The 65946-nt window shown below is 55.4% G+C and overlaps 6 protein-coding genes and 2 non-coding genes across 14 annotated transcripts; 2 read left to right on the forward strand and 6 right to left on the reverse strand.

The window, feature by feature from the left end:
• Positions 1-3075: 3075 nt before the first annotated feature.
• KISS1R (KISS1 receptor) lies at positions 3076-8073 on the reverse strand. The gene is made up of 5 exons (XM_040240254.1): positions 6465-8073; positions 5274-5398; positions 4644-4779; positions 4150-4382; positions 3076-3965 (listed from the first exon to the last, which is right to left on the reverse strand). The coding sequence occupies exons 1-5, from the start codon at positions 6859-6861 to the stop codon at positions 3567-3569; spliced, it is 1290 nt and encodes a 429-aa protein (XP_040096188.1). The 5' UTR covers positions 6862-8073; the 3' UTR covers positions 3076-3566.
• Positions 8074-10512: 2439 nt separating this feature from the next.
• Positions 10513-19963, forward strand: R3HDM4 (R3H domain containing 4). Of its 2 annotated transcripts, none has more exons than XM_040240255.1 (8): positions 10513-10657; positions 15667-15821; positions 16194-16318; positions 16692-16815; positions 17136-17221; positions 17670-17755; positions 17837-17892; positions 18972-19963. In XM_040240255.1, the coding sequence occupies exons 1-8, from the start codon at positions 10575-10577 to the stop codon at positions 19073-19075; spliced, it is 819 nt and encodes a 272-aa protein (XP_040096189.1). In that variant the 5' UTR covers positions 10513-10574; the 3' UTR covers positions 19076-19963. The 2 variants fall into 2 exon arrangements, with proteins under 2 accessions (XP_040096189.1, XP_040096190.1); XM_040240256.1 differs by lacking the exon at positions 10513-10657 and adding an exon at positions 10764-11356.
• A 4755-nt stretch (positions 19964-24718) lies between these two features.
• LOC120864973 lies at positions 24719-24825 on the reverse strand. The gene has a single exon (XR_005721300.1). It is a non-coding gene; the product is annotated as a U6 spliceosomal RNA (small nuclear RNA).
• A 246-nt stretch (positions 24826-25071) lies between these two features.
• MED16 (mediator complex subunit 16) lies at positions 25072-46060 on the forward strand. 6 transcript variants are annotated; one of them, XM_040240259.1, is made up of 17 exons: positions 25074-25214; positions 25989-26122; positions 26476-26653; positions 27188-27295; positions 27548-27717; positions 29147-29578; positions 30222-30327; positions 32017-32172; positions 32412-32623; positions 33261-33467; positions 34291-34501; positions 34870-35003; positions 35155-35347; positions 35841-36057; positions 37305-37388; positions 37875-38015; positions 39109-41402. In XM_040240259.1, the coding sequence occupies exons 3-16, from the start codon at positions 26521-26523 to the stop codon at positions 37999-38001; spliced, it is 2490 nt and encodes an 829-aa protein (XP_040096193.1). In that variant the 5' UTR covers positions 25074-25214; positions 25989-26122; positions 26476-26520; the 3' UTR covers positions 38002-38015; positions 39109-41402. The 6 variants fall into 6 exon arrangements, with proteins under 6 accessions (XP_040096196.1, XP_040096197.1, XP_040096192.1 ...); XM_040240262.1 differs by lacking the exon at positions 25989-26122 and having other exon boundaries at positions 25072-25214; positions 26476-26539; XM_040240263.1 differs by lacking the exon at positions 25989-26122 and having other exon boundaries at positions 25072-25193; positions 26476-26539.
• On the reverse strand, positions 42695-45765 carry CFD (complement factor D). The gene is made up of 5 exons (XM_040240264.1): positions 44815-45765; positions 44072-44228; positions 43844-43988; positions 43499-43756; positions 42695-42913 (listed from the first exon to the last, which is right to left on the reverse strand). Exons 1-5 carry the CDS (start codon positions 44975-44977, stop codon positions 42752-42754), a joined length of 885 nt encoding a protein of 294 aa, XP_040096198.1. The 5' UTR covers positions 44978-45765; the 3' UTR covers positions 42695-42751.
• A 1534-nt stretch (positions 46061-47594) lies between the features above and the next one.
• On the reverse strand, positions 47595-49938 carry ELANE (elastase, neutrophil expressed). Its single transcript, XM_040241566.1, has 5 exons — positions 49872-49938; positions 49409-49565; positions 49084-49225; positions 48055-48285; positions 47595-47899 (listed from the first exon to the last, which is right to left on the reverse strand). Exons 1-5 carry the CDS (start codon positions 49936-49938, stop codon positions 47693-47695), a joined length of 804 nt encoding a protein of 267 aa, XP_040097500.1. The 3' UTR covers positions 47595-47692.
• Positions 49939-53656: 3718 nt separating this feature from the next.
• On the reverse strand, positions 53657-56976 carry PRTN3 (proteinase 3). The gene is made up of 5 exons (XM_040240265.1): positions 56910-56976; positions 56152-56311; positions 55596-55737; positions 54300-54530; positions 53657-53938 (listed from the first exon to the last, which is right to left on the reverse strand). Exons 1-5 carry the CDS (start codon positions 56974-56976, stop codon positions 53768-53770), a joined length of 771 nt encoding a protein of 256 aa, XP_040096199.1. The 3' UTR covers positions 53657-53767.
• On the reverse strand, positions 54898-54969 carry TRNAG-CCC. The gene has a single exon. It is a non-coding gene; the product is annotated as a tRNA-Gly (tRNA).
• Positions 56977-65946: the final 8970 nt, after the last annotated feature.

Consider the following 65946-nt stretch of genomic DNA (forward strand, 5'->3'; position numbering starts at 1 on the left):
TCACTTTTCACTTTCATGCATTGGAGGAGGAAATGGCAACCCACTCCAGTGTTCTTGCCTGGAGAATCCCAGGGATGGGGGAGCCTGGTGGGCTTCCATCTATGGGGTCGCACAGAGTCGGACATGACTGAAGCAACTTAGCAGCAGCAGCAGGTAGCTTACCACTTATTGGCCCCACTGCCGACTAGACAGGGGCTCTGTATGGGCAGGGGTCGGAGGGTGCCTCAGACACAGCACCTGGCACACAGAAGGGGCTCTGAAAACAGTCCCTGGATGAAGAGACTTGGGGGTAAAGCAAGGGTCTGCGGTTTTGGGAAGATGCCACTTCCTAGATGTCCCCTTTCAAGCTTTTCACATCATTTCTTTTTTTTTTTTTTTCACATCATTTCTTAAAAACTTTTTTTCAAGAGTATTGTGGATTCTAATGCAGAGATAGCTCCCTCACGCCCTTCACCAGGCTTCTCCCAACAGTGATATTTTGCAAAACTATGTAGTTCAACACTGGAATCAGGGTATTAGGGTTGCTATGTCCCACCCGTGGATCTGGATCCCCATTTCATTTGTATTCGTGTGTGCCCATTTCCTTCTCTGCAGTTCAGTCACATGTGCAGGTTTGTGTCTCTACCTCGTCCGGTGACAGAGTGGCTCCGTCACAAAGGTCCCGCATGCTGTCTGCTTCCCGTCATCTCCTACCCTGGCCACCCTACATCTGCTCTCCATTCCATATTTTTGTTACCTTGAGGAGGTTACACAGATGGAGTCATACCTCATGTAACCTACGCAGGCTTCCTCCCTACACTCAGCGTTATTCCCAGAGATCTGCTGTGGGTATGTGTGTATCAACAGTGTGTTCATAACTTAGAACAGCTGAGCAATTGTGGATGGACCAGCCCATGGTTTGTTCAACTACTCACCCATTGAAGGACATCTGGTTCGTTGACAGTTTGGGAGTATCACAAATAAAGCTCCTATGATCATGTATATGTGGCATGGACTGTAGCCCTCCAGGCTCCTCTGTCCATGGGATTCTCCAGGCAAGAATACTAGAGTGGGTTGCCATGCCCTCCTCCAGGGGATCTTCCCAACCCAGGGATTGAAACTGATGGGTTCTTTATCACTAGTGCCCCCTGAGAAGCCATGGTTTTGTGTGAACAGAAGTTTCTATTTCTCTGAGATAGATGCCTAAGAGTCCCCTTGAACTGTTTGCTTGTTTTTGGCTGCCCTGGGTCTTCATTGCTGCTCACGGGCTTCCTCTAGTCGTGGTGAGTGGGGGCTACTGTCTATTGCAGTGCCCGGGCTTCTTATTGTGGTGGCTTCTCTCATTGCAGAGCACAGGCTCTAGGGCTTGTGGGCTTAGTAACTGTGGTGCACAGGCTTATTTGCTCCTTGGCATGTGGGATCTTCCTGGACCAGGGATCAAACCTGTGTCCTCTGCTTCAGCAGGCAGATTCTTGTCCACTGCACCACCAGGGAACTCCTTGTTTGTTTTTTTATTCATTTTTCATAGAGAAATCCTGCCATTCCCTGTACACACACCATCTCTTCTCATCACTCCCACTGTGTGCTGAACCCTGGAGACACACGGGGGACCAATCCAGATACATACCCAGCAAGTATAGCACAAGGATGTCAGAGCTGAGATGGGGCAGCCCTGGGCCCAGGTGAGGGGTCTGACCCAGCCTGCTGGAATCCAGCAGGGCTTCCTGGAAGAGGAGGCAGCTGAGCTGAGACTTGATAGATGAGCAAGGGTGAGGGGGACCTGGAGCAACAAGGGACCTGCCTGTGCAAAGGCCACAGGTAAGGGTCAGGGCAACATCAATGTCAGAATGGCCTCCCCTTCTCACATAACATCTCTGTACATTTGGGCTCTTTGGAGACCTAGGATGTCCCCTAATAATTTGGGGGGACAGAGCCCTCCTCGAGATGGGCAGTTGTCCTTCAGGGAGACTAAGCCTGAGGCCTGCAGGGACTGACCCTAGCCCTCCCCCCTACCCCACAGACAAATGCGTTGAACCCACAATGAGGTGGCTCTGACCCCCACCTTGAATCTGGTTATGACCCTGACAGCTCCCAACAACTCCCTGCGGCAGGGGTGAGGTTGCAGGCCTTTGGACGCTGTGCAGCTCCTCCTCCAATTGGAAGTCTCTGCCCAGGAGGAAGTCTGACTTTCCCCAGACTGCCCTGCTGGGAGGAAGTCCAGGCAGCCATGGAAGCACACTGGCCACCAGCCTGAGAGCAAATCCTTCTCTGGCCTTCCCAGTCCAGCCGCTGGGTTGGCGGCTCCGCCCAATACCACCCATGGATCACAAGAACCGCCTGGCTGGGTCCACTCACCCACAGAACTGTGAGCAGTGATACACTGATGCTGGGGGTTTTCCCTGGTGGTCCAATGGTTAAGACTCCCCCTTGTGATGCAGGGGACATGGGTTTTATCCTTGGTGAGGGAACTAAGATACCGCATGTTTCAGAGCAACTGAGCTGTGTGCTGCAACTAAGATTTGTTGCAGCCAAATAAATATATTTTTTTAATGACACTAGTTTTGAAAAATGCACTGATGCTGCTATATGCCTCTTTATTTGGGGGTGTGTTATGTAGCAATAATCCTGCTCCCTGGGTTGTTGTTCAGTCATTAAGTCATGTCTGACTCTTTGTGACCCCATGGACTGCAGCATGGCAGGCTTCCCTGTCCTTCACTGCCTCCCAGAATTTGCTCAAATTCATGTCCATTGAGTCGCTGATGCTATCCAACCATCTCATCCTCTGCCACATTTTCCTTGTGCCTTCAATCTTTCCCAGCGTCACAGTCTTTTCCAGTGTTGGCTCTTCACATCATATGGTGAAATTATTGGAGTTTCAGCTTCAGCATCAGTCCTTCCAATAAATATTCAGGGTTAATTTCCTTTAGGATTCACTGGTTTGATCTCCTTGCTGTCCAAGGGGATTTCAAGTCTTCTCCAGCACTGCAGTTCGAAAGCATCAATTCTAAGGTACTCAGCCTTCTATAAAGATTGTTGCAACTCTCACATCCATACATGACTACTGCAAAAAACAGTTTTGACTATATGGACCTTTGGCTGCAAAGTGATGTCTCTGCTATTTATTCAATGACAGCCATGATTTTCCAGCCAGGACTCACTCACAAGGTATCAAGAAGAATACTTTATTTCATCCATTTGAAGATGTACATCATGTTCACTTTTTAGTATCTCTGAAAATGGCATTTGTACAGTCTTACAATTGTACAGTCAACCACAGGGCAGCATGTGAAAAGTCCTATTGACACTTCCTCCAAAGTTCCAGAAAATGTCAGCGTCAAAGCATCTTCAATTCAGGAAACACAGAAATAATAATTACAGCATCAACAGTGGCAAACATACAGCAGATTTGTATCAAATGTTGCAAGAGGGCAAGGCCTTTTCACTATTATGATTTTGGGCAAAAATAGAATAATAGCAGCTGCTATTTAAGCCCGCCTGTTTCAGAGGGGCCTGTCTTGATCCCTTCAGAGAGGGCTCAGAGAGACACGGTGTGTTCCCTCAGAACGCACAGCATGCGCAGCCCAGGACTACCGCTGCCTGACTTCGCGGGGCCTGGCGTGGCCCAGGCGTCGCAGCTGGGTTTGGCGGGCGGCCGCAAGGTCCGAGGGTCCAGGCCGCCAGGGCCGCGGGTGCGGCCGGGGAGCGCAGGGGCAGACGCGGCGGAAGGCCTGGCGGAAGTGGGAGCCCAGGAAGGCGTAGAGCAGTGGGTTCAGCGCCGAGTTGCAGTAGGACATGCAGTGTGCCCAGATCTTGAGCGCGTAGGCGGCGTAACTGCGCGGATGCCAGGCACCTGCCGGGCCCAGCGCCTGCAGCAGCAGGAACAGCTGGATGGGGCCCCAGCAGGCAGCGAAGAGCAGGACCACGGCCGCCACCAGCCGAGAGACCTTGGCCCGCACGGCACCCGCCCGCTCCGCCAGCAGCTGCCCCTGGGGAGAGAAGAGGGGGAAGAGGGAAGGCGAAGGGTCGGCAGGGACTACACCCCTCCTCGGGCGCTCCCCTTCTTGACCCTCTCGAATTACCCCCGACCCGGGCCACCGTCCCCCACACCGTAGATGCGCCTCACTCCCCTCACCCTCAGCCAGGCCGCGCCCCGCCCATCCAGCCGCGCACCTGCAGGGCGCCGCCGGCGGGCGCTGGGCGCGCGGCGGCCCGGCCCAAGTGGCGCAGCATGGCCCCGTAGCAGGCACAGGTGGCGACCAGCGGCAGCAGGTAGAGCGCCAGCAGGTTGTAGAGAGCGAAGGCTCGCTCGAGGGCGCGGCTGGGGAAGGCTTCGCTGCAGTAGGTGCGGGGTCCGGACGACAGGCGATGTAGGGCGAACACCGGCGCCGACAGGACAGCCGAGCCTGCATCAGGGCCCTGCTGAAGACCCTGCCCCGGGGGGACGAGGGGCGCAAGAGGGCCCGGGTCTCCCCGGTGCCTCCCGGGCAGCGGGCCACTGAGCGCCTGCTAGGCGCAGGTCCGCTTGGGTCCCCGCCCTCAGGGGCCCTTGCAGGGAGCGCTAGTGCGCCCATTTCCCAGACGCACGATCGACGCAGTGTGAGGGGGTGAGCCCGGGGACGAAGACTTGTCTCCCCCAGCCCGTGCGACCCCCACGCTGAACTCACCCACCCAGATGCCCAGGCTGATTGCCAGCGCCAGGCGGGGCGTGCGGCGGTGCAGGGCGCGCAGTGGGAACACTGTCACGTACCAGCGGTCCACGCTCATGGCGGTCAGGGTGGCGCACGTGGCCTGCACCGAGACCTGGGAAAAAATGGGTGTCCGGCGTGTGGCCCCCTGCCCCGTCAGGGCCTTTCCCTGTCCACGCCCTCCTTGCGGGTCCCCCACTGTCCAGCCACTCGAGTACAGGCAGGACCTGACCCGGGAAGGTCTCCAGGGCCCACAGTTGAAGGGGCAGGAGAAAGGGGTGCCAGAGAGGAGCCCAGGATGGTGGCGGAGGGAGGAGCCTTCGGGGGTAGCCTGAAACCGCCAAGACTGAGCCTAGGAGAGGCAGAGCCATCCTAGTAGGATCCCAATACCTGCCCCAGCCCTACCCACCCAGACCCAGTGCCCGCCCCGCCCACCTCCACACCGGGTCCCTGGCCCTCACCAGGCGGCAGGGAGGCGGTCCGCGCCCCAGCCCAGACTCTGCCCCGCCCACCTCCACAATCGCCCCTGGCTCGCACCAGCCGGCAGGAGGTCCGACCCCGCCCACACCCAGACTCCGCCCCCGGCCCTCCTGCCCTCAGCCCGCGCACCTGCTGGATGTAGTTGAGAAACTTGCACATGAAGTCGCCCAGAACCCAGGCGGGCAGCGGGTAGAGCAGAGCGGTGAAGGGCACGCAGCACAGCAGGAACGTTAAGTCCGTGGCCGCCAGGTTGGCTGCAGGCCGAGGACGCGCGAGTTCTGAATGTGGGGCGCATCGCCCTAGCTCTTCAGCTCCCTGGCCCAGCCTCCTGGGTCTTGCTTTTGTCCGAGTGACCAGCAGGGCGGCTCGGGAGGCACCCAGAGAGACCCCAGCATCGGTGGGCAGAGAAGTTGGGCGCTTATTCTCACTTTTTTATATTTCAAACACCCCTCACCCAGCACCTGCTTTGTAGCCGTTCAGGCAGTAATGGGCCCTGCTCCCCCTTGTCGGGACTGCAAATAGGCCCTTGCCCTCTGAGCCTCAGTTTTCTCATCTGCAAATTGAGGGGTGCCAGCCAACAGAGAATGGAGAACACGGACCGAGTGAGTACTCACCCGGGTAGGGCACCCTCATCGCACAAACGTATAAACTGAGCCTCTGGGGCAGTGGTTGCCAACTGGGGGCCCACGGGCCACTCAGTCTTTTCCCCACTCCCCACTCCTTTTATTCATCCCACATGGTGTTATAAGAACCACATTTCAGTCGGACATCTTCCTTGAGTGGCAGTGGCCAGCGCTCCATGGCCCACACTCTCCAACCTCCCTTTTAGCTACTCCAGTCAAGATGGAACTCTTCAACGCCACATTTGGAGACCTCCAGCCTATAGGTACAGGGACAGTAGGGAAAGGACCAGGGACCCTGCAGCGGAGAAATCCCTGAGAGGACCCTGACTCACCGCTAGAGGCGCCCCCCGGCCACTACGCCCTCTGGTTGCTGCTGCTGCTACTGCTAACTCGCTTCAGTCGTGTCCGACTCTGTGCGACCCCAGAGACGGCAGCCCACCAGGCTCCCCCGTCCCTGGGATTCTCCAGGCAAGAACACTGGAGTGGGTTGCCATTTCCTTCTCCAATGCACGAAAGTGAAAAGTCAAAGTGAAGTCACTGAGTCGTGTCCAACTCTCAGCGACCCCATGGACTGCAGCCTACCAAGCTCCTCCGTCCATGGGATTTTCCAGGCAAGAGTACTGGAGTGGAGTGCTACTGCTCCCTCTCATAGACCCCCAGAATGGCCCTCCGGCACCGTGAAGCGCCGGACGCTCACCGATGTAGAAGTTGGTCACCGTCCGCATCTGCTTGTGGCGACAGATGACGAAGATGACCAGTGAGTTCCCTGTCAGGCCGAGCAGCATCAGCGCGCCGAAGAAGAGCGGCACCAACCAGGCGTCCACGGGCCAAGGCGCAGGGATCGCGCCGTCCGAGGTGTTGGCGCCACAGCCCGGGCAGACCGTTGTGTTGGCCGGCGCCCACCAGGACACGTTAGGCCCAGACGCGGACAAGGGCTGCATTGCCACCCTCTTCCTCCTGACCACCCTCCGGGATTGCACTCTGCGATCGCTGTCGTGACTTTCCCGATCGCCCTCCGGGGATGCGCTACAAAGTCTGGGTCGCAGCTTTTCTGGAATCCTCAGCTGCAGCCACTGCGCATTTATACCTCTCATCCCACCGTGCCCCGCCTTCCCGCCTCTCCTGCAGCCGCTGGCCACTCCCTCCCCTGCCTGTGCGCCCTCTGTTCGCCGGAGCAACACCCTGCTCCCGCATCTCGTCTGCCCCCTCCAAGGTAAGGGTGAGAGCACAGGAGGAGGACTGGGGAAGGGAGTGTGGAGCAGAGCAGGGGGAGCGGTAGGCTTTCTGGAGAATGCTGTAGACCAGGAAAGGACCCATCCTTACCCCAGGAGACTCACCAGCAAGAAAAGCAGAGGGACAAAGCCTCAGAGACTAGGGGATAAGGCCTGTTAGAGGCCATGCCTCTGACCTTCCGTGGGGCTGGGGCTCTGGGCTTGTGATGAGGCCAGCCCTCACAGGCCCTGAGTATCATTGCTGCCAGGATTTGTCCCAGGACACTGGGGAGCCATGGAAGGTTCAGGGCAAGGGAGGGTTGCCCAGAATCTGGTGGTCAGAAGATGCCTGTTCTTTCACTAACTCAACCTTCCCAAGACTGATGCAAATCAGATCCCTAGGGATTGTCCACCTTCCCCTTAATGGGCAATCAATTGGCCACTGTCTGCACTGGGGACACAGTCACCTGTGCTGCTGGTGGTGGAAACCAGGTGGAGGGCAGTTTATAGAGAACTATGTTGATCTCCAAATCCACACTCAGAAATGTATCCCAGGTAATAGCCTATGAGGCAGGAAACAGGGCATGAAGGTGCAGAAGAAAAGATGCTGTCCTCTGTGTAAAACAAAGATTAAAAGGTGGAAAAACAATGAAGTATGCACAAGGGACATTCCTGGTGGTCTAGTGGTTAGGAATCTGCCTGCCAATTCAGGGGACACAGGTTCAATCCCTGGTCCATCTGGGAAGATTCCATATACCAGGGGGCAACTAAGCCCATGTGCTACAACTACTGAAGCCCAATCTAGAGCCTGTGCTTTGCAACAAGAGAAGCCAGCTCAATGAGTAACCTCCGCTGTCTGCAACTAGAGAAAGCCTGAGTGCAGCAATGAAGATCCAGCATAGTAAAAAAATTAATTTTAAAAATGCGCATGGGCACCAAAGTGCATTAAACATCTCCAAAACAAAGTACAATGAGCCTGGGATGGGGGGAAGGGGAACATTTCTCTGTTCACCCCTTTCATACCTTCAGCATCATGACAATGGCCTAAAAATTCAGAAAAGGGAAAAACATCCCTTTGGGAATGTATTGGAGGGGCTTCCCAGTGCCTCAGTGGTAAAGGATCCACCTGCAATGCAGCAGGCGCAGATTTGATCCCTGGGTGGAGGAGATCCCTGGAGGAGGGCATGGCAACCTACTCCAGTATTCTTGCCTGGGGAACCCCATGGACAGAGAGACTGGCAGTCTCTCCTACAGACTGCTACAGTCCAAGGGGTCACAGATTGTTGGACATGACTGAAGTGACTAAGCACACAGGGGTGGTAATGAGGGCCAGGTTAGGATGAGGAGACCCCAGGATACTTGGAGAGGGGAGAAACTGTTCTGGGGAGGCTGCTCAGCTGCCTGGGCCTGGGAGAGCAGTGAGAAGGGGGCTGGGGCTCTGGGGGACAGCTGTGGCTCCTGGGCAGACCAAGGATCTGGGAGGGTGTTAGGAAGGTGATGACAGGGACTTCCCTGGTGGTCCAGTGGTTAAGGCTCTGTGGTTCCATGGCAGGGGATATAGGTTTGATCCCTGGTTGGGGATCCCAAATGCCCCACTGTGCTGTCCTCCCCCACCTCCGCCAAAAAAAAGGGGGGAGGTGAGGAGAGGAATGAGTCAAGGGGAGAAAATAAAAGGGTGAGGACAGAATGAGTGAGGCTCAAGAATCATGTCAAGACCCAGGTTGGCACATTTGTTGAGTGGCTGGTCATCGTGGGCTAGAGTTGGAGACCAAATATCGCCCCTACACCTAGAGACCTTGCCCAAGCACTGTCCCCAGAGATCCCATTTCCCATCACCTTGATTCTTTCCCTTCTTTCCACATTTATCTACATGAGGTCATACAGTGTGTGCTTTCTTGGATCTTGTAATAGTTCCTCCTCTTTTTTTTTCCTCCTCTTGCTCTTCACTTGTTACCACAGTGTGATCATTTGTCCTGTGTAGTGTCCACCAGGCTGGATCTGGGTAGGTTGCATCCCTTGCTGTCCCATGTCATGGTCTTATGAACATGCGTGCTAAGTTGCTTCAGTTGTGTCTGATTCTTTTCGATCCCATGGACTGTAGTCCACCAAGCTCCTCTGTCCATGGGATTCTCTAGGCAAGAATACTGGAGTGGGTTGCCATTTCCCTTTCCAAGAGATCTTCCCCACACAGGGATCAAACCTGGGTCTCTTATGTCTACCTGCGTTGGCAGGGGGGTTCTTTACCACTAGCATCACCTGGGAAGGCCCATCATGGTCCCAGTTTCCTACTTTTCTTGTGGAATGAAGGATGGATTCTAGATTCTAGAGCAGCTCTAAGTTTCTGTTCTTAAACCTCCCCTGGCTACCCATTGCCCTTGGGTCAAAAACCAGATCTATCATTGAAGGACCACCTTTGGTCTATCCCCTCTTCTCTACCTCTATTCTGCCCACCACCACCCTCTTCTCCCATTATCCTGCTCTGGCTATCTGGATGCCCCAGGACCTTTACACTGACTGTTCCTTCCGCCTGCTACAGCCTTCTTACTTTTGCATATGCTAATCCTCTTTCCAAAAGTCCTCTCTTCCTGATCCCACACAGAGGGAGGGGTCTGTTTGATTACCACTGGGTCTGGAGAGCTTAGCCCCTACCCCAGTGACAGTGGGCATTTGCTAAATGAATAAATTCCAAAAGACAAAGAAAGGTGCCGCTAGCTTTGTTCCTTTTTTTTTTCTTTAATGTTTATTTTCTATTTATTTATTTGTCTGCGCCGGGTCTTAATTGAGGCAAGCAGACTCTAGTTCCCTGACCGGGGATCAAACCTGGACCCCTGCACTGGGCTGGAGGAGTCTCAGCCACAGGACCACCAGAGAAGTCCGTGTTGTATCTTTCAGTTTTGTTCAGTTGCTCATTCCTGTCCGACTCTTTGCGAACCCACGGACTGCAACACGCTAGGCTTCCCTGTCCATCACCAACTCCCAGAGCTTGCTCAAACTCATGTCCATCAAGTCGGTGATGCCATCCAACCATCTCATCCTCTGTCGTCCCCTTCTCTTCTTGCCTTCAATCTTTCCCAGCATCAGGGTCTTTTCCAATGAGTCAGTTCTTCGCATCAGGTAGCCAAAGTATTGGAGCTTGAGCTTCAGCATCTGTCCTTTCAACGTTGTATCTTTAGAGAAGAGTAAACTGAGGCACTCAGCCGGGATCTGGAGGCTGCTCTTTGAAGGAGGTTCCCGGAGGGGGCTGGTGGAAGGAGAGCCCTGCTGCAGCTGTGGGGTGGGGTGGCATGGTGTGTGGCACGGGGCACTAGGTCTGTCCAAACATTTGAAAAGGACGTCCCCTTCCTGCCTCCCTCCCCAGGCCTCAATTTCCCCACGGTGCCCCGGGGGCAGGGGCCTCGGTGTCCCCGGCCCTGCCCCGGGGCTGGGTGTCCCCGGCCCGCCGCCAGGGCCTGGCGGGGACGTGGCCGGGTCCCCGCCCGGCGTGTCCAGCCTCCAGGCTCCGCCTTAGCCCGCCTCCGGGCGCCCGTCACTTCCTGCCGGGCCGGGAGAAGGCCCTGCCGGGCGGCGGCGCCAGCAGCAGCGGCGGAATCCAAGCTATGGTCGTTCTGGAGAACCCTGAGGCCGGTCCCGAGGAAACAGCGGCGGCGGCGAGGGTCGTCCCGGGCGGGCGGCGGACGCTGTGAGCTCTGCTTGGGGGCGGGCGGGGCGCGCTTCCGGGGCCCCCACCCCTTACCCCTCGCGGGAGGCAGCCCCCGCCCCGCCCCTTTTCCTGGGGGTACCCCACTCGAGTGGAGCTGGGTGGCGAGGGGCTTTGTTGTTACAGGGTGTTCCTGGGGAAACCCCATCCCCGTCATGCCTGGGTACTTGCCGGAGCGCAGCGGGGCACCCCCGCGTCCGCGTTTGCGGAGCCCCGGGCGCTGGAATCCCGGAGCCTCGGGGGTCCCAGGCGCCGAATCGCCGGCTCCCGGGAGGCGCTGCCGCTGAGCGCGACGTACCCGTCACCGCGCTGGTGGTGATCTGGAGTTTTCCCACTGGCAGCTGTTCGCGTCTCCAAGCTGGGGATTCACTCAGCACCGGTCCTGGGTACACGTCGGGGTTGTCTGTCCCCAACTTCCAGGCGGACGCGCTCTTTGTTTTTCTCCGGGTGAACACCCAGAAGAAAGGGGGTCTTACACAGCCGGTTAACACGAGGCTGTGTGTCCTGGGTCGTAGACTGGAAGCGGGTGGACGACCCCATATGGGTACCCACCCACCCCCGGAGTGGGGGGGTCGTAGGTTTCTTCCTCACCCAAGTATTTATGCAGAAATCCCCGCGGTCCACCCTGGTTGCTTGTGTTCCGTTTCTGCTCCTTCATGGGCGTCCAAGCGGCCTGGGCAGGTTAGTACCCGCTGCTGTGCCTCGGTCTCCCCATCTGTAAAATGGAACAACGGGCCCCCTCTCAGAGTGGCTGGGGTTGGTGACCCTGCGGTTGGAGGTGCCCAGCAAAGTGGACCATCTGTTCTTTGATAATTATCTTAAATAGCTTACTATTGTAGGTGTCTTAAAATAATTTTATCATTTTGGTATTTTATGATTGCTTTATTGTATTTTTTATTTGGTGTTATTACCTCCACCTGGGTATTTACCCAGAAGCTATACCGGTGTCTACAGATGTGGTTATTTACCCCCTTTTAAAGGGCCTTAACCACCCAAAGTGGGTAATTTACCCGACAGCAGAGTCCCTCTGACCTGCCTCCACCCCCCTCACCTCTGTGTTCTGGGTGGGGTGGTGGTTTGCTCTCCAGTCAGCCCCACCCCAACCTGAGTCACCTCCGCTCTGAGCCCTCCTTGGTTTCCTGCTGGGGAAGTAGGTTCCTCTCTGGCCTGTCCCTGGGGGAGGGGCCGGTGCCTGAGAAGGTGTATTTTTGCCCAGAGGAGGGGATGTCAAAGGCCAGTCTCAAAACTGGGGAGCAGAGTTGGGGGAGGCAAAGGAGCCTGTCTGTCCTCCCCGGGGCCAACCTGGCTTAGCAGCTGTTCCCACCGTCAGGCCCATCCATCCCTGTTGGATGTTGGCCCCTGCCAGGTATAGACTTTTCCCTGAGGCCTACCTGGTCCAGGAAACCTCAGGTGCCTGTCTGTGTGGTCAGTTTCCCCATCTGTAAAGTGGTCTCTTTGGGTGGCCAGCTTCTGGCCACCCAAATGAACTGGCACTTGGGTGAGTATAAACAGAAGTTCAGGTATTCATTCAATAAATAGCTCTTGAGAACCTGCTGGGGGCCAGCTGCTGAGGGACCCTGTCCTTATCATTTGGGGTTAGTGAAGGAGGTGAGAACCAGGAGTAAACAAGTGTGAGAGCCAGCTGGTTGCCGATGCCAACTGGTGAAGCCGGAAATGGGGCTGATTGGGCCAGCTTGGGAGCGGGGTGGTTTCTCCCAGGAGGTAACTTTTGAGCCTAGACTGGGAGCCAGGAAAAGGTTGCTTCAAGCAGGAGGCTGAGCACATGCAAAGGGCCTGAGGTGGGTTTAAAATGCAGTAAAAGGACTCAGTGCCTGGAGCAGAGGGAGTGAAAGGGAGAGACAGGGTGGGGCATGGATGTCCTGCTATTAGCCCCAAGGCTCCTGCTGGAAGGTGCTGGGATCCTAGAGAGCAAGGAGCCCTGTGGGACCAGGCAAGTGCAGTGCCAGGCCAGGGAGGGTCTGAGCCTCGCCTTGAAGGTGCTGGGGAGCCACAGGTAGTGGTGGAGCAGGGCAGGGAGCAGCTGGATCTTAGCACAGTGGGGTGTGGTCTGAGGGGTCCACCAGACCTGAGTTTGAGCCCCTCGCCCCACTGTGGCCCCAGAGGGAAGCAGAGGCTGGTGGCTTGGGAGTGGTTCTGCTCAGACCAGGTTCCAATCCTGGTTCCACGTTGGGTCCTGAAGTAACAGGGAGCCCCACACCCCAAGGGCCTGACCTCTCCCTGAGTCCCGCCCAGCTCTGATGTTCCCAACAGCTCCCCCCGGATGTGGTCTTGTTATCAGCCCTACCAGGCACCATCCTGGCATGCGTCCAGCTGCTGGGGTGGAGACACAGGTTTCAGAGTCCTGAGGAGGCCACGGCTGAATCTGGAGCTTGGGTTGTTGGTGCCCGGGCCTCGGGAAGGTCACATCCAGCCTCAGAGTCACTGGCTATGTGCTGACTTGATTTGCCCCATCCTCTCCCAGCTGCCCTCTTTGCTGCTGTGGGATCTTGGGATAAAGACTTTGCTCCTTGGTTTGCAAATCTGAATAAAGGATGTCTGGATGGTAGTATTTGCCTCCTATTGTGACAGTGATTGATTAACTAAGGACTGTCACTTAACCAGGAATGTTGCTGTGATCAATCTTGTAGCTCAGGGGGTGAGCTCCCAGTCACAGGAGGAAACCAAGCAGGTGACAACTTGGGGAGAGGTGTGTGTCCTGGTTTCTCTTGGCTTTGAGTGCCCCTCCTGGACTGGCAGGGGGACATTCTTATCCTCTTTGCAGAGAAAGACCTGAGGCTCTGAGTCACAGCGTTAAGTATCATAGCTGGGATTCAAGCTCAAGGCTCAGATACCAGGCTTGACCCCTGCCTCTGCCTGCATGCTGGTCTCCTATTTTGTTTTTCTTATTGGCTGCTCAGTGCTTCCTGTGGGATCTTAGTTCCCTGACCAGGGACTGAATCCAGGCCCCAGTAGTGAAAGTGCTTGAATCCTATCCACTGATTGTGTGTCTCCACTGATGGGTACTTGTGCCAGATTAATTTATCCAGCAGCTAATTCTTCATAGATGGGGCTCATCAGCCTGTTTGCTTCCTGATCAAGATGTAACAACCTTTCTGTCCAGGGCAAGAACTTAACGCTGGGGACTCTGTTTTGTTCAGTGGCTAAGCTGGGTCCGACTCTTTGCGACCCTATGTATGGCTGCATGCCAGTCTTCCCTGTCCTTCACTATCTCCCAGAATTTCCTCAAACTCATGTCCATTGAGTCAGTGATGCCATCCAACCATCTCATCCTTTGCCGCCCCCTTCTCCTCCGGCCCTCAATCTTTCCCAGATCAGGGTCTTTTCCAGTGAGAAAGCTCTTCACATAAAGTGGCCAAAGTATTGGAGCTTCAGCTTCACCATGAGTCCTTCCAGTGAATATTCAGGGTTGATTTCCTTTAGGACTGACTGGTTTGATCTCTTTGCAGTCCAGGGGACTCTGAAGAGTCTTCTCCAAGGCCACAATTCGAAAGCATCAGTTCTTCAGTGTTCAGCCTTCTTTATGGTCCAACTGTCAAACATCCATACATGACTACTAGAAAAACCATAGCTTTGACTATACAGGCCTTTGTTGGCAAAGTGATGTCTTTGCTTTTTAATACGCTGTCCAGGTTTGTCATAGCTGTCCTTTCAAGGATTTTTATATGTATAAACCTAATAAGCATGGGCTTCACTCCTAACCTCTTTGAGGCGCCTTGTTTCATATCCTAGGGCTCCATGGCATTTTTTAGCAGCTGTTTGTGCATAAGGAGTCACACTCTGTTTTTAATTTGTGTCTTGGGATCACCCAAACACCAGGAAAGTTTGGGTGAAATTCTGGACTCTGGGTTCTACTCAGTCTTGAAGTCATGGGGTTTTGTTGGAGACCTGATTGGGTGATTATTTTCTGAGCACCTACTGTATGCGAGACCAGGGTGCAATGGACACCAGACCCTACCTGCACATGGAGGTCATGGTGGGTTGTGGGCAGGGAGGTAGGAGGTGTGGCCATCAGGAGAAGAAATCAGTGAGGGGCTGGGGAGGTTTGAACAGAAGGCAAAAGGAGATGAGAGTGAGGAGTGAGGAGCCTGGGGCACGGGCATCCAGTGGGGTGGGGGACAGCCGGCACAGAGGCGGTGCCTGGTGGGCTAGGACCAGAGTGCAGGGCAAGGAGGAAGGGGGAGTCCTGGCACCCCAGACCCTCCAAGGCTCAGAATCTACCATCAGCCTCTCAGCATGAGGGTTTCTGAGCCTGGTGGGACCCTGACTACGGGCTGACCATGACAGCCCTGCAGTTTCTTACCAGGAAGTTTCCATTCAATACCTGCCCCCTCCCTCCCACGAAGCCACCTACTGCCTGGCCCTCAGGTTCCCAGTGGGAGGCCTGCCTGGGCCACTAATCCATTTCCAGGATTAGTACCTGTGCTCATAGGGGGTCACTCTGCCTGCTTTCCCCATCCAGGCCCTGAGCACTTAGCAGGGGGGCTCTGGGGGTACAAGGCAGGTAGGTTCAGGTAGCGCCTTAGCTTCTGGGGGCTGTTTTCTGGTTTACCTGCTGTCAGAGGCTAGGGGTTGGGGGGGCAGGTAGGAATGCATCATCAAATTAAATCTCTTGAGAAACTCCCAGAGGAAAGAGACGCGGGCCTCACTGGCTTGCAGCTCAAACCTGGAAGCCTGGGAGCAAGGGGAGCAGCTTCCTCAGCCCCCTCACCGCCCCCACCAATGTGTGGCTTCCCTTCAGTGAGCCTTGGTTTACTCATCTGTCCTCAGTGGTATCTGCCTCCTGAACGATGTGGCACAGTGACATTCTAAGGGTCCAGGGCTCCACGTGAAATGGGGGTGAGCTTCCCACTGCAGAGGGAAACCAAGCCGGGGTTGGCTGTGAGAGAGCGGTGATGGTAGGGTTCTTCCTGGGGGTCCTGGCCTGTTTTGGCCCTGAGGACTGCCCCCCCAACCCCAAACCCGACCCACAGGCCCCTTCCGGGCTGCCTGCCCGCTCTAGCCAGCTCCCAGGTGAAGAGGCTCTCGGCCTCCCGGCGGAAGCAGCACTTCATCAACCAGGCTGTGCGGAACTCAGACCTCGTGCCCAAGGCCAAGGGGCGGAAGAGCCTCCAGCGCCTGGAGAACAGTGAGCAGGGGTCGAAGGGCGCCTCCTGGGGGCTCCTAGGCCTCAGACAGCAATGGCGTGCATGTTCTGTTATCTGAGCCTGGCCCTGAGCTGGACAATGTGAGGAAGCTCTGGGCATTGGAGCTGGGGCCCTAAAGGTGGTGTAGGAATTCAACAAACCAAGCCAGGGTGATGTAGAAGGAGTTCTGGAGGCTGGACGGTTCCTGTGTCTTCTGGGAAAGACAGCTGGAGTGTGGAGGAGGGGAGGCTGGTGTGAGCCGGAGAGTAAAGGCCCTAAATATAGAGGTCGGGGGGATGGGAGGAAACATGGGCCTCTGGACCCCATGAAGCCTGGGGTGACCCCCAGCCCAGAGACTGTTTGTTTCCATTTAGCACAGTACCTCCTGACCCTGCTGGAGACAGAAGGAGGAACACCTGGCCCGGAGGATGGGGACCTGGCACCCCCCGCGGCACCTGGCATCTTTGCAGAAGCCTGCAGCAATGAGACCTATGTGGAGGTGGGGCCCCATATCCTGCCTGGCTCCCCCCTCCCCCAAACCACCAGTACTGCCTCCACTGAACCCTCTCTGGTCCCTTGATGAACGTCCCTGGGTCTCCCTCAAGAGGCCAGCAACCCCTCCACCCCAGAACCTTCCAGCACCTGAGGTTCGTTTGCTTACCTTGGAATTACTGACAGAATTGGGAATATATTTGGTCCATACTGACACCCCCCAACACAGATGATCCACGAACTGTTGACCCAGTGGTCAAATGTGTCCACGAGGAGTAATTCCGTGTGCTTGTGGCCCCACCATGTGCATTGGCCAAATGGGGGAACTGAGGCTTGAGAGTGTGCAGTCATCAGTCAGGGCCTGCCTGCCTCTCTTCCAGATCTGGAACGACTTCATGAACCGCTCTGGGGAGGAGCAGGAGCGTGTTCTCCGCTACCTGGAGGATGAGGGCAAGAGCAAGGCGCGGAGGAGGGGGCCTACCCGCGGTGAAGACCGGCGGAGAGGTGGGTCTGGATCTAGGGTGCAACTGGCAGTCAGAGGCATGATGGGTGCGTGGCCTGGGGGGCGGGTGCGGGTGCGGGGCGGTCAGATGGTGGGGGAGTGGCCTAGGGTGAGAGGGTGGGGCCAGGGCAGGTAGGGAGGAGCCTGGTGGGGGGGTGGGACCAGAACAGGTAGGGGAGGAGTCTGATGTGTAGGCGGGGCTTGGTAGATGGGAGGACCCCGGTGTGGGCGGGGCCAGTGTGGGTGGGGTGGAGTCTCCTTTGTGGGTGGGGCCTGGGGCTGTGCTCCCTCATCTGCCCCACTGCTCTGACTCTCCTCGCAGAGGACCCGGCCTACACGCCCCGGGAGTGCTTCCAGCGTATCAGTAGGCGTCTGCGAGCTGTTCTCAAGCGGAGCCGTATTCCCATGGTGAGTACCAGGCCCCGGCCTTGTACTCTCTTGCCTCTCTGTCTTTGGTCTTTCTTGAAGGCCTTTTTTCTCAGCTTCTTAACTGGGGGCTGGGTTGAGGGGAGACCAAAACCCAGTGAACGGGGTGTGATGGAGATGGGCAGGATACAGACCAATGTGATCAGAGTGCAGGACTCAGAGGTGGGCAAGGGCTCTCCTTGAGGGTGGGAGCGGCAGGGGCAAGGAAGTTGGGTACTGATGGATGTGTAGTTCACCAGGCAGAAGGCTGAGACATTCAAAAGTGTGGATATGTCTAAGTGCCTGGTATCCTTGGAAACAGTTAAGTAGCTTCATGTAGTGAGTCAGAGGCCACATTTGAACCCAAGACTTTGGGCTCCAGAGGCTGGCATGGATTTGGGGGGGCCGGGTGCCACAGTTGACTTGACCGCTGGACCTGTCTCTCCTGCAGGAAACACTGGAGACCTGGGAGGAGCGGCTGCTGAGATTCTTTTCTGTGTCCCCCCAGGCCGTGTACACGGCCATGCTGGACAACAGGTGAATATGTGGGGGGAGGTGCAGTGGGCACCCCCCTCCCATGGTACCCAGCTCGGGCCACTCACCACCCATTCTCTGCAGCTTTGAGAGGCTCCTGCTTCACGCCATCTGCCAGTACATGGATCTCATCTCAGCCAGTAAGTGCCTGGTGGCCCCTGGGCCCCAGTTAGCTGATTCTATCCCGGGGAAACTGAGGCTGGGCTTACCGGCATCTTTTTACCCAGCAATAGGCATCAGGGGAGGAGGGACATCATGAGCACAAAGGTAACAGGGGGATGCTGCCTTAATTCAACAGCAGCTCCTGTACCTCTGTTCCCATGATGGATGATGCTGTGGACACAGACAAGCCTCTGTCTGCATCTTCAGGGGCCTGATGAGATGAGGAGACCCCAGTGTCTGTAGAGTTCTCACTTGGCTGTAGCCCACCTCCACTGTGCCACAAGTGTGACTTTTGGCAAGTCTCCCCTCCAGGGTCCAGCACCCCCTTTTTCAGTGGGGATACTGTTGGGACAAAGTCCCTCCAGGGAGGGTCCTCACAGGCCCTTCATGGCCCTTGGCGTCCCACAGGGTCCATACTTTCCAGGCCTATCTGTCTCCTGCCCAGAGTTGTGGAGGAAACAGTTTCCATGGCAACCCCAAGATGGTTCCTCTCAGGATGGCTCTGAGGGAGGTGTAGCTCCCACACTTGCTTTTGTTCCCATTGACTTGGCATGGAGGGGCTGGGCTAGGGGTGCTTATCTGCCAGAGTAGGACCCTGGCCTGAACATAGGAGAACCGCCCTGGAATATAGGGATCAAGGAAGAGGGAACAGCCAGGGCAGAGGCTGGGAGTTGGGCCTAGCTTGGGTTGTGTACCACTATATTCAGGTTTTGGGGTGACACGAGTTGGGAAAAGGGAGGTCAGTGGGGACTGAGTTACCTAGGGCCTGGAATTTCCTCTGAGGGTGTGGGAGACCAAAGGGGGCAGGACCCTCATTTAGTCCCCTTGACACCGGGCCAGTGTGTCTCAGTAGTTCATCTGGGTGCCATTAGGACACGGGATAAGTAATGGAAGAGGGAAAGCAGGCTGGAAGTAGGAGCTGCTGAATACACTGCCCTGGGACCTGGGGGGTGGGGCAACCTAACTCCCGGGAACCTCCCTCAGGGTGGGCAGAGGGCTCAGTCTCTGGGTGCCAGCACCCTCGCCTTCTTCCTAATCTTGCCTGTCTCCACTGCAGGTGCTGACCTGGAGGGCAAGCGGCAGATGAAGGTCAGCAATCGCCACCTGGACTTCCTGCCACCAGGGCTGCTCCTGTCCGCCTACCTGGAGCAGCGCAGCTGATGGTGGCCCCACCCCCATCCCCACCCCCAGCGCCAAAACCTCCAGTACCATCCGCTCAAATATCTTTTATTATTTTTAGAATTTTCCCTTGGAAACGTGCTATTTCCCTTGGGGTGGCCCCCACCCCCTCCCTGCCCAGCTTTCCAGATTAAAGCCAGCGCCAGCGGCTGGGCTGCCTGTGCTCCCAGGCTCCGACTGGGGAGGAGGCACCCGGCCTGGTCACTTCCCTGCCACTTCCTCGGTGGGCTATTTTGGCCCCATGTGATGCTTAAGTGAGGAGGGAGAGGCTGGGTTTTTATCATTCTTAATGAATTTGGCATGATTTGTTGTGGATTTTTACATATCCCTTTTGAGAAGAAAAAAAAAAAAAACTCACCCCAAGTGATAAATCGGGGGGCTTCATTCCAGTCCCTGCTTGACCCGCTCCCAGTTTTTGGCTTGGGTCTCTGGGGCTCCGCCCCTCTTCGCAGAAGTGTAACATTTTTGTGTATGTGTGTGCGCGTGCTCGAGCCTGTGCGTTCCCTGCAACCCAGGACAGGAGCTTCATCTTAAAAAATGGTGTCACCCTCTTTGGAGAATGTGTGTTGCCTTCCTGGTGCCCTTTGGTTGTTCTCAGGGCCCCATATGCTCTACATACCCCTCTCCCATTGTACTGGGGACGTGGGACTTCCAGACAGAAGCCTCCACCCTCAGACTGTCCTCTTCCCCTCTCTGTGTCCTCCGCCCCCAGCCTGGCTCTGGGATGTCCTTCTGCTGGTCACCCTGGCCTGGCACAGGAGAGCAGGGCTGGGAGACTACCCCACTCTCTCCCTTCCACAATCCCTGTGGGTGTGGCTAGTTGTGCTTTGGGAAAAGCAGAGTGTTCAATAAATTTCTGGTGCTCTGGTCTCTTGCTGTAGGGTTTTCCTTTGGGGCAGGGCTGGGGATGCTCCAGGCACTCACGATGCCCTTGGGTCCTGGTCATTGAGGGATGCAGGCCTTAGGAGAAGGCTGGTACTAAGTGAGACCCCAGGTGGAGGCAGGTGTGTGTGAAGACTCTGCCAGGAGATCTTGGCCCTTGGCTATGCTGCCCTGGCTGGTCCCCTCCTGGGTACCCAGGCTGAAACCCTAACTCTTCCACCTGCCACCTGTGTGACCTCCAAAAAGGTCACTTGTGTGAGCTTCCCGAGTGGCTGAACACAATACACCACACTGCAGTTTAAAAACCACAGGAATTTGAGGGACTTCCCCGGTGCTCTAGTGGCTAGGACGGCACTCCCAATGGAGGGGGCCTGGGATCAGTCCCTGGTCAGGGAAATAGATTATGCATGCTGCAACTAAGACCTGGCAAAAAAAACAAAACAGGAATTTATTGGCACCCAGTTCTAGAGGCATAAGTCCAAGATCAAGGTTTCCCAGTGTCCTACTCCCTCTGGAGGCTGCAGGGGAAGGTCCTCCCTGCCTCTTCCAGCTTCTAGGGGTTCCAGCCTCCCTTGGCTTGTGACCACATCCTTCAAGCCTCTGATTCTGTCTTCATGTGGCTTCCTCCCACATGTTTTCCATCTGTGTGTGCCTGGGACTGGCTGTCTGTCCGGGACTGGCTGTGTGTCCTGCAGGGCCCCTTAGCCTGAGTTTTCTGCTGTTCCCATGGAGCCATACCAGAACTCCCTGCTTTCCATGGGGATCCTTGCTACTGACTTCTGCTGATCTCCACCTGTCTGAAACTGGAGTATCCATATTTACTACTGAAAATTCTCCAGGAGAGATTTTTCTCTTTCACCCTGTGTATTCAGTGTTTATTTAGCCAGTTCTATCAGTATGGATGCCTGGGCATTTAATTCTTAGTTTGGGTTGCAATCTAATATTCCTTTTTCTTGCTTAGAGTGTTCAAGATTCGGCTTTTGGGAGCCCTTTCAATGGCTCCTGTGTCTCACTGAGGCACCCCTATATTTATTTATTTATTTGAGAAACGGCCTTACTTTCTGCTGCTACAAGATGCACAGGGCTTCTTGGTATATTCCTGCCTCATCCTGGTTTGGTGGTGGTTTAGTCGCTAAGTTGTGTCTGACTCTTGCGACCCCGTGAACTGTAGCCCGCCAGACTCCTCTGATGGAATTTTCTAGGCAAGGATACTGGAGTGGATTGCCATTTCCTTCTCCAGGGGATCTTCCACCCAGGAATCAAACTCAGGTCTCCTGCATTGCAGGCGGATTCTTTACTGACTGAGCTATGAGGGAAGCCCTAGCTTCATCCTAGAACCAGCCAATTTGCCAAGGAGCCTGGTTCCTATCCCTGGGGGCATGTTTTAGAAACCAAGATGTGGATGCTGGGTTTGCTGTCTTCTATTTTAACAGGCATTGAAAAAGTTTTACATGTAGATACTAAATAATGGAACTCCCAAGGGCTTATTAGGAGAACAGAAAGAAATATTAATACTCGAATAATCAGCTTGAAGCTTCCCCACCTGCCAAGGGCACTGAATTTCCAGTGCCCAGAGGATACCCTGTGGGCAGAAAACGAAGAACTAAAGAACCTCTTCACGAAAGTGAAAGAGGGGAGTGAAGAAGCTGGCTTAAAACTCAACATTCAAGAAACTAAGATCTTGGCATCAGGTCCCATCAGTTCAGTTCAGTCACTCAGTTGTATCTGACTCTTTGCGACCCCATAAATCGCAGCATGCCAGGCCTCCCTATGCATCACCATCTCCCAGAGTTCACTCAAACTCACGTCCATCGAGTCCGTGATGCCATCCAGCCATCTCATCCTCTGTCATCCCCTTCTCCTCCTGCCCCCAATCCCTCCCAGCATCAGAGTCTTTTCCAATGAGTCAGCTCTTCGCATGAGGTGGCCAAAGTACTGGAGTTTCAGCTTTAGCATCATTCCTTCCAAAGAACACCCAGGACTGATTTCCTTTAGGATGGACTGGTTGGATCTCCTTGCAGTCCAAGGGACTTTCAAGAGTCTTCCCCAACACCACAGTTGAAAAGCATCAATTCTTTGGCGCTCAGCCTTCTTCACAGTCCAACTCTCACATCCATACATGACCACAGGAAAAACCATAGCCTTGACTAGACAGACCTTTGTTGGCAAAGTAATGTCTTTGCTTTTCAATATGCTATCTAGGTTGGTCATAACTTTCTTTCCAAGGAGTAAGTGTCTTAATTTCATGGCTGCAGTCACCATCTGCAGTGATTTTGCAGCCCCCCCCCAAATAAAGTCTGACACTGTTTCCACTGTTTGCCCATCTATTTCCCATGAAGTGATGGGACCAGATGCCATGATCTTCTTTTTCTGAATGTTGAGCTTTAAGCCAACTTTTTCACTCTCCTCTTTCACTTTCATCAAGAGGCTTTTTATTTTTTTATTTTTTTTTTAATTTTTTAGTTCCTCTTCACTTTCTGCCATAAGGGTGGTGTCATCTGCATATCTGAGGTTATTGATATTTCTCCCAGCAATCTTGATTCCAGCTTGTGCTTCTTCCAGTCCAGCATTTCTCATGATGTACTCTGCATATAAGTTAAATAAGCAGGGTGACAATGTACAGCCTTGACGTACTCCTTTTCCTATTTGGAACCAGTCTATTGTTCCAGGTCCCATCACCTCATGGCAAATAGATCGGGAAACAATGGAAACAGTGACAGACTTTATTTTCCTGGGCTCCAAAATCACTGCAGATGGTGACTGTAGCCATGAAATTAAAAGACTTGGAAAAAAAGCTTGACCTTGGGGAAAAAGCTATGACCAACCTAGACAGTGTATTAAAAAGCAGAGACATTATTTTGCGTACAAAGGTCAGTCTAGTCAAAGCTAGGGTTTTTCCAGTATGGTTGTGAGAGTTGGACCATAAAGAAAGCTGAGCCCCGAAGAATTGATGGTTTTGAACTGTGGTGTTGGAGAAGACCCTTGAGAGTCCCTTGGACTGCATGGAGATCAAACCAGTCAATCCTAAAGGAAATCAGTTCAGTTCAGTTCAGTTCATTTCAGTCGCTCAGTCGTGTCTGACTCTTTGAGACCCCATGAATCGTAGCACGCCAGGCCTCCCTGTCCATCACCATCTCCCAGAGTTCACTCAAACTCACGTCCATCGAGTCCGTGATGCCATCCAGCCATCTCATCCTCTGTCATCCCCTTCTCCTCCTGCCCCCAATCCCTCCCAGCATCAGAGTCTTTTCCAATGTGTCAACTCTTTGCATGAGGTGGCCAAAGTACTGGAGTTTCAGCTTTAGCATCATTCCTTCCAAAGAAATCCCAAGCTTGATCTCCTTCAGAATGGACTGGTTGGATCTCCTTGCAGTCCAAGGGACTCTCAAGAGTCTTCTCCAACACCACAGTTCAAAAGCATCAATTCTTTGGCGCTCAGCCTTCTTCACAGTCCAACTCTCACATCCATACATGACCACAGGAAAAACCATAGCCTTGACTAGATGGACCTTAGTTGGCAAAGTAATGTCTCTGCTTTTGAATATACTATCCAGATTGGTCATAACTTTTCTTCCAAGGAGTGTCTTTTAATTTCATGGCTGCAGTCACCATCTGCAGTGATTTTGGAGCCCCCAAAAATAAAGTCTGACACTGTTTCCACTGTTTGCCCATCTATTTCCCATGACGTGATGGGACCAGATGCCATGATCTTCGTTTTCTGAATGTTGAGCTTTAGGCCAACTTTTTTGCTCTCCTCTTTCACTTTCATCAAGAGGCTTTTTAGCTCCTCTTCATTTTCTGCCATAAGGGTGGTGTCATCTGCATATCTGAGGTTATTGATATTTCTCCTGGCAATCTTGATTCCAGCTTGTGTTTCTTCCAACGCAGCGTTTCTCATGATGTATTCTGCATATAAGTTAAATAAGCAGGGTGACAATATGCAGCCTTGACGTACTCCTTTTCCTATTTGGAACCAGTCTGTTGTTCCATGTCCAGTTCTAACTGTTGCTTCCTGACCTGCATACAGATTTCTCAAGAGGCAGGTCAGGTGGTCTGGTATTCCCATCTCTCTCAGAATTTTCCACAGTTGATTGTGGGAATCAGTCCTGAATATTCATTGGAAGGACTGATGCTGAAGCTGAAGCTCCAAAGCTTTAGCCCCCTGATGCGAAGAACTGACTAATTGGAAAGGACCCTGATTCTCCGAAAGACTGAAGGCAGGAGAAGTGGACAACAGAAGATGAGATGGTTGGATGGTATCACCGAGTCGATGAACATGAGTTTGAGTAAGCTCAGGGAGTTGGTGATGGATAGGGAAGCGTGGCATGTTGCAGTCCATGGGGTCGCAGAGAGTCGGACACAACTGAGCGACTGAACTGAACTGAGAGGACCGGCTGGGGCTCAGGGCACGGGTGTGGGGCCCAGGGCAAGCCCACAGGCTGCCTCCAGACCCACGCGGACTCCGTCCTGTCCAGCTTCCTGGTTAGCTGTGTGGATCCTCCACACACCGCGTCCCTAGACAGCCCGGCCCTCAGACCTTTGCCCAGATGTTGCCTGCTGTCTGGCATACCCTTCCCTGCAATCAATCCCATGTCTTTCTGGAAAAGACCTTCCAAACTGGGGAGAGTCCGACAGCTTTTGGAGGAGGAATTGAGGATGGAGACTGATTCTACCGGCCCTCGATGGGTTAAGTTACCTTGCTTATGAGCAAGTTACACCTGGGCTTGACATCGTGATAAAAGGCAAAATATGGAACGCTTCACGAATTTGCGTGTCATCCTTGCGCAGGGGCCATGCTAATCTTCTCTGTATCGTTCCAATTTTAGTATATGTGCTGCCGAAGCGAGCACAAGTATTAAGGAGACGCCAGAACTATTTATAGTAGATAGAATCAAGTACTTTACGCTGAGGGTGAATTCTATCAAAAACCAATACAGCAACTTTCCCTTTGCTCTACTAAATTAGTGTAATCATAGCTTAATCTAAGGGGATTATCCACTTAAATTGAGAAAGTTTGTTTTTTTCCACGAAATAAAACGCAGAAGGCGTTGGAAAGCCACGGTTGTATGCAAATTACCCCGGAAGCGGGGCGGAGCCACTGAGATCCCAGAAGTCTCCGGGAAGCAGCCGGGCTGCGCGGGAGACTCGTTGGTCCTGGGAAGATGGCGGCGCCGGAGCCGGGACGTTAGAGCGAATGCAGACGACAGCCTCCTTCTCGGTGGGCGTACAGGCTGGTCCAGTGAGTGCAGGGCTGGGGGCTTGGGCAGTCGGCCAGCCTCCGGATGGCGCCGACTCTGCTGGGATTGTGGGTCGGAGCAGGGCCTGTGGAGTCAGAGGGCGGTCCTGGAGAGCAGAGGGTGCTGGGTACGCTCCCTGAGTGCTCTGGGCGTGGTCTGGGGGTCGTGGCGGAAATTTGGGGTGACCTGAGGCTCCCTGCGTTTTGCTGTGTAAAATCGGGGAGGGCCTAAGGTTGTACCTCCCCCGGGAGGGCCTGGGATGCATTTGAGGCGGGGCTTAGGGACTGTCGGGTGGGTTGGGGCGGGTCCTGGGTGGCCAGGTGGCTAGGTGTGTGGAGGAGGGGCTTTGGCATTGTTTTGGAGACTTTGGAATAAAAACAGAAGTTTAGGCCGGGCCTGGGGACGCCAGGGACAAATTGAGAGTGGGGTCTGGAAGGCATATTTTGTAGGGGCGGGGCCGGAGGGCTTTGGGGGCAGAGCTTAAAATGACTGCTGGTTGAGCTTGTGGGCGGGGTGTCAGTGTTCCGGGGCGGGGCTTTAAGAAACAGCGGGTAATATGATTGGGAAGGTGAAAGGAAATAACTTTAGTCGCTGCTGGGTGCAAAGAGCCTGCTGAGGAAGTGTTCACTGACCCTTTCTGTACCCCTGGAAGCCAGGCCCCAAGTAGCTGCCTAACCCCCACCCTGCCTCCCTGCCTCTGTCTAAGGCAGCCTCACTGGTTCTACTGTGTCCACGGGCTCCTTAAGAATAGACCTGGGTGCTACCTCTCGTCGCAGCTTTCACTGTCCCCGTCACTGTGCACCTGGACCAGCGCCGCCACCTCTACCCCATTCCCCAGCCGTGCCCTTCAGACAGCCAGAGGGGCCTGTGAAACAGAAACAGGCTTCTTGGGGCTCCCATCTACCTCCAGGTAAAACCCCCAGGCCCTGCAAGACCTGCTTCATCCCCTCCCCAACCTTACCTTGCTCCACGCCCCCACTCACTCTGTTCCTGCTCTGCAGGCCCGGACACTGCTTGAGCACCCCAGGCTCAGTCAAGCCTGTGGGCCTTTGCACTGGCTGTTCTCTCCACTTGACATGCTCTTCCTCCCAGCTGCATGGATTGATCCCTGGCCATGCTTGTGTAAAACGCAGTTCCCTCCCCACACACAGGGCAGGGGTTGAGTCCACTTTGTCCCCCGTGGTAACCAGCATCCACCACCGCACTCGGGGCCCTGCAGGCACCCTGTGAAGATGGATGACAAGCTTGTCTTCCCTCCTGTAGGAGCTGGTGACCGTCCTCCCTGTGTGACCTTGACAATTGGGCACCATGGACCTGGCTTACATCTGTGAGTGGGAGAAGTGGCCCAAGAGCACCCACTGCCCATCCGGTCCACTTGCCTGCACCTGGTCCTGCCGCAACCTCATCGCCTTCACCACGGACCTGCGCAGCGATGACCAGGGTGTGCCACCCCCCATCCCAGGCCCCCTCATAGGGCCCTCCCCCCAGCTCCCATGGGGTTTCCTCCTCTGAGACAGGGGTACTGAGGGGCACAGAGATAACCTTGAGGAATGGCCGTGTCTGCAGGGCTAGGGGAGAGGGGGCGGTGGCTGCTTATGGCTTGCTGAGGCTCCTGCAGGAGTTTTCCAGCTGCACGTGTCACCACCAGCTTTGCGGTGCACTCTGCCGCAGGGCAGGTATTCTTCCCACCACAGAGCAATATGCACTTCTTAGAGGAAATTAGGAAAACGTGAAACTTTAGGATGAGGAGAACCCTAACCTTTCATGGAGAGACACCTGCTGTTAGCGTTTTGGGTCCATTTTTGAAAGCACAGAAAGCCATGGGTCTCCCCTCAGGCTGCCTGTGTATAAATCATGTTTCTGGAGTCCCTGCAGCCTGGCTTCAACGCTTCCTGATCGGCTTCGACAGCCCAATCCCCTGGGGTGGTCGGGCACCAGGCCGTTGTTGCCGCACTGACCTCACTGCCCCTCGCAGACCTGACCCGCATGATCCACATTCTGGACACTGAGCATCCCTGGGACGTGCACTCCATCCGTTCAGAGCACAGCGAGGCCATCACCTGCCTGGAGTGGGACCAGTCCGGTGAGGGCAGCCTCCCACCCTGAATGCCAGGGCTGCCTGCTCTGTCTTCCTGGCCTTAGCCCTAGGCTCAGAGCTGGGACTTGAAACCCTGACCTGTGCCTTTGAGGCTTCTGCTCTTCTCGTCCCTGTTTCTGAACTCACCTGTGCTGGTCCCTTGCTCTACGACTTCCACAGTCCGGCCCCCCCTCCCTGATGGACTGCGGGGATGGGGCTTGTGACGCAGGTTTGCCCAATCTCCCACCTTCCCCTCAGGCTCTCGTCTGCTGTCAGCTGATGCCGATGGGCAGATCAAGTGCTGGAGCATGGCTGACCACCTGGCCAACAGCTGGGAGAGCCCCGTGGGCAGCATGGTGGAAGGGGACCCCATCGTGGCCTTGTCCTGGCTGCACAACGGCGTGAAACTGGCCCTGCATGTGGAAAAGGTGGGTGTCCTGCCTGGGGGAGCAGGCCTCAAGCCCAAGGAGGGCTTGGCTCCTCCTCTCATGGTGCCAGGTTGTCATACCTGCCACCCAGTTGTCAGCATCTGTGTTGTTAGCATCTCCCACGTGGTTTGATGTGGTGACAGCCCTTGGTTCCTGTCTGTACCCCACGGTTCAGCCCAGTGTCCCCCTGAGAGGGGAGCCTCCTGGGTCAGGATACTGAGTTCAGTCCCCGATTCATACCTCAGCCGTCACTCTCCTCATTGTCAAGTGGGGCCAGAGGCTGGGCCAGGGTTCAGTATGAGAAAGCGAGGGGGGCTTGGTCGGGACCATGCCTGGGTGAGGCCTATGGCAGCAGCAAGAGCTCACGTGGCTTGGTCAGCTCCACTCCCAAGCCAGGAGGGCCTCCTGGAATGATGCTGTGGGAAATGACCTTTCTTTCTATCCCTTCCCTGTGTCTGCCTCCTGTCCCTTCTCCCCTAGGGAGGGACTCATTGCAAGGCTTACTGCCTAACCATCTGGACTGTTTTTTCTGTGGGAGGTTTCTTTTTCAGACTTTCAGCATCTCCCCTTGGGGCTCATTTAGGGGCTTTTGCTTCTTTCTTTCCAACACTGCTTTCACCTACACGTCTAGGAAACTCAGCTGAGGCTGTAGTCAGCCCTGCCCTCCATGGATATCTAGTCCCATGAGCCTGGGGGTGCCTGGGTGAGCCTAGTGAGTCTGCTCCTCATCCCCAGACAGAGGGGCAAAGAGTCTCCCACTACTCAGAGGAACTCTGTGCAGTCTCCAGCTCGTGCTGTTTCAGTGACAGATGCTTTGTGCTGACGGGAAGGAGTCAGGTGTGCAGGCCTCCCTAGGGTCTGCCTCCGGGGATGCTGGAAAAGGCAAAGCTTGGGCAGAGGCCAGCGCAGCAGTGGCTGGGGGCCCAGGAGCAAAAAGATGAAAGAGCAGTGGCAGCTATGCTTCCCAGCACTGCCTGCAGGGGGCATATCTGAGTCCTGCAGCCACTTACCTGGTGCCCAGCTTGCTCTGTGCAGTGGCTCAGGCCGTGCTCCCACACTATCCATGCAAGGAGCCTGGAGTGGCTGAACTGAGCATTTGAGAACACTGGATGTCTGTCTGGCCCTAAAGAAAACACGGCTGACTGCTGTCCCTTGTGTGTCTAGCTGTGACCTCCTTATCATGTTCTTGGACATACAGACAAGGACACTGAGGGTCAGAGAGGCCTGTGTCACCCAGCGCTCAGTGGCTGAAGCTGAATCTGACCTCAGGCTTGGTCTCTTGAGGCTTCTGCTATCTGGTTCCTCTGTGTTCCTGAGGGTGCGGTTCCCAGGAGGGGTCCTCGGGCCACGAAGGTAGACCCCTAAAGGCTGAGCATGAACTGGGCGCCCCACCCCACCCTCTGCAGCTGACCCCTCCCCTCCCTTACAGTCTGGTGCCTCCAGCTTCGGGGAAAAGTTCTCCCGCGTCAAGTTCTCGCCATCGCTCACACTGTTCGGGGGCAAGCCCATGGAGGGCTGGATCGCTGTCACGGTCAGCGGCTTGGTCACTGTGTCCCTGCTCAAGCCCAGCGGGCAGGTGCTCACCTCGACTGAGAGCCTGTGCCGGCTGCGTGGCCGTGTGGCTCTGGCCGACATCGCCTTCACAGGCGGCGGCAACATCGTGGTGGCCACAGCAGATGGTAGCAGCGCGTCACCGGTGCAGCTGTACAAGGTGTGCGTGAGCGTGGTCAACGAGAAGTGCCGCATCGACACTGAGCTCCTGCCCTCGCTCTTCATGCGCTGCACCACCGACCTCAGCCGCCGCGACCGGCTGCCCGCCATCACCCACCTCAAGTTCTTGGCCCGTGACATGTCGGAGCAAGTGAGCCTGCCCCACCACCTCGAGGCTAAACCCACGCCTGGGCGGGGCTGCTCCCTCCAGGGGCTCCTGCCTTTTCCAACTTCTAGAGGCACCACATCTCTGTTTCGTGGCCCCTCCCTCCATCTTCACAGCCAACAGTGCAAATCTCCCGTCTCTGCCTCTGACCCTCCGCCTCCCTCTTATAAGGACCCTGTGATGACACTGGGCCCCCTGGGGAATCCAGGGTCATCCCTATCTCAGGGGCCTTAGCTTAATCCCTCCTGCCAAGTCCCCTCTGCTCCATAAGGTGATGTATCCACAGGTCCCAGGACCAGGACGGGGGAGTCTCTGGAGGCAAAGTTGAGCTACCTGCACCAGGTTCCCTGAGGTCCCTCGTAGCCTTGTGCTGACCAGCCCTAGCTTCACCAGTCCTTGATGTGTTTCCCTAGTACCTTTGCTTCCTGCCGGGGCACCATGGATAACCACCCCTAGCACAGCACAGCACAGCACTCCCCAGGGGAGTGAGGACAGTGGGTGGGCAGATGCAGACGCAGGCCAGGCAGGCCTGGGTTGTACCTACAGTGGCATGTGAGCCCTAAGACAAGCCAGAACCCCGCAGAGGCCATGGGCTGTTCTAGGCCCCTCACCACACACCCACCCCTAGGTACTGCTGTGTGCATCCAGCCAGACGAGCAGTGTGGTGGAGTGTTGGTCGCTGCGTAAGGAGGGGCTTCCTGTGAACAATATCTTCCAGCAGCTCTCTCCGGCTGGTGAGTCGCTCAGGTGGCCAGGCATACTCAGACTACCCTGGGTGCAGCGAGGCGGCGTGGTGGCGGCCTGAGTTTGCTAGAACATGCCCACCTCTCCCTCCCTCTCTGACCTTGCACCCATGCGGAGCCCCATGTCCCCCCCAGAGGGGCCTGCTTCTTGATACCCGTGTGGCTGAGATGCTGGGGGTGAACCACGGCCACACAGCCCAGGGGCGTTCCCGCTGCAGTAGTGCTCATGGCCCTGGAGTGACTGGCCTCAGTCAAGAGGCCCCTGAGGTCCATCTGCCCTCAGGTGGGTTACATACGCTGCCCAACACAGCCCCAGAGGAGTTGTGTGAGGGTGGTCGGGCTGCACCTCCTGAGTGGGGTCCTGGCCCTTGCCAGTCCCAGGCTGGCCCTGCTCCCCACCTGCCCTGCAGTACCACCCTGGGACCTTATTACAGTAGGACCAGACTTCACGCAGAAGGGCCTCCCATCCTGGTGGACCCTCTTCCCAAGGCAGGCTTCCAGGTGCTGAAGGGTCTCTGCTGAGTTCACCTGCAGCCCCCGACCCCTACCCCTTGTCCCAGCCTCGCAGCCCTGTGGGCTCTTAGACCTGCCTCTCTTGCCTCTTCCTCCTCACGTTTGCCCACACTGGTCTCCCTCGGGCCCCACTCTACCAGCTACTGTCCAGCCTACAGTAGAGGGGGTGGCCTGACTTGGGTGGACAGTGGGTCCAGGTAGACTCAGGCAAGCTGTTCAGCCTCTGACAGCGGCCAGTCTCCTATGTGACCTGGAAACGGCCAAGCCTGTCAGGAAGCCAGTGTGGGTGGCTGGTGCCGGCCTGGCCTGAACGTGCTCCCTCTCTGGGTATCGCCTTGGCTGTCACCATGACAGCTCTGCTCAGTGCTGCCCCTCTCTGGGCCTCCGTCTCCTTGTGGGATGACGTTTTCCAGGAGATTCCTCTGGCTGAGACGTCTGGGGAAGAGCTCTCAGGACAGGTGGGCGCAGAGGTGTGTTATCACAGCCAGCCTCAAACTCTGTTTCAGAAACACAGCTGGACACTCCTGGGTTGGGCCACCTCACGGGTTGGGCCACCTCACTGCTCCGGCCTGCTTCCCTGAGTCTGCCGGCCCCCCGAGGCAGCTGGAGTGCTGGCCACTGGCTGGGTGCCTAGGCTTGTCTTAGAGTCACCTTGGTGTCTGGGCACCTCTGCCCACAGCACACAGGGACCAAGCCCAGATGGATGGGAACCACCCTGCCTCTTGCTGGTGGGCTCCATTGTGGCACTGAGGTTGTGGGTGCCAGGTGGGGCCTGTCTGTCCACCTGAGGGAGCTGGGGTCCACCCAGGACCTCTCGGACCACAGGGACAGAGAACCCTGCGTAGAGCAGCCAAGTCCACAGGAGAACTGTGGAGTTTGTGTGGCAGCATGGTCTGGGATGGGTTCCCCTCCTCGGCATGTTGCCTCCTTCAAGGGGACAAGGTGGCCACCCCTGCCAGCTGACAGCCTCTTGCCTAGGGAGACACCTCCTCCTGTCACTGTGAAGGACCAGGACTGGGCCCTGTGGGGGACCCTCGCCCCCCTTCCCTGCTCCTATGAGTTGGCTGGGGCCCCCACGAGGGGAAGGGCGCTGGGTCCAGTCCACCCTCGTTGCGTTTCAGTCTCATCTTCATTTTGTTGCTCCTTGTCTCCCACACCCCCTTTCAGTTGGTGACAAACAGCCCACAATTCTCAAATGGCGGATTCTGTCGGCCACCAATGACCTGGACCGTGTGTCTGCTGTGGCACTGCCCAAGCTGCCCATCTCACTCACCAACACTGACCTGAAAGTGGCCAGTGACACCCAGTTCTACCCCGGCCTCGGTACAGTGTCTCAGGGTTCCTGGGGGTCAGAGGGAGGGGTGCACTGTGGCCTTGGCTTCCAGTCTCAGGGTCGTGGGAACCTGCCCCAGCCTCACGTCAGTCCCAGTGGGGATGAGGACACTGCTCTTGATATCCAGTGAGCTAGAAAGGCTATGAGGTTACCAATAAGCTGGGCACGGTTCAGCCACTTCCCATTGTCCAAGGCTGGGCTTGGCCGCTTGACCTGCATGTACCCCCAGGGCTGGCCCTGGCCTTCCACGATGGCAGTGTCCACATCGTGCACCGGCTCTCGCTGCAGACCATGGCCATCTTCTATAGCTCTGCCGCCCCACGCCCCGTGGACGAGCCAGCTCTCAAGCGCCCCCGGACCACAGGCCCCACCGTCCACTTCAAGGCCATGCAACTCTCCTGGACCTCCCTGGCCCTCGTGGGCATTGACAACCACGGCAGGGTCAGTGCTGTGCTGGGGGTGCCAAGAGTGAGGGGAGCCCTGTGCCTCTGTCTGTGGGGTGCAGTCATTGTTTTAGGGTGAGGCCTGTGGCCTGCGGGGGTTGCGCAGGAGGTGGCTTCGGGTGGCTTCTCCTCGTGTGCGGTTCTGGCACCTCCCCCACCCTTCCCCCGCATGCGCACCAGGTGCCCTGTGTTGGCCTCTTGCCTCTCAGAGGAACCCATCCGTGGCCTGGCAGGAGGACAGGTGCCTCTCACATCCACTCTCACACTTGCTTACACACATCTACATGTGTTTACACACTTGCTCACACATGCATGTGCCCCCTACTCCCTAGGAAATCGCTATTGGGCAGTGTATCTACTTGGCCCTTCTCTCGGCGTCTGGGATGGGCTGGGTAGGGATGGGTTTAGCCTGGTTGGGGGGACCACACGGCCCCCAAGTGGACTTGCAGGCCCTGCCACCCCTCAGGCAGACCCTTGGTGGAAAGGGCTCGGTTCATGCCACCTGGCCAGGCGGTGGCTCTGTAGCCCTCCCGTGTGACAGGAGATGAGGCAGGCCGGGACCCTGCACGGGCTGAGCCTGCCCTGGCCCTGGCGCTCAGACTCCCATCCCCTCATGCCCCGCCCTCTCCCCACAGCTGAGCATGGTGCGCATCTCGCCGTCCATGGGCCACTCGCTGGATGTGGGGTTGGCCCTGCGGCACCTGCTCTTCCTGCTAGAGTACTGCATGGTGACTGGCTATGACTGGTGGGACATCCTGCTGCACGTGCAGCCCGGCATGGTACAGAGCCTGGTGGAGAAGCTGCACGAGGAGTACACGCGCCAGAAGGCCGAGCTACAGCAGGTGCTGGCCCATCGCCTCCCTCCCCAGGGGCCCTCTTCTTCCCCGTGGGTCAGGCAGCCCTCCTCCCTGCCTTCTCAGCCCAGGAGAGTGCAGTTGCAGGCCTGGCTGCACCTGCCTCTGCGTGTTAGTGGAGGCCTTTGCCCCTGCTATAAGAACAGTGACCTCGAGTTTTAAAGATGGGAGGGGCAGGAAGAATTGATCCCCCAGATACAACCGGGCTTAATTACAAACCTAGAAGCCTCCCTGAGGTCGGCACTGCTAGGAATCCGGAATTGTCCTCTGTGCCCCAGTCTGCAACACGAGGAGGAAACAGAAAGGAGAGGTTGTGTGGTTTTTAGCAGCCCACCCAGATGTGCGAGGGCTCAGACCTGAGAGAGCTCAGATGTGAGAGGGTGCTGCCGGCATGAACTGCACAGGAGGGAGCTGGCTTCAGAGCTGGGAACGCCGCTAGGGTCCAACCACTCAGTGCTCCGCTGAGCTGTGTGCGTGCACGTTGATGCTGTCAGTCCTTCAGTCGTGGCATCCCAGGAGACATCAGGGTCGAGGAATGACGTGGGGTAGAGCAGCATCCCCGCCCCCACCCACATCATGCCAGGCACCCCCAAATCGTTAGGGATCCCAGACATGGCCATTTGGCCCCTGGGGCAGACCCACCCACAGGTAGAAACCCTGCTGTCCTGTGAGGGAAGGTGGGCAAGAAGGAGGATTCTGCCAGAAGGAGGGCAAGGCCCGGAGATTTAGCCCCTTGCCCATTGGGCCCAGTGCCTCGCTCTGGCCCCACCCCAAGGTGCAAGCCCGAATTGCTCACATCCTGGCCACCCAGGTCCTGTCCACCCGGATCCTGGCCATGAAGGCCTCGCTGTGCAAGCTGTCGCCCTGCACGGTGACTCGCGTGTGCGACTACCACGCAAAGCTTTTCCTCATCGCCATCAGCTCCACGCTGAAGTCGCTGCTGCGCCCGCACGTGCTCAACACACCTGACAAAAGTCCTGGTGACCGGCTGACAGAAATTTGTGCCAAGATCACAGACGTCGGTGGGTCCAGCTCCATCCTGCAGGCCACCCTGGGTCCCGCCCCCACCCTCCAAGTGCCCTCGCTGTCTGCCAGGGAGGATCCCTCAGGTGTCTCGCATGTGCCCCCCTCCCTCCACAACTGCCGTGGGGACACATGGTGGGTGTTACCGGGAACAAAGACGAGGGAGCCTGGGTGGCATCCCTAGGGGTACTGTATGTGTGGGCGCCTGGAGGCCGGCGGGAACTCCAGGCTGTCCTGCACAGGGGGTCCAAGGGGCGTCGGGTGTCCTGAAGCCCTGTGGTGGGTACCCAGAACTTCTCCTTCCAGCCCTGCCCTCCAGGGATCCCGTGTGAGGTCCTAGCCTTCCTGACTGCCTGTCCCCTCCTAGACATTGACAAGGTCATGATCAACCTCAAGACGGAGGAGTTCGTTCTGGACATGAACACGCTCCAGGCACTGCAGCAGCTCCTGCAGTGGGTGGGCGACTTTGTGCTTTACCTGCTGGCCAGTCTGCCCAACCAGGTGTGCCCTCCGCTCCACCTCCTCCAGCTTAGCTCCTTCCAGAAGCCCCACCTCCTTGCCCCCACCCCTCCCCAAAGGCCATCTGATGCCAACTCAGAGGTCCTGGAATGTTCAAACACAAAGTGCACAACCAGAACCTTCTTCCCCATAGGGCTCCCCACTGCGACCAGGCCACAGCTTCCTGCGGGATGGCACGTCGCTGGGCATGCTGCGAGAGCTGATGGTTGTCATCCGTATCTGGGGCCTGCTGAAGCCCAGCTGCCTGCCTGTGTACACAGCTACCTCAGACACTCAGGACAGCATGTCCCTGCTCTTTCGCCTGCTCACCAAGCTCTGGATCTGCTGTAAGACACCTGCTCCTCTTCTCTCATCTCCCCACCAACATTCAAGCCCTGGCTGAGTCCTCCCACCATAACGTAGTCTCCCGTAGGTCAGGTTTGCCCTGCTGTGGCCCCTGACTACTTCTCCAGCACCTGGCACAGACCCAGGCACAGCGTGGGTGCTCAGTGAGCAGCAGCGGCTCCCAGGCCCCTGCTCGTCCTGCGTGACGTGTTCCTGGGACCAGGCTCTGTCATTGTTGCCTCCCTGATGCCAGGAAGGGCACCCAGTACTCGCTGCACAGTTTTTAAATGAATAAAGGGGTCCCCATTTTACAGAGGAGAGGACCAGGCCTGAGAAGGGGGAGGAGCTTCCCAGGCTTTTCAAGAAGTCAAGGCAGGGCTGGAGCCTGCACCTGGCGCCCTGTGAGCCTGGAGGAAGCCATGATGCCTCCTGGTGGGCAGTGCTGTGGGCAGGGCCGCTAAGCATGATGTCCTGCGTCCCCTGCTCCCCGCACAGGTCGTGACGAGGGTCCCACAAGCGAGCCAGATGAGGCGCTGGTGGATGAGTGCTGCCTACTGCCCAGTCAGCTGCTCATCCCCAGCCTGGACTGGCTGCCTGTGAGTGATGGACTGGTCAGCCGCCTGCAGCCCAAGCAGCCCCTGCGCCTGCACTTTGGCAAGGCCCCTGCTCTTCCTAGTGGCTCCAGCGGCCTGCAGCTGGATGGCCTCATCAGGTATGCACACCCATCTCTGACTCAGGGCCCTGTATACCCTTTCTTCGAGAAGGGTCTCCCCTAGACCTGCCTGACATCCCCCATCACATGTCTGCCTCAGGGCCTCTGCCCATGCTGTGCCTGCTGCTTCCTTCTAGCCTGACCTGAGTGCTACCCCCGATATTCCTCGCCTCCCTTGCCCCTGAGATTCCTCCTTGCCCCCAGACTCCTCTCCTCCTTACCCCCCTTCCCTGCCCTGTCACTTCCCTCCATCCAGGCACTATATTGTACTATAGTGTACAGGTCATTGGCTTGTACCGATTTGTGTCCTTGCTTGTCTGGGTGATGTCATCTTCCCCCTGGCCTGTCATGGCCCACGTGGAGGGCCCATGTGGCCAACCTTGGTTACTCGGGCTCCAGCCGGCCCCTTTGGAGCTCAGGTTCACACCCCCACCCTCACCCCCACCATATATAGCACTGCAGCCCAGAGTGCCTGGCAGGTCCCAAGGCCCCAGAAAGCAGAACACTCTTAGGCAGACCTGGCTGGGAGTGACCTCGGGGGCCATTCTTTGGATGTGCAGAGTCCAGAAAGCCCAGGCCTGCTGAGGGAGCAGCACCCTGGGTGGGGGTTTGTCCCCACTTTACAGGCAGGTAAACTCAATTTCCGAGGTGCAGTCCAGAGATAGACACCAGGCCAGAAGGCGAACCTAGGACCCCACAGGCCACCTCCCATTCAAGGTGTCATGGGATGGATTCTCACATGGTCCTTTACTGGGGAGGGGCCTTAGCGTCCCCACAGCCCCACTCCCTGCCGGGAAAACTCTGGGCCTTCCTCCTCCACTTCCGGATTTTCTTTTTCATCTCTTAAAGCCGTGGGAGGAACGTCCTGATGAATCACACACTGTGGTTTGTGCTCGAGTTTCAGGAAACACTTTACACAGAGAGGTGGCTGGTGGCCAAAGGGCTTTCACACTCTTGGAAGTTTTCAAACTTGGGTGATACGAGTGCCCAGCCTCAAGAATCCTGATGGGCTCCTCCACTCTGCTCTAGGTGCCACCCTCAGCAGGGGCAGAGGGTGTGTAGGAGTCCGGCTCCTGGATTCTCCCTGTTCTCACACACGCGTTGCCTCTAGGAGACTGACCCATACAGCTGTACGTGCGCATGCGCTTGTGTCTGCATGTGCGTGTGTGCATGCATGTGTGCGCCAGTGCACGCATGCATATGTGCATGTGCACACCCCCGAGTCTTCCCCTGCTCCTCTCCATCAGAGTGCCGGGCCAGCCCAAGATGGACCACCTGCGGAGGCTGCACCTGGGCGCCTACCCCACAGAGGCCTGTAAGGCGTGTACCAGGTGAGCAGCTGCAGGAGATGCTGTTCCACTCCACCACTGGCAGCTTCCCAGCCTATGAGCCAGGGTCCCAGGATTGTGTCTGTCTGGGGCTCCTGAGCGGGTATCCCTGGCGGTCTTGATAAAGGGTGGGGCCGAGGTGAGGGGTAGTGGCGAGCAGCTGGCCCAAGCCTGCCCTCTTGGGGCTCCCAGTGGCCTGACAAGGGCAGAGATGGAGGCGTGGCCGCTCCGCGCTGCTCGTACACATGCGGCCCCACTTGCTGCCAGATGACCCCAGGGCCACATCACTAGGCTTGGCCAAGCCTCTGTCTACTCAGGGAAGTGAGGGGTGGTATTGAGTGGAGACAGAAGGATATGGAGGAATTAGCTCACTGTGTGGGGTGTAGGGGTGCAGGGAACACCATTCTTGAGGTGGAGTAGCATGTGCCAGGCCCTGTGGCTACAGCCAGCTGGCCTAGCATCCCATCCACCTGCTTGCTCTGTCTGCAGGTGCGGCTGCGTCACTATGCTCAAGTCGCCCAACAAGACCACCGCCGTCAAGCAGTGGGAGCAGCGCTGGATCAAGAACTGCCTGTGTGGGGGCCTCTGGTGGCGTGTGCCCCTCAGCTACCCCTGACTACATCTCAGCCTGTAAGTGCATTCTTTTTTGCTTTTCTTTTTCACTTGTTATGGTCTTTAATTATTAGTTGGATTATTTTTTTAAGTTATTATAGTAAGGATTACAATGTTATTTCTGGCATACGACAGAGTGATTGAGTCATATGTATACACACATGTTCTTTTTCATACCTTGTCCATTGTGGCTTATGACAGCATATTGGATATGGTTCCCTGTGCTGTACAGTAGGACCTTGTTGTTCATCTTGCTCATATGTAGTAGTGTGTATCTGCTCATCCCACACTCCCAATTTATCCCTCCCCTCTTTCCCCTTTGGTACCATAAATTGGCATTCTTTGTTTGAGTTAGTTTCTGTTTTGTAAATAAGTTCATTTGTGTCATATTTTAGATTTGACATGTAAGTGATATCAAGTGATTTTTGTCTTTTTTTTTTTTTTTTTTTGTCTGACTGACTTCACTTAGTATGATAATCTCTGGGTCCATCCACTGCTGCAGAAAGTGGCACTCTTCTTTTTCATGGCTGAGCAATATTGCATTGTGTATCTATGTGCCACATGTCTGTCCATTCATCTGGTGATAGAGCTTTAGGTTGTTTCCATGTCTTGACAGTCGTGAATGGTGCTACAGTGAACACTGAGGTGCATGTGTCGTTTTGAATTATAATTTTGCCTGGATATTTGCCCAGGAGTGAGAATGCTCATTTTCTGAGGAACCTCCATACTGTTCTCCACAGTGGCTGTACCAACTTACATTCCCACCAACAATGTAGGAAGGTTTCCTTTTCTCCATACCCTCACCAGAATTCACAGACTTTTTAACTATGGCCATTCTGACTGGTGGGAGGTGAATCCTCATGGTAGTTTTCGTTTGCGTTTCTTTAATCATTAGCGATGTGAAGCATGTTTTCATGTATCTGTTGGCCACCCATATGTCTTCTTCAGAGAAATGTCTATTTAGATCTTCTGCCAATTTTTTGATTGGGTTGGTTTTTTGATATTGAGCTATATGAGTCGTTTGTATACTTTCGAAATTGCACCCTTGTCAGTTGCATCGTTTCCAAATATTTTCTCCCATTCTGTAGGTTGTCTTTCATTTTATTTACAGTTTTCTCTGCTGTGCAAAATGTCAGTGGATTCCTGATGAACTTACAGGAAAGCCATGCTGTCCCCTTGCTGGTGACAGAGCAGCCACGTGCTCCAGACCTTCGCTGGGTGTTCTTAGACACCACCACCCTGGAACTATGCTTTGGGGGTCTTGTCTGCTGCGCCAGCACCCCTGTAACTGACAGGGCCAGTGAGGACACAGCCTGAAGCCTCAAGTTGGCACCTCAGCCCAGCCGTCGAGGCTCTTTCTCCCTTGAAGCCTGTTGCTTTATCTGGGAGGAGGACCTAGCCACGTGATCACCCTGCGAGGTGGTGACTGAGATACCCTGGGGCCTGCCCCAGGCAGAACCACGGCAAGTGCCACCCCTCAGGACCCCAAGCATCCCTAGGTCCCAGTTCAGAGGGTCCAGGATCTGAGGACTGTGTGCTTTAGAACATGACACATGAACCTGCCAGGCATCCAGTGGCCACTGTCAAGGACACCAGCCGGGCGTCAGCCTCAGGTCCCCCACCTGTACCTGTCACTGCTGTCTCTGACATGGGCAAGTCCCAGAAACGTCCCCCTGCGCAGCAGGTGTCTTGTCGGTGTCCTGGGTGCCACCTCCCCACAGCCCCCACCCCCCACAGGCATGGGATTCTGTGCCTGTGTGTGTTGCTTTCCTGCTTGGCCAGCATTTATTGAGCACCTACTGTCTACCAGATGCAGGCGTCCCAGTGGGGAGCAGTGGGTGGATGTCGGTGGAGGCTGCTCCGTACTGCCTGGTTCCTGCATACAGGAGTGTCTCTGTCTCTTCTTTCTCTCTGCCTCCCTGCCTTCCTCCCCTCCCCCACCAGGTTTTTGGGAGCTCAGGCTGTGGCCCCGAAGGGGCCTGCCTCGTCAGCAACCACTCACCAATTATGTGGCTCCCCAGGGCCTGGGCACAGTGCCTGCCTGTTAAGTGGTAATTGCTTCTCTTGTTTTCCTTCTGGAGGCTCGAGGGAGGGCAGGCTGGGTAGGTGTCCTGCGAAGCTCAGCGTGCTGCCTGCTGTGTCAGGCTTTCAGGGACTGGCAGCGCTCCAGGGGCCCTATTACCTGGGTCAGCTGCCCACCTGCCTGTGGCCCCAGCACTTAGGGGTGTCCATGTCTTGCCATCTGAGTGGTGCTTTCTGCGGGGACCTGTGGGGTACCCCCCCCCACTGTGCTGCTGCTGGTGCCCCAGCCCCTTGGAGAAACGGGCCTGAAATGGGCAGCCTCTCTGGTGGAGCGGCACATGGCCCAGGTTCTTGCATATATTTTCTCAGCCTTTTACCTCATTTGACCATATATTTTTTTAAGCCACTTGCCTTTCTCAAGTCATTCTAAAGTCTTTAAAGCAGCTACTTGTTTTAGAAAAGTGAGCGTGTTTCTTGCATTCATATTTCATTGCTTTAAGGTTAAATAGTGGGGGTTTATACCACAGCCACCATCCTTGGATGCTCCCTGGAGGACGAGTCCTGGTCCCTTCCCCTTGGACCTGCTCCGACCCATCCTGTGCATGGGAGGTGGTGCCGGCTGACCTGAGGCTGGTGGGACCTGGCCTGGCTCCTGGGCCTCCTCCTAGAGCCTCTGAACACCTGCAGGCTGGCCCCTTGGGTCTGGTCATCCAGGGGGTGGAGTAGGGACACTCCCATGCCTGTGTGACCCCGACCTGCACAAGCTGAGCAAGATGAAGGGGATGGGATAGCTCAGCCTCACCGAGTTTGGAGCAGCTTGTCACTGAGCAGTGGATGACCAGAGTGCCCAAGAGCCGCTGTGACGAGCCCAGTGGGCATGCATGCCCACGCCTGGCTGTCCAGAAGCGTCAGGTCATCTGAGGGCCCTGTTGGGATGTCCTCCAGGTTGGGAGGGTGTTTGTGGGTGGGGAGGTTTCCTTGCCCCTCATCCTTCCCCGACCCTGTGTCAACACAGGTCCCCTTCTGGGGACAAGAGCAGGCATTCCTGTGACAGGAAGAGGCAGTTCGGTCCCTCTGATTACATGTTTCCTGTACCTTCAGTCTCCTCAGAGCCAGGCCCACGGGACCCCATTGTGGCTGAGGAGGCTGAAGACACCACCCTCCAGATAGAAGTGAAAGCAGAAGCCCTCCAGGGTCACAGGGTCACAGGTGACTGCAGCAACGTGCCCCCCCACCCCACCCAGGTAGATGGTAGGAGCCTGTGTCTCCACCAGCTCCATCTGGTTCTGCTCCAGCCACTGACCTCAGGTGCCGATGCTCACTGTTTTATCTCATCTGTACCCCCAACTATTGTTGCCAGATAAAATGCAGGAGAACAGTTAAGTCTGAATTTCAGATGGACAATGAATGGTATTTTAGTCTAAATCTGTCCCCAATATTACATGGGACATGGGACATACTTAACAAATTTTTCCTGAAACTCTCATGTAACTGGACAGCCTGCATTTTTGTTTGCTAAAGCTGGTAATCCTACTGTTCCACCTCCCAACTGGATCATTTCAGGGCCACTTCCCAGTGTCTTGGTTTAATTCAGGAAGTAATAACCATGGGACGAGTGAGTCTGTGATGGCTGACTGACCAGCAGTTACGTTTTCCTTGCCGCTCTCACTTAGGTGCGTGCAGCTTCTTAAATCCCACATGAAAAAAAAAATCCTGAGCACACTGAGGAGAACCCCCAGCCCATCATCAGGATCACTCAGAAGTTCCATCCATGCATCTGGGAATATTTGACCTGGTTGCTATGAGCAGGGCTGGGTCTTAGCTGTGTCTTAAGAGCTTCCATATGAATGAACACTTCATAGCAGAAAAACACCTGGCCAGTTTCCAGTTCCAGTCCCTCATGGGGCATATGACCATCTCTCAGACCCTCAATCTCTTTATTGACCAAAGGGAGGTCAGAGGCTCCCTTTGTGGGTCAGGCTTAACACCTGGGGCCAAGTAGGTGCTGGGCTTTAATGGCCCCTTGTCCAAGTGGGAGAGGGCCCAGGGCCTCAGTCCCTGGGTTCTGCCCTGTCATCTCGCACAGAAGGGTAAAACCAAGACCCAGGAAGGTGGTGAGTCATCTGGGCACCCAATCAGTGGGGCTGCTCTGGAACACCAGTCAGCTTTGGACAGTCACTGAGCCACACTGCATGTGAGGATGGCCTGTGAATGCAGGCAGGTGCCTTGTTCAGGGCTGAATTCCAGGCTGCTCAGGAGAGTCACACAGCGTCTCTGAGCGTTTCCCCATTTGGGACACGGTTCTAAGAACCCAGCCTGGCTGTGTACCTAGTTCTCAGCCCAGAGCGGGGTCTTGCACACAATAGGCCTTCACATTCCTTTTGGGAAGCAGAAACCAAGGGGACACTACCCGACCCGCACCCCTTGCTAGGTCTCAGGACACTTCTATTTCCTGGGAAGAGTAAGGGCGCCACCGTGTGGCCGAGGCGTGAACCGAAGCCAGGCTTGAAGGGCGTGGGGCCTCCGGACTTGAGCCTGAATGCCCCTCCTTCAGGCACGTCTCAGCCTTTCAGTTGCCTCCTGGTACATCATTACCAGGACTCCGCCGCCCCCTCAGTCTGGCTCGCTTCGGTCCACTCCTGCAGGCAGCGTGCAATCAATAAAGGCGGACTGGGTGCAGGAATGGATGATTTTATTGCTCGGCCCCGTGGCCGCAGCCTCTCAGGGGCTCCTCAGGCGGCTGCGCCCTCAGCCATGACGCTGTCGATCCAGGCCACATAGCTTGCCAAGCGCGTGTAGATACCGGGCTTCTTGCGGTTGCCGCAGACCCGCGAGCCCGAGGTGACCACGCCTTCGGCCACGCTGCTGCACACCAGCGGGCCTCCGGAGTCGCCCTGCGGGGAGCGAGGTCGTGAGGTCCGGTGCAGGCCTGCCCTCCCGCGTCCTGGTTCGGGTCCGCTAGAGCCTGCTGCAGTTCCAGCCTGTTGCAATTCCGCTCAGCCCTGAGGCCCCAATCATTCCCTCACTCGTCAGTTTCACCAGGGTCCACCCACCGCCGCCCATCAAGGCCTCGCCTCCGGATTTCTGTTCCGCCACTTTCAAGCTCCACTCCGCCCTCCGTCCCAGTCTATGCGCAGCAGCCCCTCGAAGCCTTCAAGCTCGGGTCCCAACGTATCCACATCCTCTCCCAGTTGTCATTTCTCCCAACCCTTTTATGTCCTCAGGCCAGCCATGCCTCCCCGGCTGGTCCGAGTGCTCTGTCCCTCTGCTGGCCCCGCCCTCCAGCATACCTGACCTTCCCTGCCCTGTCCCCAGGGCGCCCCGCCCCTCTCCTGGACCCACCCCCAACAGGCTGCTCCCCTCTCTGCCCCGCCCCTCTACTGGCCCCACCCACAGTAGGTCCGCCCCGCCGCCCCGCCCCTCTACGGGCCCCAAGCCCAGCAGGCTGGTACCCTCTCCGTCCTGCCCCGCCTGTGCACCTTGCAGGTGTCCCGGCGGTTGCTCTCCGCGCACATCATTCGCTCTGTGATGGTGCCGTCGTGATACGTTCGCAGGTTGCAGGTGGCGCGGTCGAGCACCGGCAGGAGTAGGTGCTGCAGGCGGTCGGGTTTCCGGCCGGTGTGGCTGACCACGCCCCAGCCCGCCACGTCGCAGACAGTGCCCGCAGCCACGTCGCGGTCTTCGCGCTGCCACGGCAGAAGCTGCACCGCAGGGCCTAGCACGGCTTTCTCAGAGAGCTGGGGGATGGGGCAGAAGCCAGCGTTAGGCCCAGGGCGGGACGGAGTCCCAGAGCAGCGGGGGAACTGCGGCTAGACCCGACAGACCTGCAGCAGGAGTAGGTCGTGGTCGATGGTCTCTGGCCGGCTGCCCGGGTGGGGCACTACGCGGAGCACATCGTACAGGCGCTTGGAGGGCTCCGGCTGCGACAGGGAGTGCGCGCCCAGGAGGACCTGCACCTTCCCATCGGCCCTGGGAGTGGGGTGGACGCGCATCAGAACCACATCCCCTCCGCCCCGCCCCGCTCGGCCCGTTCTTTGCCCCGAGCCACTCACACGTCCTCCAAGCAGTGCGCTGCGCTCATCACCCACTGCTCTGCTATCAGGAAGCCTCCGCACACGTGCTTGCCGTTCACCTGCACGGATGCCATGTAGGGCCGGGAGTGGGATGGAGCCTCCTGGCCACGCAGGATCCGGCCACGGGGCTGTGCCGCTAGAGGTAGGCAGGTCAACGTGAGGACCTCAGGGGTGACTGCAGCCCAGCCCTTGGGATCCCCCATGGACTGCAACACCCCACCCTTCAGTGGCTGTAACACCCCCTCAGACCTGGAATTCCATCCTGCAATCCTCCCCAACAGAATTACAACCTTCCGGGGCCCCAGGGAGGAACGGCTGAGAAGACAAACGATAGGGAGTGAGGGAAACTGTGGAAAACCTCATGCCTACACAGTGGGCCTGATGGCTTCAATTTAATCCCTGCCAGCATTTGCCTCTCGGTTTTCCAGTATGTGGAAAGCTAGATGCAAAGTTTTAAGAATATCCCCTGGAAGTCAAGTGGTTGGGACTCTCACTGCCAAGAGCAGGGGTTCAATCCTTGGTCAGGGAATAAGATCCTACAAGCTGCTTGGCACTGCCAAAACAAAAAACAACCCCCAAATCCCTAAAGTTTGGAGAATTCCTTGGTTTCCAGAGCCTTCTGTTCATGTGGGGCTGGGGAATAGTCCTGTTTGATGGAGGGGCCACCTCAATGACTGCCCTGCAAGCTGGTGGCCCCCATTGGTCATCCCGCATCCACTCACCACACAGGGCTGTCCCGAGGAGGATCAGAACCACCAGGTGCAGGGAGCAGTCTGCCATGATGCAGCGTGGCCTTGACACTGACCCAGGCAAGACCCTGGGGGTGCTTTTATGAGGCTGGAAGGAGGCGGGCGCTCCCACAGGCACTATCTGCCGTGTGCGCATAGGCCCAGCTGGAGAAAGGGAAGCTGCCTGTCCATTCTCCCCAAGGGTGCGGTTCTCTCCCACGGACTTTGTACTGAGTATAGACAGGCTGCTGGGTATGCCAACTACCCCTGTGAGCCTGACCCAGGGCCAGCCCTGGTGTGGGAAGCTGCCCCTCGGATGGGCAGCAGGCAGAGCAGAGGGATGGACCCACCCTTAGGCCCCCAGCCCAGTCCCCCCTAGTGCCTACCCAGCTCCAAAAGCTTTGCAACAGCAGCTGAAGACCACAGTCTGTAAACAACCCACTTCCTCCTTTTCCGCTCCTCCCTTCTTTCTCTTCCTCCTACAACTTGGAGAAGAGGTCAGGTGGGGGTGGGGAGAGGTTATCCAACATCCTTGTTCCCACTGCTGTGGCTCTGGAGCTTGAATACCCCAACAAGTAGAATATGGGAAAAGTGATGTGTAGGGGTGGCTGGAAAGACTGGATACAAGTGACAGAAAAACCAAGGCAAACTGGGTGGAACTTTCAACAAGGAAATTACATGGAAAGTTCATGAGTCCACCTTCAGCTATAGTTTGATCCAGGCACCTTAACAAGGTCAGGTCTCCCTCTGATTCCTCCTTTCCTCCTTGATGACTTTCTCTCCTCAACAGACTTCATTGTTGTGGCCCCAGGGGCCCTAGACTCAGCCCAGAAGTTGGGTCAGTCCCTCTACAAATTCCCCATCACTGTAGCTAGCATCTCAAGCCTGCCTCGGATTGGCCAAACTTGGATCTCATTCCCCTAAACCATCTTTTGCAGGCAGGGGATGAAAGATTCTGATGAGCAGAAACTGAGTCACACAGTCCTCTGTAAGTTGGGGATGGTGGGTCAATGTCTCATGAACCTACTAGGGGGAGATTCTGGGTGCTCCCAGAAGAGTGGGGAGGACCTCAAGCTGTGAGCTGTTCCCAGTGGAAGCAGTGCACCATCTTTCCTCCTCTGCTTCTTTTCACAGTGAAAAGAAAATTAGAAAACAACATAGCAAATGTGATTCGTTAGATCCTGACATGTTTCCATACTAAAATCAGAATCTCTGAAACGAAAGCACATTTGCAAGTGGAGTCCAGATTATGTAAGTAAGCGTATTGGAAATTGCGACAAAATTTGGAAATGACCCAACAAGACAGGTCAGTTCAGCGAATAACCCCCGTGTGGTCCCTGGATGCTCTGTTGACCTGGGAAGACTGCCAGGGTATAGTATTAAGTGGAAAAAGCGATTGCTGGGCAGTGGGTCACGTTCTTGAGCTGCTGGCACTGGGGTGGGGGGGGTAGGTATACCTTCAGGAAGAGCCAGCCAGAAGACAGAGGGACTAGCAAAAGTAAGGACCATCGGGTAGGGCCCACGCTGGTGTGCCCTACTAGGGGGATGCGGTGGGGGGCTGCAGAGAGGAATTTATCCTGGCCTCGTGGTGTGGGGTCAGGGGTGGGGGAGGGAGCATTGCCTGATGTTACTTCTCAAATTTATTTGCTGGCTTAGGCAATTGAGTCTCCCAGCCTGTGAGCTGCATGATGGCAGAGGCCGCATGTGTTGTGGGCCCCTGGGGGTTCCTTCCCAGGCCCAGGGAAGCAGAAGGGTACAGGCTGGTCGCCTCCCCAGGGCTGTTGTGACTCCTTCGGGCTGAAGTGTTTCCTTGTGAGACATCTGACATCTTTGCCTCCCTCCTCCCCCACCTCCCCACCAGGGCTGAGGAGGAGGGGGAGGGACTGTCTCCCCACTCAGTGAAGCTGAGGCTGGCCTAGGACCCCAACTCCTGGCTGGCTGCTTCCCAGACAGTGCCTCACTCTTTACTGCAGCGAAACAGAGGCTCAGAGACAGCACACAAGTTGCTCAAAGTCACAGAGCTGGGACTCGAACCCAGGCTCTTGAGTGTGACTTCATAGCTGTTTGCCCCTCTGCTTCCTCATCTGTAAAGTGGGGCACTCATGGGGCCTGCCTCGAGGGCAGAGAGAGGACCAGCTGAGTGAATACTTGCAAAGACTCAGAATGATGTTGGAGAAGGCAATGGCACCCCACTCCAGTACTCTTGCCTGGAAAATCCTATGGACGGAGGAGCCAGGTGGGCTGCCATCTATGGGGTCGCACAGAGTCGGACACGACTGAAGTGGCTTAGCAGCAGCAGCAGAATGGTGTCTGTGCTTGTAAGCACGTGTGAACACCTGCTGTAGTGCTCTGCATTATCACACCTGCAGCACTGGTTTAATTATGTTTGCTGCTGCTAAGTCGCTTCAGTCGTGTCCGACTCTGTGCGACTCCATAGATGGCAGCCCACCTGGCTCTCCCGTCCCTGGGATTCTCCAGGCAAGAACACTGGAGTGGGTTGCCATTTCCTTCTCCAATGCATGAAAGTGAAAAGTGAAAGTGAAGTCGGTCAATTGTGTCCGACTCCTAGCAACCCCATGGACTACAGCCTACCAGGCTCCTCCGTCCAAGAAATAGCAACTGGGATCCTTTTGTGGAAGGTAGGGAAGGGACTTCTTACCCCAGGGCCCTGAATCAGCCACCACCTGGTGGCAGCATACTCGTGACACACGCAAGACCTTCTCCTGAGGACTTTTCGACTCAGTTGTACAACCAACAAACACACAGATACCTTCTACAAAACAGAGGTTTTTATTGTGCCAGATGCTGAGTGATGCTTCATGGGAAGGGCCCAGCCAGGGGCAGGTGAGGGGGCATGACAGGTACAGCCTTTCTAGTGGGTCCTGCCCGTGGGGTCCCTGGGGTGGAGAGAGGGGCCATCCTTGTCACTGTAGCGCCGGATGATAGAGTTGATCCAGTTGGCAAACTTGGCAACAGAGGCAAAGGAGTCTGGGAAGACCCCGGAGCCGCAACCCCCACGGATGAAGGAATCGATCCCATGGACCAGCCCGTTGCAGACCAGGGGCCCGCCGGAGTCCCCCTGTGGAGCCAGACAAATTGGGGGCCTAGGGTTCCCGGCCCAGCCCTCTCAGCTCTACCTACCTGCCCCTCAGGGTGGGGAAGATATTCCAGAGGTCTGGCTGCAGCAGCCTGGGAGGGGGTGGGGTGGGGGCTGGGGGCACCCAGGGTACTTACAAAGCAGATGCCAGCACGCCGGCGTGGCACCAGGGTGCACACGTTGGTGGGGCGGCAGAGACCAGTCACCACGGTCACGTTGAGCTGCTGCAGGATTTGGGGCGGTGGCCGGTTCGTGCCCAGCCGGCCCCAGCCCATGGCCACGCACTGCACACCTTCGCCCACGCCCTGGTCCTGGGCAGGCAACTGGGCCACCTGCACGTTGGCGTTGAGGGTGGCCATCCTGTTGAGCTGCAGAGGAGGGTGGTGATGGGGGAGGGGTGGCGAGCCTCGGCTGTGACTCTGGGGCCAGGTTCCCCTGCTGAGGCTCTACCATTGTCCTGGGGTGTTTAAGAGCAGGACGCCCACCCTCTTCATGCCTCCCATCAAGCCTCACTTTCCCTGTCTGTAAAGTGGGAGGAACCACTATGGCTAAGGCCACATCTCTGGACATGTCTTTTATATTTATTTATTTATTTATTTATTTGGCTGCATGGGGTCTTAGTTGCAGCACGCGGGATCTAGTTTCCCAACCAGGGATTGAACCTGGGTCCCCTGAATTTGGGAGTGCAGAGTCTTAGCCCCTGGACCACCAGGGAAGTCCCTGAATGTGTCTTGAGTGCAGTAAACAGTAGGTGTTCAACAGAACAAACCGTGGGCTACACCAACGACCATAAAGCCCTTGTTCTAGAACATTCTCAGAGAATAATCATAGCTGTGCAAGCAGAGGGGAAAGGTAGGTTTCTGCCTCCAGACTCCCACCCGCCGAATGTAGGTAATTTTGCCCCATTTCCCAAAGAGGGAGGCCGTCAGGGCCCACTGCCAGGAAAGACAGCTGCTCAGAGCCTCTGGCTGTCTTATCTAATCTCTGGCAGCGCTGCGGGGTGCGGGGGTGTACTTCTCCATTTCACAGCGGGGTGACTGAAGCACCAGGATTAGGGGGGGACATCGGGTCTGCCCCCGCCCGCCGCACCCCCCTGTCTCCTGCCCCCCCCTCCCCAAGCCTCTCAGGACGCTGCACCTACCCTGCCCGCCCCGCCCCCCGCGCACCTGGAGAACCACGACATCGTTCTGCAGGTTCAAGGGGTCGAAGCCGTTTTCAAAGACCCTCTGGACCCTGAACTTCTGCCGGGTTCGCTCCCGCCGCCGCAGATTATGCGCCCCCAGCACCACGCGCACCGATCGAAAGTTCCTGGGGTCGGGGGCGGACAGGAAGTGATGGGGGGTCCCCGGGATCGGAAGCGGCGGAGAGACCCCGCTGGGCCGCAGGGGGACCCTGTAAACCCTCGCGCTTTTGCCGGAAGCCCCCACCCTGGGCCGGCCCCACGCCCCTCGCGCCGGGACCCTCGATGTGTGCCCGCGCGGAGACACTCACAGGCCGTTCAGACAATGCGCTGCCGACAGCACGAAGTTGCGCGCGATGAGGGTGGCGCCGCAGAAGTGGCCTCCGCGCAGCTGCAGCGAAGCTATGAAGGGCCAGGCGTGCGGCCGGGCCGCCCGGCCCCCCACGATCTCCGAGGCCAGCGCGGGGCCTGGGGGCATGGGCGGGGGTGGGGCGGTAAGCAGAGGAGGAACCCCCGACCCCTGGAACCCCCATCAGGACCCCGCAGGGTTGGGCTCTTCTATTGCTTGTCACCCAGAGAGGGGAGGGGGCGTGTACGGCCCTCCTTCCCCAGCGCAGCCAGACCTGAAGTCCCCACAGGGTGCAGGGAATACCCCTCCTTCATCCTCACCACTCAGAACCTGTCTCCTCATCCCATGAGGATGGGGGGTGCGGCGGGGTCCAGGGTGAGTGGAGAGGGGGAGCGAAGACCAGGGACAGACTCGGCCCCACTCACCACCCAGCAGCAGGGCCAGCAGGATGGGGGCCAGGGCAGGGCTGAAGTGTCTGCAGCTTTGGGTCATGGTCGGTTGGGGGCTCCAGGGTTTCTGCCCTCTGTGCCCACCTGTCCCTCTTATAGTTCCCACGCCCAGAGGCAGTTGCAGTTGCCCCACGGCGGGGCCAGGTGCCCCTACTTCCTCTCCCCATCCAGGGGACGGGGACCGCCAACTGGGTGATGGGAAGAACAGTTGGGGAAGGAACTGTGCAAGTGACCAGGAGGCTCCAGGAGGGTCACCAGTTCAAACTCAGGGTGCATGATTAAACCCTAATGTCAGATAGACATCTTTTTAACATAAGTGTATCCCACATATAAGCATGGGATGTAGTTATGAACAAAGTTTATCCAACATTCAAAGTTAGCAGGGTGTCCTGTGTAAGTGAAGTGAAAGTTAGTTGCACAGTTGTGTCCGACTCTTTGCAATCCCATGAACTATAGCCCCCCAGGCTCCTCTGTCCCTGGAATTTTCCAGGCAATAATCCTGGAGAGGGTTGCCATTTCCTTCTCCAAGGGATCTTCCTGACTCAGGAATCGAACCTGGGTCTCCTGCACTGCAGGCAAATTCTTTACCAGCTGAGGCACTAGGGAAGCCAATATTCCCTACATGTAGTTGTGTACAAAGTTAGTTTATCTGACATTCAAAGTTAGCAGGGTGTCCTGTATTTTTGTTAAATGTGGTCATACACGCATGCATGCTAAGTTGCTCAGTTGTGTCCGACTCTTAGCGACCCCATGGACTGTAGCCTGCCAGGCTCCTCTGTCCATGGGATTCTCCAGGCAAGAATACTGGTCACTCTGGCCCAGAGGAATTGTTTGGGATTCCACGTGCCTCAGTTTCACCAGGGCTCTCTGATAACAGCAATCATGTGCACCCAGCTCTGTCCTAATATTTTGCAGGCATGGCAGGGTCTCCACATCAGCCACCTGCCCAGTGACATGGTTGGGGGACCTGGGCTTTGAACCCAAAATTCACAGCTAGAGGAGGGCTTGCTGACTTCCTCAGCTTTGGATATCCCTCTGGGAGCCTGGACTTCCAGCCTGTCTTTGGTTGCTCCTCCTAACAAGGAACTCACTCGTACCCGGGATTCAGTCAGTCTCTGGGGGCCTTTCGAGGTTCTGGGAAGGAACCCCTCCCAAACCATCCCACCCTTGCCCCTCTGAACTCTGAAACCCCTTCCAGCCGGAGCCAGAGGAGAGAATTCCCTCCTGGGCCTGGAGGCTGGACCATGGATCTCCATCCAAGTTTGAGAGCTTTGGTATGGACCTTGGAAGAGCTCAAGCTGGACAAGGGAGATAGGGTCCCCCAGAGCCAATCCCCAGCCCCATGGCGCCCGTTCTCCTCCCCCACCCAACTCCCCACCCCAGCTGCTCCAGCTGCAACGGCCATAGCCAAGGCTGTCGCAAGAAGCAACGTTCTCCTGGCTTGGAGCAAGGCTTTGGGCGGGAACCAACGGATCCATCTGAGGAAGAGGTGGGCGGGGGCACCCAGGGACACCCAGCGCCCAGCTGGGATGGGAGTCCAGTTTGTCCCTGGGTCCCCTCACCCCTGGTGTGTGGCCATAGGCAAGTCAACCCCCATCTCTCCCCTCTTGGCAGGCTCCCCACTTTGTTGAGTTAAAGCTACCATACAGCACTTGGTAAGCACCTGCTGTATACATAACCCAGTTTCCAGCCGGGGTGGGGAGAATGGAGGAGGCTGTGCCTCAGGTAGGGAGACCAGATTTAAACAAAGTTGGATCTTTTGAGGACCACCTGCATGCTACATCCTCACAGGTCACGATGGCTAAACTTGTGGACTCCAGGGGACTTGCCCTCTGTGACGTCAGGCCCTCTCCAAGCCTCAGTTTCCTCATCTGTAAAATGGAAGCTGTAGGTTCCCATCTCATGAGATTGTCCCACGGCTTAAATGAATGAACTTGTATGACGTTCTTAGATAAGAAAGTGCCGTCCTTGAGGGTTTGTTAACCATTAACCCTCTCCCAGAGGGTATGGTGATGATCCTCTTGGGGGTGTACTGGTTCCCATCAGAGTAGTGATGCCACATGGAGCATTTACAGGACAATGCTGCTCTGGCTAGGGCATCCTGTGTTGCTGGGGGCCACCCTGCTCTCCCGGCCAGCCCTCTCCCCAGGTCACTTGTCTGCAACATCCTGTTTATAATTCCTGTGGCTCTGTCCTCCCCTGAATGTCAACAGCCTTGTCAACCTCCAGAAGTCAGCCCCAGATCCCAGGCCCCTGTTCTCTCCTTCCCTCCTTGGAGCTGATCCTTTTTGTGCAGAACTTTCCTCTGACTCATCTAATACACACAAAACACACACACTCATGTGCTGGAGCTCACAGAAAATAGAAAACACCCAAGGCTCTTTTTTCTGGGTCTTTCTGTTCCCATCAATGGGGTCAGTCCAACATGCCCTCCAGCAAACCTCATTTGTCCTCAGTGCCTCGGGAGAGGTCCCTCTGGGCTTTTTATAGAAACCACTTCCCTGCCTTGGGCCTGTGGGAGCTGCGGGGGGAATTCCCGGCCCTCCCCTGACGTTTATCAGCGGGGGTTTCCCAGAATTCCGGCCTTGCCCCAGGTCTCAGCGCAGGCTCGCTCCTGCTACTGCTGCAAACCAGCCTCAGCTCCTCCACTGGGGTGGTCAGTTGAGTTGTGAAACAGTTAAAAAGGCAGCGGGCCTGAGGGGATTCTGGCTCCAGCTTGAATTTGCATGCCTCCACCAGGTGGCAGCAGAGTAAACCAATAACCAAAGAGCTGCCTTCCAACACTGGTGTGTGCCCAGAGCTGGTTGGCTCCTCTCTCTGAGCCTCTGTTGCTGAATTGCCATGGCCACCTGCCCCCTCCATGGCTGTCCTGTGACCCCTACCTCTGCCTTGCCTCAGGCTACTCCTCTAGACCCCAGGTCATCTGATGGCCGTGTGTGCTCCAGCCCTGCCCCTCCCTGACCTGCTCTCCCTCCCCCACTCAGTTGGCCTTGCTGTTCCCCACATTCCCAGACTACTCCCGATGTAGGGCCCTTGCCTGGCCGGTACCTTGTCTGCACAACCCTTCTTTTGTTCCTATTCCTGTACTGGGAGTCAGCTCAGGCATTGCCACCTCCTCCAGGAAGCCTTCCTGATAGCCCTCTGCCGGCCCCTGACTTGTTCAGGAGCCCCACAGGCCCTAGGCACCCCAGGTTGTGAAGGCTTAGTCAAGAGGCCATGTTCATGAAAGGGCTTCCCTGGTGGCTCAGACAGTAAAGAATCTGCCTGCAATGCAGGAGTCCCGGGCTTGATCCCTGGGTCAGGAAAATCCCCTGGAGAAGGGAATGGCTATTTACTCCAGAATCTCTGCCTGGAGAATTCCGTGGGCAGAGGAGCCTGGCAGACTGCAGTCCATGGACTCACAAAGAGTCGGACATGACTGAGCAACTAACTAATACACATAGAACTGGGCAGGACACCCCCAGCCCCCAGAGCCAGAGTGGGGCCCCCTGGACACGTGGAAATGTGTGGGGCGACTCCATTTTCCAGATGAGGAAACGGAGGCACAGAGAGGGGCAGCCACTTGCCCAGGGTCACACAGGCAGGGTTGTGGGCATCTGGGGAGTGGGATCCATGGTGACCTGGGCCCTCATCTGACCTCCAGGCCTCTGTTCTCACCCCCACCTCGAGTTTGGGGTTTCAGGACCCAGACACTGAGGAACCTGACCTGCTCTGCCCGACATCGCCCGTGGGAAGGACACACAGGAGCCAGGGAGGTGGTTCAGCTTTTATTGATGGCACAAGTGGGGCTGCCAGGGAGGGGGAGAGGGGGCACAGACACAGAAACAGACCCGCCACCTCTGTCCACAGCGCCTGCAGGGGTTCTGGGGGGCTCAGGGGCTGTCCTTGCCCCCCACGCTGCTCAGCACGGAGTTGATCCAGTCCACATAGAGGGAGACACGAGCAAAGAAATCGGGGTACTGGCCAGTGGCACATCCCCGGATCACGAAGGAGTCCACGCCGTGGAGTACCCCATCACAGATTAAGGGGCCCCCGGAGTCCCCCTGTGGAGGGGCAGGTTGGTCAGTCCCTCAGGCCAGGCCAGCAGCCAGACGCTGCCTCGGGGAAGGGGCCGCGCAGGGGTGAAATGCTCCCCATCTCACTGAAGGCACTCCAGTGAGACGGAGAGATGGGTGCGGCCACAGAGTGGGGGGCGGTCACCCACTCGAGGGGCCCCCGGATGGATGAGCCCCCAGACCCACAAAGGCCACATCACCCCTTACGACGGGTGTGCCCACCTTCCAGACGGGGAGGTGGAGGTGCAGCAGCTGCTCAGGAGGGAGAAGGCAGGGCTGGGTCCCCGCTGCCCACCCTCCCTCCCGAGGCGGTTCCTGCCGTCCCTGTGCCAGAGCCGCCAGTACGTACAAAGCAGATGCCAGCGCTGCGTCGGGGCACGTAGGTGCACACGTTCTGTGGCCGGCACAGGAAGGTGACCACGGTGACATTGAGCTCCTGTAGGACCTGGGGCAGCGGCTCGAGGGTGCCCAGGCGGCCCCAGCCCATGGCCAGGCACTGGGTGCCATGGGGCAGTGGCTGGGCCTGCTGGGGGAGCTGAGCCACCGCTACATGGGTGTTGAGGGTGGCTGGCTGGTCCAGCTACGGCAGAGGGTGGGGGTTTGGGGGGCAGTGAGCTCCTGCCTCCAGACCTGCATCCACCCACAGACGATTATCACAAAGTGCCTCCTCCCGGCTTTCGCACATGCTGTTCCCTCTGTCTGGCTCAAGGGTCACCTCCTCCAGGAAGGCTGTCCTGATCACTCTCCAAACTCACAAGGGCTCAGTTTAACCTTCCTTGAGGCCATGAGCCACCTGTTTGTAGCACTGGTCACTGTGGTGTTCATTCACATACAAAGCACTTATTGAGTACCAACTGTATGCTTTTTTTTTTTAACTATTTATTTGACTGTGTTGGGTCTTCTTAGTTGTGGCATGTGAACTCTTTGTTGGAGCATATGGGATCTAGTTCCCTGACCAGGGATCGAACCCAGGCCCCCTGCATTGGGAGCACAGAGTCTTGCCACTGGACCACCAGGGAAGTCACCCAATTGTATGCTTGATCCTGGCTAAGACCTAGGGACACTACGTCTCTGCTCTGGGAGCTGATCTTTGGGCCAGGAAAGGCTGAGAAGAGAGGGGCAGGTGGCACAGTCAAGGGAAATAGAGCCTCATCCTGAACAGTGAGTGGGGGGGCATCACTCAGGTGACACAGGGACAGACTAGGGGAGGCCTCCCTGAGGAGGGGAGGATGGTGCCAAAGCTGTGGGTGTCCAGTCGCTTCAGTCATGCTGACTCTTTGCGACCCCATGGACTGTAGCCTGCCAGGCTTCTCCATCCATGGGATTCTCCAGGCAAGAATACTGGAGTGGGTTGCCATGCCCTCCTCCAGGAGATCTTCCCAACCCAGGGATTGAACCCTCATTTCTTGCATCTCCTGCATTGCAGGTGGATGATTCTTTATCCACTGAGCCATCTGGGAAGCCAAAGGTGAGGGTATCTGGGAACAGTGCAGGGAGGTGGGAGGGGACACAGCCGGGCAAAGTCCGAGGCGGGTGGGGATGGGATGGGGGTCCCGCATACTCCGAAGTTGGTACCTGGCTCGGCCTCCCGCCCCCAGCGGGAGGTGCTGGAGGGTGGAGCACAGTGCTGGCACCGCCCACCTACCTGCAGCAGGAGCACGTCATTCAGCTTCTCCTGCGGGTCGTAGTTGTTCTCAAACAGGCGACTGATGCCGAGCCTCTGCTGGGTGGGCTCGGGGGTCTGCAGGCGGTGGGCCCCCAGCACCACGCGCACGCGCTGCGGGTTCCTGAGGATCCGGGCGATCGTGCTAAGCCTACCCGTGCTCCCCACTCCCATCCTGAGGCCAGGGTGCGGCCCCTCGGGAACTCCCCACCGCTGCCCCGGGAGACCCGCCACCCGATCTTCATCTTGCCCCCGAGGGTTGGGCCCCTGGCTTGAGCTCATCCTCCTGGGGCATCAGGGGGCCGCGTCGGGCGGGGCGGGGAGAGGGCAGGGCAGGTGCCCGCCTAGTCTGGGATGAAAGGGTTGGGCAGGTGGACGGATGGAAGGGTGAGGCCAGGAGAAGCGCAGGCAGGGCCGCACCCCCGACTCGGACCCTCGAGCAGGCCTGCCCTCCGCCCCCCGGACCCCGCACCCCGCACCCCGGAGCAGGTCCGCCCTCCCCCTCGGACCCCGGCCCGTCACGCGCCTGCGCACTCACAAGTTGTTCAGGCAGTGAGCGGCGGTCAGTACGAAGCTCGGGTGCACCAGGGTCCCCCCGCAGAAGTGGCTGCCGGAAGCCAGCTGCAGCGACGCCATGTAGGGGCGCGAGTGGGGCTGGGCTTCCCTCCCGCCCACGATCTCCGCGGCCCGGGCTGCTCCTGGGGACGCGGGGGTCAGGGGCAGTCGCCTCTTCTGACGCCCCCGCCCCACCTCCAGGGAGCCCATACTGGGGACAGGGGAGGAGGCAGAGTCGCTGCCTGGCCCGGAATCCCGCGGAGCCTGCGTTTCCCCATCTGCAAACTAGGGGTCCCATGGCAGCACCGACTGGGTCTGCTGGGGGAAAGGGACTCGGCCTGGGACTGTTAGCGCTGGGCGGAGAGCCCCGAGGTCATCATCATTACTCCTAGAGGCTCCGGGAGGCCTGGTGCCCAGCCTTGGGGCCCAGGAGATGGACAAGCTGAGGCATGAGTCAGCCTCCTTGGGGTGAGGGTGGAGGCCCCTCACCCAGGCCTCCTATGACACCTGCCTCATGCATCCGGGGATTCCAGTTACACTGTGTCCCCAGGACACCTGCCTGGGCGGGAGGTTACTAGGTTTTGCCCACTTCACAGATGGGGAAACAGACCCATCCTCCTCCTTTCCTCCTACCCTCCCCTTGAGGCTCTCATCCTGAGCCTGATCCTGCCTCACTCTCCCCATCTGGGCCGTGAGCGTGTGGGACAGGTGGACAGTTCGGCGGACATGGACCCCACTCACCACCCAGCAGCATGGCCAGCAGCACTGGGGCCAGGGAGGGGCCACGGGGTCTGCAGCTTCCGGGCATGTTTCAGCGGTGGCCCCTGCCCACCCACGCACCCCCTCTTATACTCACATTCAGCAGGCTGTTGGGGTTGCCCCACTCCTGGGTTGGGCGTCCCCACTTCCTCCTTCCAACTCCAGGGCCTCAGGAAGCTTGGGATTTAAAGCTGCACCCCAGGAAGGCTGCAGGAGCTTCAGGCTCAGGCTCAGGGTCCCGCCCCACCCCCAAGAGGTGTGGGAAGCTGGCTAGCATCCACTTCCTGCTGAGGTCCTCTGGGCCAGGGGGCAATGTTTCCACAGCCCTCCAGCCTTCCACACTTCCAAGGGGACATTGCCCCCCTCCCTATAGCCCCAGCAAGGTGGGATGTGGCTGGTGTAAGCAGGGCTTAGGGTGAAGCCCCCTCTGTGGGACACAAAAGGGAATGAGGGGGGTCTCAGCACCCTTCACCTTCTCACACCCACAGGGTCATATCTCTGCCCTGACTTTGTCTGGGGGATTCATGCTTCATTCCATAGCAGAGTTCTGGCTTGGGGTGGTCTTCCCCCAGGGACATCTGTGGTCATCATGACTGGGGTGGGGTCACCTGGCATGGAGTGCCTGAGGCCAGAGATGCTGCTCTGTATCAGGGGTGGGAGGGTGGGGAAGACTTGGGTGCCCAGGAGACATTTATTTATTTGTGTTTTTATTTATAACTCGCTCAAACCTACAGAAGCGTAGGTAGAAGAGCTCATGAAATTGGGGGGCAAAAACACACTTTTCAGGTTTTTATGGTGAAACCATTTTGCACTTACAGAAGCCTGCAAAATTCCCAGACTTGCTGCCACGCATCCCTGGGGCCCTGGTCCTGCACAAATATTGTCTCTTCCACAGGTCTCCTGGATGTCACAATCGCCCATCCCTGGTTCAGGAGCCCCGCTGCGTCTCCTCGGCTCTGGGACAACTGCTCAGCCTTCCCAGTCCCTCCTATTGTGTACTGATGGGCATTTGGAGCTTGTGTGGGGCCCCCACACGGAGTCAGGGTCTGCGTCCTGGGTAGGGTTCCCATGGACTCCGGGTCCCTCCTGCCAAGTCACACTTACCCCTTTGGAAAGATCTAGTGTCTGGGAGGCTCGTCCGAGGCAGAAACAGCCTGTTCTGCCTTTTGCCCACTGAGGACCCCTGAATCAGCCACCCCATCTCTGCTGACGTATTTTTTTTAATTTTATTGAGTATGATTGATTTACAACATTGTGTTAATTTCTTCTCTACAGCACAGTGACTCAGTTATACATGTGTGTATTAGTCGCTCAGTCGTGCCCAGACTCTTTGCGACCCCATGGATTACAATCCACCAGGTTCCTCTGTCCATGAGATTTTCCAGGCAAGGATACTGGAGTGGGTTGCCATTTCCTTCTCCAGGGGGTCTTCCCAACCCAGGGAGCAAACCCGGGTCTCCTGCACTGCAGGCAAATTCTTTACCGACTGAGCTACAAGGGAAGCCCTCAGTTATACATATATGTATATATATATATATATGTTCTTGTCCATCATAGTTTAACATAGGATATTGAATATAATTCCCTGCGCTCTACAGGAAGATCTTGTTGTTTATCCATCCTACATATACTAGTGTACATCTGCTAATCCCAGGCTCCCAGTACAGCCTTTCCCCACCCTCCTATCCCCTTGGCAATCACAAGTCTGTTCTCTATGTCTGTGAGTCTGTGTCTGTTTTGTAGATATGTTCATTTGTGTCATATTTTAGATTCCACATACAAGTGATTTTGTCTAGTACTTGTCTTTCTCTTTCCGACTTACTCCGTTTAGTCTGAAAATGTCTAGGTCCATCCATGTTGCTACAGATGGCATCATTCCATTCTTTTTTATGGCTGAGTAGTATTCCACTGTATGCGTGTGCCACAGCTTCATTCTGCTGTCATTGGATGTCTAGGTTGCTTCCATGTCTTGGCTATTGCAAATGGGACTGCTGTGAACATAGGCCCACAGATATCTTTTTGAATTCTAGTTTTGTCTGGGTGTGTGCCCAGGAGTGGGATTGCAGGATCATATGGTAGCTCTAATTTTAGCTTTTCAAGGAACCTCCATCCTGTTCTCCACAGTGACTGTTCCAATTTACATTCCCACCAACAGTGTAGGAGGGTTCCCTTTTCTCTACACTCTCTCCAGCATTTGTTCTTTGTAGACTTAAACAAAAAAAATTATTTGGCTGCGTCAGGTCTTAGTGGCATCATGTGGTATCTTTCATTGCTGCACACAGACTCTCTAGTTGTGGTGCGGGGCCTCAGTAGTTGCAGTGTGTGGCATTAATTGCTCCAAGGCATGTGGGATCTTAGTTCTCTGACCAGGGATTGAACCCATGTCCTTTGGATTGCAAGGCGAATTCTTAACCACTGGATCACCAGGGCAGACCCATTTGTAGACTTTTTAAAAATAAATTATTTTGGCTGCGCCAAGTCCTTGTTGCTGCACACAGGCTTTTCTCTAGTTGAGACAAGAGGGGGCTACTCTAGTTGTGGTGCACAGGCTTGTTTGCAGTGGCTTCTCTTGTTGTGGAACATGGGCTCGAAGCATCTGGGCTCAGTAGTTGTGGAGCAGGGCTCCGCTGTCCCTCAGCAGTGGATCAGGGATTGAACCTGTGAGCCCTGCATTGGCAGGCAGATTCTTTTTTTTTTTTTTTTTTGAGACATTTTATTTTTTAAATGTCTACATAAACTGCTTTAGTATGGATGCACCATGAAATTTTTTTCCCCTGAACTTTAAACTTTTTGTTTTGTATCCAGGTATAGCAGTACTCTTGCCTGGAAAATCCCATGGACGAAGGAGCCTGGTGGGCTGCAGTCCATGGGGTCGCTAAGAGTTGGACACGACTGAGTGTCTTCACTTTCACTTTTCACTGTCATGCACTGGAGAAGGACATGGCACCCCACTCCAGTGTTCTTGCCTGGAGAGTCCCAGGGACGGGGGAGCCTGGTGGGCTGCCGTCTATGGGGTCACACAGAGTCGGGCACGACTGAAGTGACAGCAGCAGCAGCAGCATAGCTGATTAACAATGTTGTAGTAGTTTCAGGTGAATAGCTGAAGGACTCAGTCATACATATACATGTATCCATTCTCCTCCAAACCCTCCTCCCATCCAGGCTGGCACATAACATTGAGTAAAGTTCCATGTACTATACAATAGGTCCTTGTTGGTTTTCCATTTTGAATACTGCCGTGTGTACATGACCTTCCTAAACTCCCTAACTATCCTCCCCCTGCCCTCGCAACCATAATTTCCTTTTCTAAGTCTGTGAGTCTTTTTGTTTTGTAAGTAAGTTCGTTTGTATCTTTGCTTTGTAGATTCCACATGTAAGGACTGTTATACAGTGTTTCTCCTTCTATGTTGGACTTCACTCAGTATGGCCCTCTCTCGGTTCAGGATGTTGCTGTGGATGGCATTATTTCATTCGTTTAAATGGCTGAGTGATATTCTATTAAATATATAATGTATATATACATATGTTATATATATACACACACATAACCCTTTCTTTATCCATTCCTCTGTTGTTGGACATTTCAGTTGCTTCTGTGTCTTGGCTATTTTAAACAGTGGTTCTATGAACGTAGGGGTGCATGTATCCTTTCAGATAATGTTTTTCTCCAGATATTTGCCCAGGAGTAGGATTTCAGGGTCATATGGTAGCTCTGTTTTTCACTTTTTAAGGAACCTCCATACTGTTCTCCATGGTGGTCATACCAATTTACATTCCTACCAACAGTGTAGGTATGTACACTGCATATACATTACATTGTACCTTTTCTCTGTACCCTCTCCAGCATTTGTTATGAATTAAAAAAAAAAACATTTATTTATTTATTTGGCTGCACCAGGTCTTACTTGCAGCATGTGGAATCATTAGTTGCGGTATGTGGGGTCTAATTCCCTGATCAGGGATTGAACCCAGGCCCCCTGAATCAGGAATATGGAGTCTTAGCCATTGGACTACCAGGGGAGTCCCTGTGTTGTTTTTTTTTTTTTTTTTTGATGCTGGCCATTCTGACTGGTGTTTTGATTTGCGTTTCTCTAATAACTAGCAATGTTGAACATCTTTTTACCTGCCTGTTGGCCATCTTAATGTCCTCTTTGGAGAAATGTCTATTCAGGTCCTCTGCCCATTTTTTGTGTGGGCTGTTTGTTTTGATGCTGTTAAGCATCATAAACTGCTTATAAATTTTGGAGGCTAATCCCTTATCAGTCACACTTTTGCAAATATTTTATCCCAATCTGTTGGTTGTCTTTTCATTTTGCTTTTTGTTTCCTTTGCTGTGTAAAAACTTTTGAGTTTAAGTAGGTCCCATCTGTTTGTTTTTATTTCCATTTTTCCAGGAGATGGATCAAAAAAGATGCTGCTGTGATTTATGTCAGAGGATTTTCTGCCTATGTTTTCCTCTAGGAGTTTTATAGTATCTGGTCTCACATTTAGTCTTTAATCCATTTTGAGCTTATTTTTGAGTATAGAATTAAAGAATGATTTGACTTCCTTTTTGCATGTGGCTGTCCAGTTTTCCCAGGACCATTTGTTGAAGAGACTGTCTTTTCAGCATAGACAGTATAGTCTTGCCTGTTTTGCCATAGATTAATTGGCCACAGGTGCATGAGTTTACTCCTGAGTTTTCTCTCCTGATCTATGTTTCTACTGTTATGCCAGTACCATACTGTTTTGATGACTGTAGCTTTGTAGTATAATCTGAAGTCAGGGAGCCTGACTCCTCCAGCTGTTTTGCTTTTTCAAAATTGACTTGGCAGGCAGATTCATAACTACTGGACCACCAGAAAAGTCCCTTGAAGACTTTAATGGTGGCCATTCTGACTGATGTGAGGTGATACCTCATTGTAGTTTTGATTTGCATTTCTCTATGAATTAGCATGGTGGAGCAGCTTTCTGTGTGCCTGTTGGCCATTTGTATTGCCGACACATTTTTAATTCATTCATCAGCCCAGTCGCTTGGGAAAGGTCCCTAGGTCCTTCTGCAGGGCATCTGCCACAGCTCTGGGTGTGGCTCTGGCGTGTCCCCACAGAACCCCAGGGCTGCTGTGCTGTCTGCTTTCAGAACAGGGTTTTCTCTTTCAACAAGAGCATCTTTACAGACTAGCTCCTTCTGGTCCAGCAGGCTGGCTGCTCAGTGCCTTGGTTCCCCCACCTGTATGGTGAGGTGGGGCTCTCACAGCAAGTATACTGGTGTGGTTTGACATTCCCTCCTCCAGTGGATCAGATTTTGTCAGAACTCTCCACTATGACCCCTCAGTCTTGGGGTGGACCTAACTGCACGGCTCATAGCTTCATTGAGTTATGCTTATGCTTTCAGACTGTGGTCCTGGAGCAGACTCTTGAGAGTCTCTTAGACTGCAAGGAGATCAAACCAGTCAATCCTAAAGCAAATCAGCCCTGAATATTCATTGGAATGATTGATGCTGATGCTGAAACTCCAATACTTTGGTCACCTGATGTGATGAACCAACTCATTGGGAAACCAACTTTTCCTGATGCAAGGAAAGATTGAGGGCAGGAGGAGAAGAGGGCAACAGAGAATGAGATGGTTGAATATCATCACCAATTCAGTGGACATGAACTTGGGCATACTCCGGGAGATGGTGTGGGACAGGGAAGCCTGGTGTGCTGCAGTCCACAGGGTTGCAAAGAGTCGGACACAACTTGGTAACTGAACAGTAGTGGGGTGATGGTAGTCATAGTCCCTCCTCAGGGCTGACAGTGGGAGGGGGATAAATGAGAGCATTGGAAGGTGCTGGGCACACGATGAGCAGAGGTGCCAGCCGTGTCACTGTCACCCTGTCATGCCAGGCTCCGTAGTCCCTCACCTGGGTTCACATTCTGCTGTGCTTTGTGAATCTGGGCTGGGTACACCACTTCTCTGAGCCTCAGTTTCCCCATCTGTTAGTGATGGTGGTGATGAGAACATCCCCATGTCAGGAGTTGATTCACCGGATACAGAAGAGAGCTCCATGAACTGTCAGCTGATGAAATAGGACACACACACGGAGCATCACTCAGTCCTGAAAAGGAGAGAAACTTGCTACTATGTGGACAGTCCCTGAGGACATGATGATGCTCAGTGAGAGGAGCAGACACAGAAGGACACACAGGGTGTGATTCCACTGATGGCAAACGTCCAGAACAGGCCAACGCACAGACACAGAGAGTGGGTTCTGGGAGAAGAAGGATGACTGCTGATGGTGAAGGGGCTTCTTTTGGGGTGATGGAATATTCTGGAATTAGAGGTGGTGGTTGCACAATCCCGTGACTGTACTAAATGCCACTGAATTGTTAAGTGGGTGAGTTGTATGTATGGTATGTGAAGTACATTTCAATAAATCTTTAACCAAAGAAAGAAAAAGAAACACGTACACACATAACTTTGCTAGAGAATGGCCCAGGAGGTCCTGGCAGGGAGCTCTCACCCCTCAAGGAGCCTCTCAGAGTCAGGGGGTGTTCACGGCATCAGTCACAACAGGAGGAGGGCCTGGGGTCAGCCTCTCTGCTCCAGGCCTGGGATGGGGGCCGGCAGGTGAGCGCAGGACTGGGGGCCTTCCTGAAGACAGAGGCTGGTCTGGAAGATGGGACAGTATGGACCTGGGTGGGGAGCTGGGGGTACTGGGGGCTGTAACTTGGAGGGAACTCTCTGGGGCCTCTGGGAGTCAGGCCCACCGGTGGAGAGGAAGCAGGGCTGGAAGCTGCGGCTTTGTCCCCTTCCTACTCCAACTGTGGCTGGCGCAACAGACAACGGTCTTGCCGGGAACTGGAGCTGGGAGGGGGCCGAGCAGACCTGAGCGACACCCGGGATCCAGGGAGGGTGAGCGAGAGAGGCTTATCCTCCGAGTTTCTGCCTCTTTTTTTTCTTCTCTCTTTAAGAAAGGAAAACACTCCATCCTCAAGGGTGTCAGTGTCTGGGGCTCTAAGCTGGGACTCTCTGCTCTGGGACCCCAACTCCCAGGGCCTCAGTTTCCCCATCTGAACAATGAACAGGTTGGGGGCCCTGGACTTTTCTGGGCTTCTGAGACACACGTTTCTCTCTGGGCTTCAGTTTCCCCCTCTGTAAAGAGGACCCATTATGAACCCCCAATACACCTCCTGGTAAAATCATCGTACTAAATATCAATGTTCAAGTAGAACTTGTACATGAATGTCCATAGCAACCTGCTTCACAACAGCCAGGGTGGAACCAACCCAGATGACCATCCACAGATGATGGTTACACGTCACAGGAGCATCACTCAGCCCTGAGAAGAGGAGAAGCCCTGACACACGCTATCACATGGTTAGACCCTGAAAACACGATGCTCAGTGAGAGAAGCAGGCAGGACATACAGGGTGTAATTCCACTGATGGGAAATGTCCAGAACAGGCAGATCCACAGACACAGAGAGTGGGTTCCTGGTCATAATGGGGTGGGGGAGGAGATGGGGGGTGATGCGGATGGGAGTGGGCTTCTATTGGGGTGATGGAATGTCCTGGAATTGGATAGTGAGGTTTGAATGGTGAGGACTGCACAGCCTAGTGAAATACACTAGTTATATTTTGAATTGTACACTTAAAAAAAGTGAATGTTATATTCTGTGAATTTCATCAATAACTTATGAAAAACAAATAAACTCAATGAATATTCAGGGTTGATTTTCTTTAGGATTGACTGGTATGATCTCCTTGCAGTCTAAGGGACTCTCAAGAGTCTTCTCCAGCACCACAATTTGGAAGCATCAATTCTTTGGCGCTCATCCTTCTTTATGGTCCAGCTCTCACATCCATACATGACTACTGGAAAAACCATAGCTTTCGCTATACGGGCTTTTGTCAGCAAAGTGATGTCTCTGCTTTTTAATACACTGTCTAGGCTTGTTATAGCTTTTCTTCCAAGGAGCAAGTGTCTTTTAGTTTCATGGCTGCAGTCACCGTCCACAGTGATTTTGGAGCCCAAGGAAATAAAAGTCTGTCACTGCTTCTACTCTTGCCCCTTCTATTTGCCATGAAGTGATGGGGCCCAATGTCATGATCTTAGTTTTTCTAATATCGACTCATTATTCCCCAGGTATTTTTATAACGGTTCATGTTTGTTTACTTTTGACTGTGCTGGGTCTTTGTCACCACATGCAGGCTTTCTCTAGTTTGTGGTGAGTGGGGGCTACTCCTTGTTGCACTTCTTAGGCTTCTCGTTGTAGTGACTTCTCTTGTTGTGGAGCACAGGCTCTAGGTGCTTGGGCTTCAGTATTTGCAGTACTGGGGCTTAGTTGACCCTCAGCATGTGGGATCTTCCCAGACCAGGGATCAAATCTGTGTCCCCTACATTGGCAGGCAGTTCCTTAACCACCGGACCATCAGGGAAGTTCCTAAGTATATTTTTAAAATGCATGTATAATATGTAATTGGTACTAATATATAATGTAAGATTTAACTTAAAAAAATATATATATATATATTTGACTGTGCCAGGCTTTAGTTGTAGCATGTGGGATCTAGCTCCCTGACCAGGGATTGAACCCAGGCCCCCTACATTGTGAGCATGGAGTCTTAGCTATTGGACCCTCAGGGAAGTCTGTGATTTACAATCTTATTTTAGTTTAATAAATTATATGTATTAAGTTTTACATATCATTTATACAGTTATATTTACTATGTTTTATAGGTTCTTTATACAAGTATATTTATGTTTTATACATCATTATATAATTGTACGTATTGTTTAATGCTTATATTTTTGTTTCTTCCATATTGGGCTCCTTATCTTTCTGTGATTCAAGTGGCAGTCTAAATCTGGTTTCTCTTGTGTTTCTTGACTTCGCTGTACAATATACAGCCGGCCCTCCGTGGTCACACGTTCCACACCCACGATTTAATCCACCACAAATCAAAAATATTTGGAAAAAATGTACCAGAAAGTTCTAAAAAGTAAACCTTGAATTTGCTGTAGGCAGGCAGCTGTTTGCACAGCATTGACATT

Source organism: Oryx dammah, unplaced genomic scaffold (genome assembly GCF_014754425.2).
Source record: "Oryx dammah isolate SB20612 unplaced genomic scaffold, SCBI_Odam_1.1 HiC_scaffold_5, whole genome shotgun sequence".
Lineage (NCBI taxonomy): Eukaryota > Metazoa > Chordata > Mammalia > Artiodactyla > Bovidae > Oryx > Oryx dammah.

Excerpts from the sequence above, each read along its gene's own strand:
- PRTN3 (XM_040240265.1), bottom strand. The coding sequence starts at position 56,976 with ATGCCCGGAAGCTGCAGACCCCGTGGCCCCTCCCTGGCCCCAGTGCTG. Across the intron at positions 56,312-56,909 it reads GCTGGCCATGCTGCTGGGTG|GAGCAGCCCGGGCCGCGGAG; the intron begins GTGAGTGGGGTC and ends CCGCGTCCCCAG. Across the intron at positions 55,738-56,151 it reads GCTCACTGCCTGAACAACTT|GAACCCGCAGCGCGTGCGCG; the intron begins GTGAGTGCGCAG and ends CCGGATCCTCAG.
- R3HDM4 (XM_040240255.1), top strand. The coding sequence starts at position 10,575 with ATGGTCGTTCTGGAGAACCCTGAGGCCGGTCCCGAGGAAACAGCGGCG. Across the intron at positions 16,319-16,691 it reads GCAATGAGACCTATGTGGAG|ATCTGGAACGACTTCATGAA; the intron begins GTGGGGCCCCAT and ends CCTCTCTTCCAG. Across the intron at positions 16,816-17,135 it reads CGGTGAAGACCGGCGGAGAG|AGGACCCGGCCTACACGCCC; the intron begins GTGGGTCTGGAT and ends CTCTCCTCGCAG.
- KISS1R (XM_040240254.1), bottom strand. The coding sequence starts at position 6,861 with ATGAGAGGTATAAATGCGCAGTGGCTGCAGCTGAGGATTCCAGAAAAG. Across the intron at positions 4,780-5,273 it reads TTCTCAACTACATCCAGCAG|GTCTCGGTGCAGGCCACGTG; the intron begins GTGCGCGGGCTG and ends ATTTTTTCCCAG. Across the intron at positions 3,966-4,149 it reads CCGCCGGCGGCGCCCTGCAG|GGGCAGCTGCTGGCGGAGCG; the intron begins GTGCGCGGCTGG and ends TTCTCTCCCCAG.
- CFD (XM_040240264.1), bottom strand. The coding sequence starts at position 44,977 with ATGCGCACACGGCAGATAGTGCCTGTGGGAGCGCCCGCCTCCTTCCAG. Across the intron at positions 43,757-43,843 it reads ACGACCTACTCCTGCTGCAG|CTCTCTGAGAAAGCCGTGCT; the intron begins GTCTGTCGGGTC and ends CCCATCCCCCAG. Across the intron at positions 42,914-43,498 it reads ACCGCCGGGACACCTGCAAG|GGCGACTCCGGAGGCCCGCT; the intron begins GTGCACAGGCGG and ends CGCTCCCCGCAG.
- ELANE (XM_040241566.1), bottom strand. The coding sequence starts at position 49,938 with ATGACCCAAAGCTGCAGACACTTCAGCCCTGCCCTGGCCCCCATCCTG. Across the intron at positions 49,566-49,871 it reads GCTGGCCCTGCTGCTGGGTG|GCCCCGCGCTGGCCTCGGAG; the intron begins GTGAGTGGGGCC and ends CCATGCCCCCAG. Across the intron at positions 47,900-48,054 it reads GGCGTGCTGGCATCTGCTTT|GGGGACTCCGGCGGGCCCCT; the intron begins GTAAGTACCCTG and ends CTGGCTCCACAG.
- MED16 (XM_040240258.1), top strand. The coding sequence starts at position 26,521 with ATGGACCTGGCTTACATCTGTGAGTGGGAGAAGTGGCCCAAGAGCACC. Across the intron at positions 29,579-30,221 it reads CCCGTGACATGTCGGAGCAA|GTACTGCTGTGTGCATCCAG; the intron begins GTGAGCCTGCCC and ends ACCCACCCCTAG. Across the intron at positions 36,058-37,304 it reads CAGCTGGATGGCCTCATCAG|AGTGCCGGGCCAGCCCAAGA; the intron begins GTATGCACACCC and ends CCTCTCCATCAG.